General features: G+C 33.6%; 10 protein-coding genes across 16 annotated transcripts; 3 read left to right on the plus strand and 7 right to left on the minus strand.

Moving 5' to 3' along the window:
* The first annotated feature begins 721 nt into the window (after positions 1-721).
* On the plus strand, positions 722-5,408 carry LOC102613510 (uncharacterized). 4 transcript variants are annotated; one of them, XM_006467402.4, is made up of 11 exons: positions 722-1,015; positions 1,453-1,617; positions 1,699-1,754; positions 2,095-2,160; positions 2,282-2,389; positions 2,665-2,731; positions 3,068-3,152; positions 3,310-3,470; positions 3,700-3,801; positions 4,383-4,605; positions 5,076-5,408. In XM_006467402.4, exons 1-11 carry the CDS (start codon positions 977-979, stop codon positions 5,207-5,209), a joined length of 1,206 nt encoding a protein of 401 aa, XP_006467465.1. In that variant the 5' UTR covers positions 722-976; the 3' UTR covers positions 5,210-5,408. The 4 variants fall into 4 exon arrangements, with proteins under 4 accessions (XP_006467465.1, XP_052290994.1, XP_015382194.1 ...); XM_052435034.1 differs by having other exon boundaries at positions 1,480-1,617; XM_015526708.3 differs by having other exon boundaries at positions 723-1,015; positions 1,693-1,754.
* Positions 5,409-5,985: 577 nt separating this feature from the next.
* On the minus strand, positions 5,986-8,142 carry LOC102613219 (uncharacterized). The gene is made up of 5 exons (XM_006467400.4): positions 7,843-8,142; positions 7,006-7,125; positions 6,649-6,888; positions 6,494-6,553; positions 5,986-6,369 (listed from the first exon to the last, which is right to left on the minus strand). The coding sequence occupies exons 1-5, from the start codon at positions 7,951-7,953 to the stop codon at positions 6,265-6,267; spliced, it is 636 nt and encodes a 211-aa protein (XP_006467463.1). The 5' UTR covers positions 7,954-8,142; the 3' UTR covers positions 5,986-6,264.
* Positions 8,143-8,384: 242 nt separating this feature from the next.
* Positions 8,385-10,079, minus strand: LOC102612917 (uncharacterized). The gene is made up of 4 exons (XM_006467399.4): positions 9,827-10,079; positions 9,514-9,701; positions 9,244-9,406; positions 8,385-8,810 (listed from the first exon to the last, which is right to left on the minus strand). Exons 1-4 carry the CDS (start codon positions 9,902-9,904, stop codon positions 8,586-8,588), a joined length of 654 nt encoding a protein of 217 aa, XP_006467462.1. The 5' UTR covers positions 9,905-10,079; the 3' UTR covers positions 8,385-8,585.
* A 4,084-nt stretch (positions 10,080-14,163) lies between these two features.
* LOC102612609 (glucan endo-1,3-beta-glucosidase 11) lies at positions 14,164-16,733 on the minus strand. Its single transcript, XM_006467398.4, has 3 exons — positions 16,443-16,733; positions 15,284-16,332; positions 14,164-14,806 (listed from the first exon to the last, which is right to left on the minus strand). The coding sequence occupies exons 1-3, from the start codon at positions 16,507-16,509 to the stop codon at positions 14,732-14,734; spliced, it is 1,191 nt and encodes a 396-aa protein (XP_006467461.1). The 5' UTR covers positions 16,510-16,733; the 3' UTR covers positions 14,164-14,731.
* A 9,290-nt stretch (positions 16,734-26,023) lies between these two features.
* LOC107175503 (hypothetical protein) lies at positions 26,024-26,377 on the minus strand. Its single transcript, XM_015526938.2, has one exon. The coding sequence runs from the start codon at positions 26,375-26,377 to the stop codon at positions 26,024-26,026; it is 354 nt and encodes a 117-aa protein (XP_015382424.1).
* A 2,854-nt stretch (positions 26,378-29,231) lies between these two features.
* On the plus strand, positions 29,232-36,454 carry LOC102612108 (cullin-4). Of its 3 annotated transcripts, XM_025094859.2 has the most exons (18): positions 29,232-29,397; positions 29,510-29,767; positions 30,498-30,613; positions 30,720-31,066; positions 31,316-31,496; positions 31,828-31,950; positions 32,038-32,325; positions 32,720-32,845; positions 32,954-33,055; positions 33,153-33,206; positions 34,575-34,681; positions 34,790-34,850; positions 34,945-35,076; positions 35,195-35,332; positions 35,457-35,537; positions 35,641-35,721; positions 35,840-35,920; positions 36,054-36,454. In XM_025094859.2, exons 2-18 carry the CDS (start codon positions 29,548-29,550, stop codon positions 36,165-36,167), a joined length of 2,352 nt encoding a protein of 783 aa, XP_024950627.1. In that variant the 5' UTR covers positions 29,232-29,397; positions 29,510-29,547; the 3' UTR covers positions 36,168-36,454. The 3 variants fall into 3 exon arrangements, with proteins under 3 accessions (XP_024950627.1, XP_006467459.1, XP_024950628.1); XM_006467396.4 differs by having other exon boundaries at positions 29,247-29,767; XM_025094860.2 differs by lacking the exons at positions 29,232-29,397; positions 29,510-29,767 and having other exon boundaries at positions 30,501-30,613; positions 30,687-31,066.
* A 162-nt stretch (positions 36,455-36,616) lies between these two features.
* Positions 36,617-37,199, minus strand: LOC102611820 (uncharacterized). The gene has a single exon (XM_006467395.4). The coding sequence runs from the start codon at positions 37,060-37,062 to the stop codon at positions 36,832-36,834; it is 231 nt and encodes a 76-aa protein (XP_006467458.1). The 5' UTR covers positions 37,063-37,199; the 3' UTR covers positions 36,617-36,831.
* A 1,627-nt stretch (positions 37,200-38,826) lies between these two features.
* LOC102611529 (F-box/kelch-repeat protein At1g30090) lies at positions 38,827-40,992 on the minus strand. Its single transcript, XM_006467394.4, has one exon. The coding sequence runs from the start codon at positions 40,223-40,225 to the stop codon at positions 39,017-39,019; it is 1,209 nt and encodes a 402-aa protein (XP_006467457.1). The 5' UTR covers positions 40,226-40,992; the 3' UTR covers positions 38,827-39,016.
* A 1,402-nt stretch (positions 40,993-42,394) lies between these two features.
* On the minus strand, positions 42,395-45,709 carry LOC102611034 (uncharacterized). 2 transcript variants are annotated; one of them, XM_006467393.4, is made up of 3 exons: positions 43,112-45,709; positions 42,884-43,000; positions 42,395-42,710 (listed from the first exon to the last, which is right to left on the minus strand). In XM_006467393.4, exons 1-3 carry the CDS (start codon positions 43,494-43,496, stop codon positions 42,472-42,474), a joined length of 741 nt encoding a protein of 246 aa, XP_006467456.1. In that variant the 5' UTR covers positions 43,497-45,709; the 3' UTR covers positions 42,395-42,471. The 2 variants fall into 2 exon arrangements, with proteins under 2 accessions (XP_006467456.1, XP_006467455.1); XM_006467392.4 differs by having other exon boundaries at positions 42,833-43,000.
* A 10,762-nt stretch (positions 45,710-56,471) lies between these two features.
* On the plus strand, positions 56,472-58,301 carry LOC102578070 (9-cis-epoxycarotenoid dioxygenase 2). Its single transcript, NM_001288939.1, is given in 1 exon segment — positions 56,472-58,301. A coding segment is annotated over 1 exon segment (1,830 nt).
* The last annotated feature ends 11,811 nt before the right edge of the window (positions 58,302-70,112 follow it).

Raw genomic sequence — 70,112 nt, forward strand, 5'->3', positions numbered from 1 at the left:
TATCTTGGTTACATTTGATTCTCTTGTTCCATAAAGAGCCTTTTTTTTATTATAGAATATTCACAATGTAGTGGTTCTAGTTTAGTGGTAAAAGTGTAAAATAAGGAAATGGCTCCATGTGCTCAAGTTCATAATTTGGATTTTGATATAAGAGCACTCACAAAGTGTCTGAAAGAAGGGTTATCTTGACATAAGCCTGCTTAGTAGAGATCTAAAAACAAGTTAACAAATACTATCAATATCTATTGGAGGGGCTGCAATAAAAGTGATATAGAAGGTTTAATTGTCAAAATTGAATTTTTAGATCCGTAGATTTATTAACATCAAGTTCTTTAACTATTTAAGTTTTAGGTTTTCATATTTCTATTTTTATTATCATTATTATGTACCTTTATCTTTAGATGTTTAAGAAGAGGATGACTTAATCCGGAATATGAACCATAAAAAAAATTAGCTATTAAAATTTAGAAATGAGAATAATAAAAAGATGTTGGGTGGTTAGTGTCATAAAATTTTGTGCATTCAAAAGTTGTTATTAAAAAAAAAAAACTTATGTTTGATTAAAAATAGATATGAATTAGAGGGTTTCATAAGAAAAGCAGATTTTTTATGACACTATTTTTGGGGTTTGCACCAAATAGTCGCACCCAACCCAAGTCGTTAGAACCAGCCCACCAAAGCACCCTTTTATAGAAAAGAAGAAACCATCTCCTCATTTAAAAAAGTACTAAAAAATGTTAGGACAGCACGTACACTGTAGAGGATCATAACTTCACGGTTTATAATTTCCAAATTTATTATTGGTCCCCCACATGCTTTCTTCTACTCGTTTGGTTCTCCTCCGTTTCAGTTTAGTCTGGCAATCCAACTCGCTGGCTGTTGTAGCGTAGAAACAGAGAGAGAAAGATTTTTCTTTTTTCTAATTTTTATTCTTTCTGCGATCTCTCTTTTACTTCGACTCTCCAATTTATCTGCAATGGCCGACGAACCTATGCCTACCCGCTGGACTTTTCAGGTACTTTGTTTAATAAATTCGCTTTGTTATATGTAAATGTAATTTAGTTTACGTTCTTTAGTAATTGTGTTTGCTTTCGGCGAAAGTGTAGGAAAAGGAACGAAAGTTCAAACTAGCAATCTTAGATGAATCTCCGACATCGTTTTATGACCCTAGAAAACGAGGAACTCAAGTAGAGTGAACTGAATTTTACTGCATGGGTTCTTTAGATACTCACATTGACTCTGAATTTTACTTCATTTTAATAATTTTAAATCTGAAAAGTTAATTAAGACTGTTTTTCTACTTAAGTCTGCTGGTTGAGAAAATATTAATTAATAAATGATTTCCTGTATTCAAGTGACGTTGTTTTTGTCAATTGTGATCTAACTGATAAAAGTGTGGAATAGTAAAGTTTGCAATATGCATTTCTTTTAAGCTATTATGTTTATCTATAGGATTTTAAAATGTTTTATGATGCCAAGTTTGGGAGAAAGAAAATAAAGGAGCCGGAAAAAGGTGAGATCACTGAAAGGCCGGTATCTGATGGGAGTTCTTTGAATAGCAATGGGCATGTTCAAAACACATCTGACATGGCCGTTTATGAGCAGTACAGAACCCAGGTATTGCATTTGCTTTATCGTTTTGGACAGCAAGGTGTTTTTGTTGATTTGAGTGCTGATTTTTGCTTTTTGTAGTTCCAGGGAAGTGGCTCTACGTGCTTAAATGGAGTTTTGGCTAATGTAATCAACGAGAGACTGTAAGAGCTATTGATTCATTTTATACTCCTATGCATTATTAAGATAAAGAAAAAAAAAAAGGGTCTGATGCCTTTTTTACTTTATTGTAAATGTGATGAATTATTTTTGAGATGGATTTCATACTCTTGTCTACTTGTTGTGTTGTTATGCCATTGCCTATCGCATCCAATGCAAAAGTAAACCATAAAAGCAAATGCATGGTCCAATAGTAATTAGTTCTATGAGAAGATATGATGCCATCGTATTTTTTGTGTTAGCAAATTTTTATTGTTTTTTTATTACTGCTGGCATACTGCCTATTCCTTTGACAAACTGCTGATTTTGATTTTTCTGTTTCAGACAGAAGCCTCTGCTTCCTAATTTTGATTCTGCAGAAACTCGTGCTTTAGCTGAGAGCTTATGTAGGTATGGTTGACTGTTACAGTTAATGCTTTCATATATGTCTGAATAGTGAAGATTCTGCATTTTAACTTATTCTTTCATGGCTTTGTAGTAATCATATTGTTTAATATTTTACCCTGTACAGGGATATAATTCGTGGAAGTCCGGATGTTAAGTGGGAAAGCATCAAGGGGCTAGAGAATGCCAAACGTTTACTTAAAGAAGCAGTTGTCATGCCAATAAAATATCCCAAGTAGGTCTTGCCCCGCCTCATGGCCCTAGCTATCTCTATGCAAATTTATAGCAAACCTTTTACTCGTTTTACTTCACTCAAGATGTGGCATAGAACGTTAAGGCACATGACAGAACACCAACCTCAGGGCTCTATAATGAATCGGTACTTGTTGGAACATTTAGAAATTGTGTTCCATGGAGCTTTCTAGCTTTTAATTTGATATGTTAATTGAGTCCACAATCTCATAAGAAATTGCTGTTATGTGCTTATACTTATCTTGTTCCTTCTTCTAGGTACTTTACTGGACTTCTATCACCATGGAAGGGTATTCTTCTTTTTGGCCCACCAGGAACAGGAAAGGTTTGTGCACACACTATCTATTGTTATTTTAGTCATTTTACTTTTTTCTGTTTCATTTTTTTTTCCAAATCATCTTTAAACTCCTCTTCGTTTTTTTGGTCTTTCCTTTTCGTTAGTTATCTTGGATGGAGCTTCTTTGCACTGTGTTGCTTTACTTATCCACATGAAACTGATTTCTGACCTGAATAATCCTTTTGCACTTTCCTATTCTTGTTTTTAAACCTGATTTTATTCAAGGATGTTTGTAAGGTGATTGAAAGTACTGGCTTTCTTTCTGGCTCTGTCTTTTTCTTTCCGCTTGATATTATTTAAATTAATCACCATTTTGATGTCCAGACAATGCTTGCTAAGGCTGTTGCTACAGAGTGCAAGACCACATTTTTCAATATTTCAGCGTCTTCTGTTGTCAGCAAATGGCGTGGTAAGTCACGGTTAAGCAGTTTTTTGTTAAGTTCCTAGTTTATTTTATCTGGATGTTTGAGTATGTTTAGTTACATAGAGTATGTACCTACTTCTTTCAAACAGTTTGGTACCTCGGTCATAATGAAAGCCATATCTGCTTATGGAGCACATTGCAGGTGATTCGGAAAAGTTGATTAAGGTATTGTTTGAGCTCGCAAGGCACCATGCACCCTCGACTATATTTCTGGATGAAATTGATGCAATAATCAGTCAACGTGGTGAAGCACGCAGTGAGCATGAAGCAAGCAGACGTTTGAAAACTGAACTCCTAATACAGGTATTTTTTTCCTTTCTTCAGGTATTTTTTTCCTTTCTTGTGTGTAATAGATCTTTGTGCACAATTTTGCATTGTCAACTGCAACAATTTAAAAGCAATGGATCAGATAACCTGGTGTTGTTGTACTGACGTGGAATTGTCTGCACTTCAAAGTTCTGTTTAAAAATAAAAATACAGTAGATTTCAACTTCTATTTTCTCAAAAATTATTGACTTCGATAAGATTGCAGATGGATGGTTTGACACAGTCAGATGAACTTGTATTTGTTTTAGCTGCAACAAATCTCCCTTGGGAACTAGATGCAGCCATGCTTCGGCGTCTTGAGAAGCGGGTATCCTTTTCATTGATCGCTTTAACGTGAATTTTTGCTCAGACAAAATAAGATGAATTGGTACTGGATTTAAAAAATGAAGGTAAAGGATCGGGTCTTAATTTTCTGGGTTTCTGAATGTCAAGAGAAAGGACTATGGCATTTAACATGCACCAAGACTGCTAGTCCTAACTGAATTTGTTCTGTAAATATCCTTGCTGATCAAATGTGAATTTTTGGCTAGTGTGATAAAGCTTTAGTTTGCTAATGTGTAGTTTTTTCTGGTGCTATATTTGGTAAAGGCTTGCAGTGCTGTCCATATGATTGTTGATTTTTTGGATGAGTACAATTTTTCCTGTGGGCGAGCTGTGAATTGATTAGGTTGATCTCAAATAATCATTATATATTTGGCTGAATCCTTATACTTAGCTACCATGTGAATATTGGGTGGTAGTATCCCTAACCTTTTCGTTCTCAGTTCTTACATCATTCTTCTACTTAATTCAGTACTTCATCTTGATTTCAGTTTTTTGATAAATCAGCACATTTTGCGTAGATATTATATGTTATAAAATTGTTCTCCTTTGACCATGATCAATAAGATCCTTGTACCTCTTCCGGATACCGAAGCAAGGAGAGCCATGTTTGAATCGCTTCTGCCTTCACAAACTGGTGAAGAGAGCCTTCCTTATGATTTATTGGTGGAAAGGACTGAAGGCTATTCAGGTTCAGATATTCGGTTAGTCAGCAAAGAGGCAGCTATGCAGCCACTGAGACGATTAATGGTTCTCCTTGAAGGCAGACAGGAAGTGGCACCTGATGATGGTATGACTTTTCAAACTGTATTCCTTGTACTTACATCATCAATCGGCCTAGTATCATAGTTGGAACGTTGGAACTTTGAGTTAAACAATTCTCACAAGATTTTTTGCCCCTTTCTCCTCCAAAAGGGAACATAAAGAAAATAGGCACTTTCTGATTAAACAAATTAAGTGAGACTTCTCCAATACTTGACCATCATATCCCCACCCCCTCCCCCCTTCTAATTTTCACTTTCTTATCTTTCCATATAATATATTTTTTAAAGGAACCTTTTCATATGATTTTCAGTTCGGGACAAAAACTACTTTTTTGTAAAATCACTTTGCAAAGTGTTGATCACATCACCTTTCTTTTTTTGCTTTTTCCTGTCATTGTTTCTCTCTCACTTGACATCCGCTCTTGCATCATCATCCTTAGCTTTTAAAGTCAACTCTGCAAATTATAGAACTGAAGGATTACTCTCTTGTTTGCAGAGTTACCACAGATTGGGCCAATAAGACCAGAAGATGTAGAGATAGCTTTGAAGAACACTAGGCCATCGGCTCATCTCCATGCCCACCGATATGAGAAGTTTAATGCTGATTATGGTAGCGAAATACTCCAATAAAGGTACTCAATCAGGAATGATCTTCTAATGGTTAAATAAAACCTTTCATAAGTTGGGAAAAGGACATCATTCTTCTATCTTTAGTAGGCTGGAAGTAATGCGTTCAATGATTCTTTTCTTGTTTGTCTTTAATACTGTGTCACAATATCATTATTTTTAGTGGTTATTTCATATCACAACATGGGCATCTTTATCTTGAGGCTGTTGCGATCGATGCATTATTACTTTAACTGCTTCCACACCGCCGGTGCCATGCCATTTTTTCCAGGGATTATCACAGAGGGTAAAGGCTGAATAAGCTCTAGGATCACCGTTTTACACCCTCTTGTATTGTTGTTTATGGTAAACTGGTAAATTACAAATTTTGAAATATTGGTGCGATATTGATTTGAACTGCATGAAATGATTTTTTTTTAAATTTTTTAATTAAAAAGCATATCACGATTGTATTATTTTTCCATTGACAGAATAAGCCCTAAAAATAGTATGTGCAGCAACTGCTATTGCTTAATCCCCAAAAAAAAAAAATGTTCCTGCTTTGGTTTAAGACTTAATTTCACTTAAAGAAAGAAAATAAATTTATGAGTATTAAAATGTTACATTTTCTAATTGAGACTTAATAAAATGTTACATTTTATCTTTATTTTATTTAATGAATAAGAATTAAAATCATTACGATTCGATAACTTCAATTGACCTACCCATTTAATAAATATAGCAAAAAAAAACTACTTTAAAATCAAGATATTCAGAAAATTAAAATTGAGGACGGGTAATTGCGGAAGCTCATGCATAAGTCGTATTCATAAAAACAGAAAATACGTAATTTCAACTAAATTGTGTTAATTAAAATAACTGAAATCCAATAACAACCCCAGCACAAGCTGCTTCCATCTTGAACAGGAAATGACATCCCCAAATGGCAGATACTTGTGACCGCAAGTTCGCAACACAAAATGCATGAAAATGACAGTAATGGTAACTTCAGACAAAGGGAAGACCATACACAGAACATCACCATCTTTGGGGAGTATCCGACTACATCTTTAGTTTATTTAGGGATATCCCTTCAGAGGATCAGCTGTTTTACCAGATCTAGCATCTGTCCAAGCTTTTGCAATTGTTCGCTTCATTTCGTCGTCACCTTCCTCGTACATATTCTGCAAATTTGCAACAAAAAGAAAAAAATGTAAGCATTTAGACATAATCACAGCCATAGAAAACACATTCTGTTTGTGCAAGTGCCTTCACGTGAGGGTGCAGCATGAACAGAAGGCAGCTCACCTTCATCAAATCCATAATTCCAGCCATAGGATCTCGTTCTTTATCCAGATTTGGCTTCAGCTGGAAAACAGTTGGAGAAACAGATACAAGTTAGACTGTGTTATCTTAAGAAAGTATGGCACCAAATATCAAATATTCCCATTGTATGTGATTACCTTATCCTCTTTGTACTGTAAGTCTAACCAATTTCCCTTTGAAGCTTTAAAGAGCATGATGACAACCCTTGTGGGTTTAACCAGCACCTTGCTTTTCTCAGGAACAATCTCCTGGTTCAACCTTGGGCTAGTAAACCGGTAATTCTTCCCTTGGACATCATGGAATTTGACATCAAAGGACCACTGCTTGAACTCTGCTTCCATTTTATCCTGGACTACTCCCTCTAAAGAAATATATATCTGCAAATGGAGATTATGTAGTTTCAGGACGTGCAAATCATCACAAAAGTAATGTACTCCATGCTAATCAAGTAGCTTTCTCTGAGATTACAACCTGGAATCAAATTACAATCATACCTTGACTTTTTCATTATCCTGATCCCAGCTGAATGATCCAAGCGTAATATAGTTGAGTGCTGGAGTAGAAGAGACCTTAGCTGGTGTTGGAACTGGAGCTGGACCTTCCTCTTTTGACAACTGCAGAATTGAAGTCAAAGAATATTTTATTAAAGGCAATACAGAAGCAACCAAAGGTATATTTACAAAATCAATCAGCCTAGGTTTTGATAGCATGACACGTTTACACACAAAATATAAAAGTCAACAAGTCAACAGTCTACCATACTACTGAGAAAGTTATTCTCAATCATGAAACCAACTGCTTCAACACGATTCAAAATTTTCATTTATCAGCACCGCCAGTCTTTTAAAATCCGGATCACAAGTGTCATCAGACTGGGGTAGCACCAGAGCTTCATTTTGCCACAGCCTCAGCCTCAGCCTTTTCCTTTAATCAGTAAATCATTAAACGAACAATGGTGGTATGGTATCCAAAAGCTACAAGTAAGGATTTCCATCATATTAATTCATAAATCCTAAAACATGATGCGTACCAGACACAAAATGATAACAAACAATGTTAAATGATTCATTTAATATTCTGCTACAATTAATCATAAATCATTTTAATAGAATTTCCTTTTTTCTTTCTATTCAATGAAACATGCCAAACAGGGCGACAAGTGAAAACATCACACACACACACGTCTCGTTAGGAAATTCATACTCCAAAAGCAGAAATGAAAAACAGTATCCATTTACATTTTTTTTTGGGGGGGGGGGGGGGAAAGAGAGAGCAAGAAAGAAAGAAAGAAAGAAAAGAAAAGCAAAAAAAATCAAAAATGGAAAACCAACCTTCTCCAAGGTATGAATCTCAGAGTTAATAAGAGAGACGATACGAGGTCGTTTTGCGATGCTCCGTAGTTGTCTTAGCTCTTCCAAATCCAGCACCAAATCCTCCGCCATTTCTGCCTTCTGAGTGACGAGAGCGTAGTAGATGAAGACCGAAGGACAACAATTACAAGCGGCTTTAATTCTTAAATAAGTACACTCGTTGCTTTTTGTACGTGGAATATGCTGGAAGCCTATAGAGCTCGGCTCGTCTGATAGGGAAATTTGGAGGGGCAAAGCTAAGGCAAAATGATGACCATCTGTGCTTCAAACAACTTTTAATTATTATTTTCTTTTAGGGTTTTCGTTTTGAGAGAACGTTCTAGACTTCCAGAAAATTGAACACGTGGAAAATTTTAGTATTCCATGAACAGGGATAAGATAAAAAGCCTCTAAATAAAAAAATAAAAACGTTTTATTTACATTTATTATTAATTTCTTTTAAAAAAAATAATAATAAAATCTTTCCTAACTTTTCAGGTAAAACACTTCTTTATCACTTATCATTAGAAGAACGAAGCATTTCCATTGAGATTTGAAAATCCGTCAAATTCCAAAGTTCAAAATTTCCATCATAAAAAGTAAAAAAACACAAAGCAAAACTAATCGCAGTAGAAGCAATACAATCCCACAACAGTACATGGGTCTCCGTACCGTACAATTAGGTTTTAATTATGACACATGGGTTGAGATTGCTGATCGATTCCTTAGCTTTGGCCTTTGAGTGAACTGGGACAGTCTTGATTTTGTGCATTTAATAAATTCTGGAGCTGCATTTGCAACTGTGCTCTTAGCTGGTACTTAGAAGCCAAGTTTCTGTGCACGTTGTCTTTGGTAGCCAGAAGTTGAGACTTTCTCATCTCAGCTGCAACTATTTCAGGATTGCTCAAATGTCCATTGTTGCCTTGAAGTTTCTTGAAGGTAGAATTAAGCTAAACAAAAAAAGATTAAATTGATATATATCAAATGCATCATTATTCCATCCCATTCCCAGCTAATCAAATAATTAATTCAGCAGCTAGTCATCTGATAGAATTAGAATAATCCCCTCAAAGTTCAGTTGCATGATTTTACAAGTCCAGGACTAGGAGGAGATACAGAGATTGGGTTGGAGCTCTAATTTATTAATTATTATAACAATTGAGAATCAAACTGCAGCTCAAGTAGTATTAGTCCCTTTTCATATACATAGTATGATGATATATTGATGAAAGTGAAAGAAATAATGCATTCACATACATATATTATTATTATTATTATTATTATTATATATATATATGTGTGTGTGTGTGTGTAGAGAAGTAAGTAAATGAATATATACATTACAGAGATGTATACATAGTGATTACAGCATAATCTTTTTACCTTAGAGAATTGGTCTCTCAACTCTTCAATTCGCAACTGACATTCCTCGACAAAATTCTCCACATTTTCACGAAACTCCTTCATTTCATTACCTTTTAACACGTAATACCTCTCCTTCTCTTTCTCCGTTTCCTCCACCTCCTCTATCTCACTCTTCAATTTCCTAAAATTTCCATCCCAAATTCAATTACACTAAATATTTTATTTCAACAATCCCCCTCAACCTTTGAAATATATATATATATATATATAATTCGCAAAAAACTGTACCTCAGTTTTTGCGAATGTGCTTGATACTTGGAATCGAGGATCTCGATCTCGGATTTGAGAGTGGCAATTTTGAAATTCTGAGACGCAATTTTTTGATCGAGTAACAAACACCTTCGTTCCGTCAACCTTACACTCTCGAGCTTCGATTCTAAAATTTGAGACTTTTTCCCTTGCACTTCTTTCTCTGCCTGTGCGAACACACAATAATACTGTACCGTGTTAGTTTCTTTTCTATTTTTCTTAAAATATATTTTCTCAGTAACCGAACAGAAATGTAATGAAGCCCAGGGTTAGGGCTTGTGGTGAAGATGACCTGGAGGATTGAGAGGCGTTGGTTTCTCGTTTGTTCCATTTGCTCTAGCCTTTCTCGAAAGGCAGAAGAGAGCGCCATTGCCGTGCTGCCTCGAATCGGTGAGCTGCGCTCTTCCGTGCCGTGTGAATTCGGTTTGAATCTTGCGGTTTATATACAACTGAGATTGAACCCGGCCCAATACTAACTCTCTCCATCAGGGGGCCCATGGGCTTCATGCATTTGTAACTTTATTCAGACCCCACTTTTGCTCTTATCAAGCCCGGCTACATACTTGCCTACATACTTGTACTAGGGTGGAGGTACTTACACCCACTAAACTATTCAATAAAGAGTGATGATACAGTCACAAACTCTTGTACAAACTGACGTGGCATTAATTCATTGGTTGAATGAAAATATAAAATAATAAAAACAAATCATGTGGGCCAAGTGATATTTAATTCAATCAATCATATCATACCACATCAGTTTGTACAAAATAAGTTTGTACAAGAGTTTGTGGCTATATCATTACTCTTTAATAAAACCATCTTTGGAAATAAATTTTAACTACTAAAATATCCTAAATCAAATTATAATTATGGACACTAAAGTATAGAAAAAAAAAAAGAAATTTTACTAATTAAATTTATAAATTTATAAAATTGCATAATTGCTTTCTTCTATAGATAAAAAATCTCAATGAGTAAAAACATTAATTTCATACAAATTAGTAATGGTGAATTCTATAGGTAAGTATAACAATTGTTTGTTTAAGAAACAGAAAGGTTGCTAGAAAATATATATATAGACAACATGCCTCCTTTGCAGTCCATGTCAATGCCAAGTCTGTCTCACTAAATTTTAAATATGTTTCGAAAGCCATAACTTGAGTTACATATGTCCGTTTTAGGCGTATAATATATCATTTCGAAACTTACGACGAAACAAATCAAATCCAAAATCATATACTTTATAAAATCCTTGGGTTTATGTGCGACATGCAGTGAGACAGATGCATGTCGCACATAAATGCAGTGCGTTTATGTGAGACATGCACATGTCCCGCTTGCTTGTCTGACTAGGGATGGCAATGGGCACCGCCCGCAGCGGGTTTGCATTACCAAACCCAAACCCGCACAAAATTTAAATTACCAAACCCACCCGCAACCCGCAGCGGGTTTTAATTTTTTTTTAAAAACCCACCCGCAGCGGGTTTTAACAATTACCAAACCCGCAATGGTACCCGGCGGATTTTTTGCGGGATTCCGTATTTAAAATCACAAATGTTTAATATATAAATTTATAATAATAACCTCAAATTCCATATAACATACTCAATTTTGTATTTAAACAATGTAAATGAAAAATTAAAATTTCAATATCAATCCAACACAAATTCTCAAATTTAAGTATAAATTACACAAATCCATTTAAAAAACACAAACTAGTATCTAAAAATAATAATTACATTTCATATTATCATTTAAAACAAGCTCCGAGAGAAGATATTCATTTCATTCACCACCATAAGCACCCATCCAACACAATGCCTATAATAATAATTAAGATTAATATTTTTAAATACTAATTCGAAGGGAAATGCCTTTAGTTTTCTTTAGTTTATGACTTTAGAATGGGAGATGGGCCACATACACACATACACAACTTTGAACCTTTGGCTATTTGGTAATTTGAATAATGACATTCTTTTTTTTATACATTTTTAGATTAAAATTAAATTAAAAATATTTGAAAAAAATATTGTGGGTTTGGTGGATATCCATGCGGGTATCCACTGGATATAAGGCTAATATCAAACCCACCCGCATCCATGTGCGGGTTTTAATTTATAATACTAAACCCGTCCGCAACGGATAAAATTACCCGCAGCGGGCGGGTTTTGGCGGGTGGGTTTGGGCGAGTTTGCTGGTTTGCGGGTATAATTGTCATCCCTCACTTGTTCTGAACTTCATTTTTTGCCCGATTTTTATGTGTTTTCAATGATTTTTCTTCATTTCTCAACTCAAACTAAGTACTTTAATAAATCACATTATTTTATGAATGAAAAATAACAACATTTGCAACAAAACCCACTTTAATTTCGAACTTAGTTGATAAAATCAATAGATTAAAGGTTTACATTGTGTAAGAGTATAAACTAATTTTAAGAAGCTCTCCCATTGATGATTATATCTTCAAATATGCAATTGATTTATCGAGAGTGATGAAGTTTGTTGAGAGTAATGAAGGTTTGTTAAGTTGTTGAGGAAGATCCGTATTTAGTTGTACTTGAATTGAAAAAGTGGCATGCCTTTGTAAATTTGATGAAAGTGGTGAGGGTAATCTAGTCTAAAAATATGGTGTTTGGTTAGTTATGATAGAAAAAACTTTAGGAAGTTAAAGTTGAAAAACGTAAAAGTTTTATAGCCATTTTTATAAATTTCCCAAAGAACAATGATGGCGTGTGAGAAAGCTTTACAATTTTTTTTTTTAAATGTTTCTATGCTCAAAGCTTCTAGGATTCACAACATTATCGGCTAGTGAATTGTCATGGTTGTTAGCCTATAAATGCGGGCCCCTTTTTTTTTTTTTTTTTTTTGATGTTTCCTTATCGTTTAAGATCTTCTTGGTTCGCTTAATTGCAACTGATCAGCACGCCAGATCCCAAAATAGCTTTTAAAATATCAGTACTCTGAATCCTTCTCATGACGATGCTTTCAACTTTTAATTACCTGTTGCAAAATTAACTTACAAGAGAAGGGATTATCAAAAATCAAGACTGGATCGCATAATTTGAGATTGTAACTGTAGCTGGGTGCCATAATTAAGCCACACATTTCAAAGTGTAGTCATAATCTTCTGAAATCGAGCCTCCGTACCAAGGATTCTCAAACTATATATATATATATATAATTATATATTGTCACGATGACTAATCGCTGTCACTTTTTATTTTTTAAAGAATTCTGTTGTAGCAACCTATGATTAGTCCAATGATATATTTTCAAGATTGAGGATAATGCACGGAAAGATCGCAAAAGATTATTAATCCTTTCACATCAGTGACCTGTGAACCAAGAAAAAAATAAAAGAAGCGTTTGTGATATATTTGTTAATTTAAATTTCTTTCTTTCCTTCTGGGAATTTGCTTGCTCCTGCCTGAGTTGTAATCCTAATTCTTATGTCAACACCCAAGGCCAAAAGTTTGACGGATACAAACATATATGTATAAATAATAATATCTGTTTTGTTTCACATGTAAGTGTATTAATCTCAAAGAGATTTGGAATTGGAAAAATATATTCCCCATAATTGTAGTGCTGCCGATCTTGAACGTTGAATGTCATAGTGATGATACGACACTTTGATTATTCAATCTAGTCACACTTATTATTAGTCATAAAAGAAAAATGTGGATTCGTCAAAAAAAGTTGATTCGATTAGTTCCATGAGAGATGAATGTATTGCTGCCAAAACATATCTAAAGAAAAAGGGTTTCTAATTTCTTCGATTAGCAGCATACACATGCTGAATTACGTGTCGATGGGACCTCTCTATGATGAATCCCACTAAAACATGTCATCAATTAACCCAAAAAGGAAAAAGAGAGAGAGAGAGGGACGGGGACAAAACGCCGAGTACAAGAACCTCCATTAATTTCAGACAAAAGTTTCTATGTTGAATGTTCTCAGTCTTAGCTTGTTCTTTCACTAAAATCATATCGTATATGCATTATTTTCTTTTGATTAATCTTGAACACGCTAACGCTATTCGGAAATGAGCAGATTAATTAAAGACTTTGTTTTGAGTAGAAGTTCAAAGATCTCAATTTACACAATGATCCCCTAATTCTTAGTGGGGTATCAAAAACTTTTTTTTTTTTAATTTATTGGGTAAATTTGTGACCACAAATTAAAAAAAAAAAAAAAACTGATGGTGCGATCCTTGAAATATCGAAATGTTGGGCTGCATGTGCTCCACGTTGGCTGATCCGAAATCGGTAGATCATTTATTAATTATCACCATCAGGTTTTTGTAAGGCTGAGCGTAAACTGTCTCTCCCCATTTCTGGAAAATAGAGAGAGAAAGAAAAGAGAAAACAAATCAAAAGCTCCTTTGCCATAAAGGAGAAGAACTGGCAATCAATGACCAAATGCAAATGCTGACGGTTTATTTTGCCAGGGAATAAAGCTACCTAGGCCGCCCAAATTTCGTGCTTAGGATAGAAAAAGAACCAAACAAAGCCTTACCTTTTGCACTTTAATTACATTATCATCATTATCTCCTATTAGTTATATATTTATTTATTTTTATTTTTATTATTATTATGAAGAGAGAAAAAGGAAAGGTGAGAAATAAACGTTCTATATTATAACAACAGTTATGGATTCCACGTCCAAAAGTAGAGGACTTTCTTTGCAACCAATAAGAAATTAAGAATATGGTAGCCTTGCACTACTCTATACTCTTCAAGAAATATAACTGTTTACATTGCATACTTATATATCCTAAAACGATAGAGTAATAATTGAAAAAACAATGCTTTAACAAATTACAATATCGATCTAGCATAATAATTACGGATGGAAGTGCTTCTCCAAGAAAAAATTAAGCTAATTTTTTTCCATTCCAATGCCGGGATTTGAGAAGAGTGGAGATGAATTTGTGACAAATTGGTCATGATGGTTAGGGCAATATGCTTGGAGAAGGCTCATGAGTACGAAACAATCACCACCAACTTGGAGATCCAGAGTGCTTTGGTAGTTGTTAATTTCTTGTACAAATTGGCAAAATGGGTATACCTTTGGTCTTTTTAATTGGTGTTTATTTGTCAAGTGCGTTCCAAAATACCCAAAAGTAAAACCCCAAATTGCCTTGCCAAAAAAGTATTATTTACATGCACTCCATTTGCTTATATGCTCTTCACATAAAAGCTCGAAAGGTCAGCAAAAACACTAACATCCAGTTCACCAAGCTTTGATTTTCCTTGTTTGCTGCCTGTTTCACGATAAACGTAATCCCATTTAAAGAGAAAAATAATTAGACTAATTATCATTAACGAAGACATTTATAAAACCATGAGCTCAAATTTCACTAAACATAGAGTAATGGTACACATTCCAAATTTTTATTCAAATTTAATTCCAAATAATGTGTTATTAATTGAGTGTTTGGAAATTCTTTACAAGATCCAAGAAAATTAATTATATCATATCACTAATCATTTGATGAATGCCACATCATTTGATGAATGCCACATCATTTGAGATAATTTTTTAGGTTGAAAAATTTAGAATATGTAACACTGCTCTACGTATACAATAGTTAATTATTGACTTATGACATACATTCACATCAATTAAATATCTGCTGTCTCCAATAACTTTATACACTTTTGGTTTAAGAGCTAAAGAAATTGATGATGTAACGGGAGAGAAAAGCGAAAAAAGACACAGAATTGACCTAAGGTTTTACCTTAGTGGCAGATGAAGCTAGAGAAATTGAAGCTGATGATGGTGTTGATGATGATGAAGGGGTTGAAAGGGCAGAGAGCCCCACATTGTAAGCCATAGTGCCATCAGGTTGAAAGAGACCGTAATTTCTTTCAGAAGTTGGCCCAGGCTTCATATCCTCATTGAATAATGCAAACAAGTAAACTTCTAGCCTCATATTTGGCCTCAATGGTGTCCCTTCATTTGCCATTTGCCTTCTCAACAAATTCTTATTGTATGTTGCCGCATTCACAACGGTGGCGCCGACCTCGTTGGGGTCGCCTTTCGATGGCCACCCGGTCTCCGAAACCCTAACTTCAATACCATTATACCCCAACCTAGCCATGGCGAAAATAGCAGCATCCACTTGTGCGTATAGCATGTTGTCGTAGTGAAGTTTTGTGTATGGATCAACCATGCCTGAGTTAGGATTAAAAAGTGCATAATCTAAGGAAATCCTATTTGGAGCATCTTTGTATGCAAAATATGTATATGCATTAATCCAAAATGGTGCCTTGGTACTTGACAAGAACTGTAAATACTGTGACATGATTCCGGCAACTTCGGTTTTGAAACTACCGGCTGAAGGAGGATATGATTCTTCTAAAACCGCTAAGGAATTAGGTGTAGAAACTTGAATGTACTTATCAAGGCCTAATTGAACTAAAGCACCATGAATGCTGACAGTGGCTGGGACAAGGTTCTGTATCAGTGACGTGTCATCGTCGGTGAAGACCTCGTTTCCGACTGCGATGCCGGTGATCTTTGTGGCCGGAAAGTATGGCTTGATGTGGGTGCTTACCCATTGAAGTGCTTGTTGAGGATCCACTAAAACAGCCAGCATTTGGTTTTCAACAGTGACTATAAGCTCAATGTTGGAGTTTGCGAATGCTGTTAAGACTTGAGGATTTGTGTCATAAATTCTTGATTTTGTGATCTTAAGAGAGCTTAAGAGATCAACAACCTTGTCGGGCGGCGGCAAATTGTTAGCTACTTGTCCATAGTTAACTCCAAGACAGGTGACTCCAAAATCTGCAAATTAATTATTAAACGACGTACAGAGAAATCAAGAATAATTCAATGGATTAATATGAAAATTAAGACAAGTTTAAGCTATAGAAATAAAAGCGAAAGGAAATTACCTGAGAAAGTGAGAGAAAGTAAAAGAAAAAATGGGATCAAGGCAATATTCCTGCAAAAAGTTGCCATTGATTGATTGAGAGAAGGGCCCTGCAAATTTGAAGATGAGAAAGGGAGAGAGGTTAGTTATAGAGAAGTATTGGGAGATCCCAAAATAAGAGGAGGACTATGAATTCTTTTCTTTGCTTGTTTGAAATTTTGTTTTGTTTTGTTTTGTTTTGTGGGGGTGTGTTGGATAGCTAGCTTGCCTTGTAAGTTGTAACCAATGTTGCCTTTTGCTCTTACCTCTTAACCTGTCTTTAAATGACTTGGTTTTCTCAACTTCTTCAACTCGTCAACTGGCTTTTTTATCAAGACTACAACTTGTCTCTTTTCCATTCCTATTTGACAGAATTGCCCTCAGCCACTTTCTTCAGACAAAAGCAATGGAATATCCCACTAATCAATTAGTTAGTAATTAGGAGGAAGCAATTGGGGGATCCCTACATTTGGGGTGCGGTAAAAATGTTAGTGCATGATAATGATAAGAGATTCCACTTTTATCTTAGCTATTTTATATCAATATATTCTCTACTACGTTTTTAGGGCAGCGGCTGGACTGTTTTGTATTTGTGTAAATTTTCCTAAATATACTTAATTAGAAGATGATACCAAGCTTAATTAAGCCTCTAGTTTCATTCAATATACTAATAATTCGGCGCATAATTGATTAGTGAATTAAAAAAAAAAATCCACTGGAAAACGACTTACTTAAAAACGGAATGAAAGAGTCATTTAATTTGGTCAGAAGTAGAATGAACAAAATCGTAAAAATGATTTAATTAATGAGGAGATGTACAAATTAACAAGGTGTGTGACATGGGTACGTAATTGAGGTAAAAATTCAAAGACAAAAAATCTTACGTAATTTGGCCAAAATTGAATTAAAGAAAGGAAACCCCAATGAAAAGTAAATGTTTGGTAAGCGGATAAGGAATGGAATACGTGGGAATTGTTTGGAGACGTAGGTGTCCTTATCTTCCGGCAAGGAGGCTGCTTATGTTTCTTTGCTTGGTGACGATGCCAATTGCTCTTTTCATTCGCTAACACATCGGACAGTCAACAATAGTTTGTACTAACACATATGAAAGAGATCAGAACTAGGCCGGCCATCAAAAAAAGTCGAAAGAGATTTGAAAGTTCGTGTTTTGAATGTTCCATCATTTTCGGCACATGATATTTATTTTGATGGCCGTATTGCAGCTTAACTTTATTATCTTGCCTTCCATAACATTCTATGCTGTTCGCTGGTTGGATGAGGCTATAATCTTGCTTCTGAGTTGCTATCTAGGACGTTGAATGGTACAATCGCATCCTAAAACTGCACCCCATTGATTCAACTGGTGAAAAGTTTAACAAGGGAAAGGCAAGCAAATTGAAATTACTGAAACTGGAGAAATAGGCACTCGTTCTGCCTTAAGGCATTAATACTAGTCTACAAGATTAATGAGAGGCCTCTCATTTAGTTTAACTATGGATCGAAAATCCTGACCATATTACTAAATATCTCAATCATGCATGTTGATTTTTCAATAATAAAGTTTTTGTCTGCTAGTATGCTAAGTAAGTTAACATATATTAAGCTACCTTTTTTTTTCTTTTTGTTGGGGGGGGGGGGGGGGGGTTATTACAGCATATAATATGTAATTATATGTTTCTCAATATGACATTAGAAACCCATTCAAATACACATTAATGTAAATTGTTAAATTACTGGCCAATTAACTTTTAAAGGTTGCAATCCAAATGCATTGTCGTACAAAAAATTAATCTTAACAAGATAGACTTGGATCTCAAAGGCAGACAAGTTGCAGTGATGTTAGGCTTTGTAAACTGTTAACAGGCGTCACCATAGCCAAGCATGTGATCGGGTGCTGGAAAAAGAGATAAAAAGAAAGCCTAGCTGATCACATTGCAAAAAGGACCTTTAATTGTTTAAAGCATCCATTCATGTCATCAAAATCAATTTAACATTTCCTACCTCATTTTCTCTGCTTTCTTAATGAAGAATGAAAAAGTAAACGAAGAGAGGGAGGATATCTTCATATATTCCACAACCCATGAACCAAAGAAATGGAAGAGCACCATATATGTCCCTTGTTAGCCGGTCAATGCTATATAGCTTTTATTTATCCTTTTTTATATCCAAACAGATTTGTTTGTGCAAGTGAGAGATATGATAAAGAAGTAAAGACATTAGCTTTCGTTAAAGAAGACGTTGGTGCTAAAAGGAAGAAGCATGATGGAAGAAAAAGGAATGGGAAAGTAAGTGAAGTGCATGCAAATGCATTGCACGAAAGTTCTTCTGTTCTTGATTAGCAGTGTATGCACATGTACGTGTTTTGCTCACTGACATGCTTCTTTCCAGGAATTTCTATTCCTTAGAATTAGATTGGATTCCAAAAATGTAAGAATCATTTCCCAATTTCCAAGATTTTTAACCATGTCGGGAATCCAGAATCCCCCCCCCCCCCCCCCGGCCCCCAATTTTCATGGCTTTGTATAAAAAGGGCGCAAGAGCTAATTATTAGCTGATGATTATTTTGCATATTTGCAACAAAGGTAATTATCAATTGATAAGGCAATTGAAAGAAACGAAAAGCAGAAATGGTTATTGGTGTATGGTTATGTAAAGGCAAATATTTCTTGACAAGTAAAGAGCTCTATTATGGTGGTCCTTTGGAATTGGGGTAATAGTGGACCTAGCTACATCCATTTGTCTATTTTATGCAGTAGTCATGGTGTTGAAATAAGATTATGTGGAAGTATACAAATACAAAATACTATAAATTAGATGTATCTTGTAAATTACAAAAATGGGTGAACTGTATGTTTAGTGTCTTTGATAACATTGTCAAATGTAGATTTTTGCTGATCTAAATTTATATGTGAGTAAATAAATACGTATAGTATAGTAAGTAATTGGTAGTCAATAAAATAAAATTTAATAGACAAATATATAAATTATTAGAACTACATATGTTAGGGCGTGAGCCCTGAGACATGCCTCATTTAAACCCATTTTATTATATTTCATTGTTTGTGCCCTTTAAACTTCTATTTCCATGTTATGATTTCCAATAAATGATATTTGAGCTATCAGATTATTTCACCGGCTCTACTTTTTAATTTAGCTTATTACTTTTCATAATTATTTTTATTAAAAAAATTATTATTTTATTTTATTATCTCTTCTCCACTCTCAATGGCATAACCATCACCGGCACCCTCCATCACCTATCTTCATCAAGTACAAGTTCACAATTGCCACCATCACCACCTATCCTCTTCACTATCAACCATCACATCGGCCAACACATAAATGATGAGTTTCAATACGGACTTGTTGTTAAATTTTATGAATGAGTGGTAAGCTTTCTTATTATTGATGATATTAGTTTTTACTTTGCGTGATAATCTAAGATTCTATTTAATTTCAATTTGAAATTTGATTATAAATTAATATTCGATTCAAATTATATATCAATTAAAAAAATGAGAGAGATGTCATAGATGATCTATGGAGAGCATGACAGAGAATAAAAAAATATTTATTTTTTTAATTAGTTTAATTTAGGAATAGAAAAATATTAATTTAAAGTAGGGGTTAGTGAGATATAATGAAAGGGTAGATATCACCACTCATGATTTCCTCAAATCTATGTTTCTGATAAATTTTAAAAGATAGTGTGAGCATAGTCTAAATTGATTTTTAGCTATTTATTTCTCTAATAATTCGAAGTTGGGTGCCTAGTTAAATGAATTTTGCTTGAAAGTCACTTAATTAAACCTTTAGGACTAGAGCATGTTGAAATGAGTTTCGGTAGAGAGAAATTGAAAAGAGCATCAGACTGTCTCAGTATAATTACATGAAAATATTATTTTGACTAGAAAAAGAAAACTAATTAATGGATCTGGTAGGTAAGTGCCCCTTCGATTTTAAAATTAGCAAATCAGCCTCATTAGAGGTTATTTTATTTAAATATACCTCATTTGCCCATAAATATCAAATCTATATCCTATTACATAAATATGCCTCATGAAGGTAGAAAAAATAAAAAATATCCTTAAAAAAATATTTATCTACATTTTCTTCCTCTATTAATTTCCTCCTCTCGGCTCTCACCATTTATTTCTCACGATTTGTTTTTCTCACCATTTTTTTTCTCTCTCATTATTTTATCTCTTACCTCCAATACAGAGTTTTTTGATAAATATAAACTCTTCAAAATGTGCATTATCAAGTGGTGGATGATGTATATTTGAAATGTAAACATTTTATATGCTTAGAGTTTGATTTGATTTCATTACGAGTTTATTCGTTGTTGATTTATGAGTTTAACTGTACATTATTTATTGTTGTGCTTATACATCCACAAGCAAATTTATTGGGTATTTTAGAGCAAATGAGGTATATCACACGCAATTCTCCCCCTCATTAGTGTCTGTTTGTAGCTGTTCAAATTAAAGTCCCATCTCAAAAAGGCTCTCTTTAGTACTTTGCAAATGGATAGTGATACTGATGGGCCAATTAACGGTTACGCTGAACTTGTCTCTCCGAATCAAAGCATTAGAGATTTGACGAAGCACTAGCACTTGTGGCTCGCCCATCATGGCCCAACAGCGGCAGAGTTCAATTTTTCAACTTTATCCACTGATTTATTTATCAGAGCCAGCTGGTTGTGGTTGAAACCTTTAAAGACATTTTGAGTTGTACGAAAAAGGAAAAACTTGTTTTCAAAAACATGACGGAAATTTCTACTTTTTGGTTAATTCATAGAAAAGCACTTTATTTTCAAGGCCAAGTTTTGTACTTTGCAGAATATGTTGCAATCCAACATTTTTCTTTTCGGATGCTTCAAAATTTTGAAGTTATTTCTTTAAACAAAAAAAAAATTTCTAAGGAGTTCTTTCTTTAAAAAAAAAAAAAAGGAGTTATTATTTCTCAGTCATATATCTTGTAAAATGAAAATTTAAAGCACTTATACTTGACTTGAGATTATGCTAGCATCTAAACGTTTAAGTGGCTTGGCACATAAAGAATAATTATTAAGAATCTCGATATTTAGGTTCTAATTGATGTGATGTTTATATATTAAATGATAATAATAATTAACTAATTTTAAAATTTATTAGATAATAATTCTAGTAGATGAATGGCATGTGTAGTTAAAGATAAACATTGAGGTCTCTAATATTACTATTATTTTTATGTAAATACACAATGAATTAGTTTATATATATATCAAAACAAGTTTGATGCCAATTAAGAACTTATTCACTTGTTAAATGAAAAAAATTACTCAATACGCTTTTTAAAATTCCAAAACAGTCCTTAATTATTTGCTTACTTCAACTCAGAAAATTAAATATATTTCATGCCAATTAAGAACTTATTCTCTCTCTCTCTCTCTATATATATATATTAGTCACAAAATTATTAGTATGATTTCTTAAAGGTTCGATTGTTTCAAGAAGTATTGGAATTGGAAGCCCAAGTATCAAAATTGCTAATATGGATGAATCGAAACCAAACTGCTCATTCTGTTTTCTTTTTTAAAAAAAAAAAAAAACTGGTACTGTTTTGAAATTGATATAATGTCACCGTCAAGAAGCAGAACAATGAAATTAGAAAGATAAAAATTATGGTTTATGTTAATATAATTTATACCGAATGGGTGTAGTAAAAGGGTGTCAAGAGCAATATATTTTATTGACTCACACAAGATTGTCCCAAATAGTAAATTAAATTTTGGGCATTTTTGTGGTATAAAATTTATAAAAGGGTGGGACTATTGAAGCCACCAAATTACTTTCTACACCTATTTTAAAAAATAAATTTATTAATTATATGTCTAATAATATTAAAAATCTCAATATTTAAGCCGTATCTAATCACATGTGTCACTCATCTATTGGATGATAAATAAATAAATATTTTTTAACTTAATTTTAATGAATTAAGAGCATTAACTGCTACTTAATACAATATTATGTTCCCATTCTTTTCTCCCTCTCCTCTCATGTGCCTTTCTCTAATTCTTTATGTTTTTTAACGGAAAATACTACTATAATAAAAATTTAGATCACAAAATTTTGATAAAATGTATAAAAAGAAATAAAATATCTTGATAAAATGTAAGTTGACTGCATCTAGCCTTATATTTTAATATGTTTATACCTTAATGAAAATTTTGTAAGCCATTTTTTGTACAAGGAGCATTAATGGGTTTTCCCACTCTATTGCTTTGTATGATTATGATCTTCTGGAGGAGCCATATTCTTTTTGCTTCAATTGGAAAAAGTCATGCGATGTGCTATGTGGATAAATCAAAACGGTTCACAACCTCAAACAGATGAGGATTTTTTTTTTTTTTAATACATTAGAGCCTAGTATAAATTAGAACATAACATAATGAAAAATAAAGGTCCTATACATATCATTGCATAACTAATAACCAATCCCTTCAAGAGGGGTTTCAAAAACATGAAGATGAAGAGGAGGGGTTTCAAATAGGGATTGAGATCCTCTTCTGATTTGAACACTCTTGATTTTTTACAGATCTTGTGTCACGTGTGTTTTTATATTAGTGAATGATTAAAATTTAACTATTTTTTTTCTTTTTCATTTATTAATCATCAATCATATTAATAACACTTGTTCAGATAAAGATCATATTAGGAGATGATCTTGATCCTTCAAATTGAGGGGATTATATATCGCATTAGGAAAAGTCCAAACCTCTTGTGGAGACCCAAAAGGCTTGTAAATAGTGCCCAATAAGCATCTATTATTCATAGGCTCTTTAGTAGGGGTGAGCAAATCGGGTTTCGGTTTGGGTTTCAACCCGTTCGGGTTGGAGAATTGAACCCAATCGGGTTGAAAACGCCAACCCGAACCAAACCGAACCGAATTTAATTCGGTTCGGTTCGGTTCGGTTTGGGTTGGCAATTCGGATCGGATTAGGTTGATAATTCGGGTTAAAATTTCGGTTCGGGTTAATTCGGGTTAGTTCGGGTTAGAATAATTCGGGTTAGAATGGGTTGAAATAATTTAATCTAAAAATTCTAACAACAACCACTTAAAATCTAAAAATTTCAATTCCAAACATCTTTAACAACAAATATCAACTACAAATCATCCTTAATAACATTTCAACAATTTAAAAATCTCAATTCCAAACATTCCAAACATCCTTAAGGAACAATTTAATTCAAAAATTATAACAATCACTTAAAATCCAAAAATCTCAATTCCAAACATCCTTAATAACAAATATCAACTACAAATTATCTTTAATAACATTTCAATAATTTAAAACTCTCAATTCCAAATATCACAATTTAATTAATAATAACTACAATAACAGCAACAACATTTGGAAATATATATAACTTTGTCGAACAACAGTTAAGTTAAACACAAACAATAATAATAACACTAATAATAACTACGAATCAGCAATTCAGCATATTGCCATTTTCTAAATTAAAAAAAAAGCAAAGATTAATCAATTAATTAACAATCTCCAATTTAATTAATAATAAGAGCAACAAACCCACTCCAATTTAATTAATAATAGTCTCCACTCTCCAATTGTTCAATTATCAGTAAACCCACTCCAATTTAACTAATAACAATCTCTATTTGTTCAATTATCAATCAACAACAACAAACCCACTCCAAATAATTGAATAATTACCAATCAATTAATTAAAAATATACAATTTAATTAATAGCAACAGGCTGTTAAAAACTTAAAATTCGATTCGGGTTGTTGCCATCAGCTGCGAGCAAGTCAGCAAGTTACAGCATCGGCAAAGCGAGACAAACCTTGATCTCGGAGCAACTACAGCATCGGCAGATCGAGACTGTGCTGGGCTGAGTGGGATGCAAGGTGAACGCATAGCGCAGTTGCGGGCGAGCGTGCTGGCTGACGGCGAGTGGGCTGTGGTGAACGGCTGGTGTCTGTTGGAGCTGGACGGGGCTGCCGGCTGCTGCTGTCGTCGTGGGCCACGAAACTCAGAAAGTGAGAAGAGGGAGCAATGAGGGGGAGGGAGTGAGATGGTGAGACCGAGAGTTTCTGTTGGAGCTGAACGGGGTTGCCGGCTGCTGCTGTCGTCGTCGGCCATGAAACTCAGAAAGTGGGAACTGAGAAGAGGGAGCAAGGAAGGGGAGGGAGTGAGACGGTGAGATTTTTGTTTAGGGATTTTTTGGTTTAATGTATATATATTTTTTAATTCAAAAGCTGAATCTTTAAAAAAAAAAAAAAAAAAAAAATCCGAACCGAAATTTAACCCGAACAGGTTGAAGCTTTGAATCCGTTCGGGTTTCACCGGTTAACCCAAATCAAACCGAACGCCCACCCCTACTTTTTAGTAAGTAGTCTTTCGCTAACTTATCACTCATTCAAAGATTCTCCCTAGATTTTCCCTTGCTTTCTCCGGATCCAAACTGACTTAAGCCTCAAAATGTGGCTGTTCCACCGTCAGCTCTTCTCAAATGTCAATCTCAACTCTCAAGGCAACTATCTCAATCCAAGGGCAAGTCCGTAATTCTCTAGCATTTGACGGTAAGAATATACACTCAAATCTTAGAAATGAATAATTCATATTAAATTAAGAGTAGTTATACAAGTATTAAATATTTTTGTACAAATTGATGTAGTGAATTGAAAACATCCCACGTCATTGCTTTTTATTATTTATATCTTCAAGTAGCAAATCATGCTATGCCATATCAATTTATATAAAATTGAACAAAATTAAAATTTACATCAATTTATGTATATGTATTTATGGGCCTAGAATTATTCTTAAATTGAATAAAATTATATTTGTTGGGAGAGTTTTTCCGTTTTAATGATCTTACCCGACTCGAATATGGATTAATCGGGGGTCCAATGTGATTTTTGGATATCAGATAATTCAATACACTGAAAAAAAAATTAAAAGATTTTTTTTTTTTTGGTTATAATTCAATCTTCATTGGAAAAAAAAACCATTGTAAGCACAGCAGCCATCAGTTGCAGTGCTAATATAGTAATCAAAAGATGGGATTACAGGTTAATGAGAATTAATATTCTAATAACTCTATTTGGGATCTGACAAATTAAAACCTCCTCGTGCTTATCTCTCTTTGCGCGCATGCATACAAACATTCACAAATTTTTTCCACCAAGTATTTTTTCCACATTGTCGTGGAGTCTTGGGTAGCCACATACTCCACACAAGCTCACAGTACTACGCCATCATCTCATCTAAATAATTAAAAGCCTAAATCAAATAGACTTCCCAGCAAAAATATGTGAGCGCCGTTTTGAATATACAATATATAGATCCAGTTTTTAGAAACCATTAACATTCCATCACAAGAACATCAACACCAATTAACCCAGCTGACAGAAGAGAGGAGAAATAAATAATAATATAAATTACACTTAACGACCCTTAAGGTCAACTGAGAAGAAACATGATTCATAATAGTTAATATATATGCCACTGCTAGCTAGCTAGCAGCTACAATTCAATAATGCAAATTATATTATGCCCACAGCCACTGCAACTCCTCCGGCGGAGGGAACTCCAAGTCGAAGATCAGCCTATTAACCTCCAAGTCCTTAAACGACACGCCTTTTGATAACATGGAAACCGGTGACACATTATAATTATTATTATCATCGTTGACGACTTCGCCTTCAAGCTTATTAACCTCAACTGATATAACTTCTCTCCTTGAATCTGCTGCTGATGATGAGTTGCTTTCTTTAATCCATGCAACGCTAGAATCCTTGCCCGTAAGCTTCTGAACGACGGATTTGAAGCTGACGGGGTCAGTCTCTACGTACTGAGTATCCATTAGTACTACCTTAACGGCTTCTTGCTTTTTGCTTGACATCGTTGTAACTAGTATAAATTAAAGAAGGAGAGGAAAAGGAAAAAAAAGCGCTTTTTGGAGAATCTTTTCCTGCGTTAAATTGTATGATTATTTTATTAGAATTGTGAGTTTTACTTATATACAGGAAGCTAAGAGGGAGAGTCGCAAGAAATGGGGACACAAGGTGAAGGTGGGGTATTGATGAGGCGTTTTGGCAGTCAATAATGACTCACACTGGATCGAGTCAAGGGCACGCAACTTGGAATCTTCATGGTCAATCTTATTGTTCCAATTTCCATCGCCACATATGACAGCTTTATTAGCTTACCTTACCTAAGTTTTACATTTGATCTTCGAGCTATCTAGCTAACGGGAATTAAACTTATAAATAAGTTTTAACACATCTTGTCCTGTTAATTCAGTTTTGTTCATGCTATCACTTTTAGCTTTCATTTGTTTACATTGGATGGTTGTAACGATCGAGAACAAACTTGACGATTATGTGAAGTAAATTTGAAGAGAGGTTTGTAGAATCTCGTCACTAGGAATTCGGTGTTCTTCGATTTATTATTATTATCATTATTATTTTCTTATTTTTAACTCTTCTCAGTCACTTTGATTCTTATCATACGTTATAACGTCTAATCAATTCCTAATTAATTAATCACATTCTCATTATTTATATAGTATTTAAAAGAATTAAAAAAAAAAACTGTGACGAGATTTACTTTTTTTATATAATTTATATCACCACTTTGATTTTTATTCTCTCTCTTTATATATATAAAATACCCATTAGAGTCTTCAAAATTTACATAAACAGTAAAATCAGTTTTTGGTATGACTCAATATTATAGTTTGTTAAATAATTAGGCAGTCATGAGAAATTACGTTTAAGTCAACTATAAATAATGAAACTTAGTAGGTGCCAAATAATAAATAATTAAAATATGACTAAGAAAGTCCGTAAGGATGGATCTGAAATTGACGAAGACCGAAGATACATTAGATGGAAAAGTTTAGAAGCAGTGGCGAGATTTTCATCGCCTCTCTCTTGTCATATTTTTGGACGAGAATACCGCCACTTGTTCTAAACTTTTCCTTCAAAATTATTTTCCATCCTCGTCAGTGTCAAATCAAATCCATCCTTATTTTATCGCCAAGTAAAGGAAAGGGACCTGCTGATGCTACGCCCTACGAGTGTGCAATGACTGTGGAAGAGCAAAAGGATCTCCGTTGGGCTTCGGGTGGAGTGTCAGTTGCTATCCGGATAACAAGTGTTGGGCTTCCTCGGCCTAAACTTTTAACTTCACGGGCATCTCTGCTTGATGTTGCTCGCCGCTCCTCTTGCACTGGGTCTCAACCAAACTGAAGCCCAAGCCTGATGCATTTTTCCCCCCTTGAGTTGATTTGAGCTTCTTCTAATTCTCAGTTTTTAATGCTACCAATTAAAATCTTTTTGTTTAAAATATTTTTTTAAAGGGTAGAAGTGTAGGTAAATTTTTGTATTCATTTTTAATACTATTTTTTAAGAATTTTTATTCGAGAGGTCAATTAGATTTATTCTATATTGAAGTATCGTATTATCGTAGAAAAAGATGCTGCAATTATAAAACAAAGGTTAACAATGCAAGGTAATTTTTTTAACAAAAAAATTGATAAAAATAATTAAGATGTTATAATTTTATTATTATTAAAAAAATAAAAAAATTAACTTAACCAAATTGGGTGTGGCTAAATAATCGTCTTAATTGGAATTGAGGTTTGGACATGTATAACTTAAAAGATATGTAACTTGGAAGTTAAGTTAATTTGGATTTATATTTTTATGATAAAAAGTCTATTATATTTTTATTAATTTTGTCAAATTACTATTTAAAATTGTATTTAGTATATATTATAAATTTTTATTTCGTATTTATAATTTTTTCCATAACCGCTGTAACTTTAAAACTACCGTATCTCAATACCAAATAGGGGTTATATTATATGTAATTTATATCCAATTTAAGAGTTGCATCTAATAACTCAAAACATGCATCTAATCAAATATAATACTTGATTGGATGTGTAATTCTTTTTTTTTTTATTATATTATATGTAATTTATATCCAATTTAAGAGTTGCATCTAATAACTCAAAACATGCATCTAATCAAATATAATACTTGATTAGATGTGTAATTCTTTTTTTTTTTTATTACATGAGATTATTGCTCAGATTACAACTCATATACATGAGACTATTACTGATATTTACAAATCAGACTATTACTGGAACTAACTAACATCAATGCTAATGGAACTCTGCCCAGATTTTAACCCTCACAAATATTCGAGGAATGTCTACTCCTCACTCATGGGTAAGGGAGAAGACTACCTTCACTCAAATTAATTGAGGAAGGAAATACTCCCACAATACTTTTGTAGGGGTTCGAACTGCTGCCCTCCAAGTTGGAGGGCAGCAGCCCTGGCCACTCGGGCTACTGCCCGAGTGGTTGATTAGATGTGTAATTCTTGAATCAAATATAAATTATATATAATGTAATTTAGTATAACCTAACTTTTAAATCATAACTGTAAGTATTTATCAAAACACTTTAAAATTAAGACTTAAAAATTATATCTATTCAATTAACGTATCAAAGCAACCCTAAATAAAGTTGATCGAAGACCGTATTTAGGGTTGCTTTGATAGTTTAATTGAATAGATATAAAATCTGAAAAATGGGCAATTGAATTTATTCGTCACGAGAAAAAAAAAAAAGAAAAAAGAAAAAAAAAAAAGAAAAAAGAAAAAAAAGAAAGTTCTGTATGCATCTTCTTACTACATGGTACATAAACAACTCTTATTAATTCTAGGGAGTAGGAAACGAAAAAAGAAAATTAAATTAAATTAAACAAATTGTTTTTTTAAAAAAAGAAAACTAAAAAACAGCCTCTTTCTATCCCTGTGTCCGTCTCGCGTACAGGAGGAGCCGGGGAGGAGGATATCTAAAAATCTAAATAGATATCAAATCTTCTTCATTTTTTCACTTCTGCGTGCGTGTGCTTTTTTTTTTCCCCCTTTTTTTTTTTTTTCAATTTGCAGTGAGTGAATTAAAAATGCACTAATAAACGAGCTATTTCATGTCTCTCCCCAACAAACGCACAGCCAGCAACAACAACAGCAACAATTATTCACCTTCGGCAATGAAGAAGGCCAAGTCCCAAGCCGTGGCCTGCTCTGTGGACACCGCCAACAAGAACGGTCTCCACCACGACAACGACGCCGTTTTCGATCCCTCTTCTATTTCTCTCGATGACGATCTTAAGCCCGACGAACCCCGACAACAAGCCGCCGCCAATTTATCCCGCAAAAAAGCCCAGCCCCCTCAGCCCGCCAAAAAACTTGTCATCAAGCTCCTCAAAGGTACGCCCTTGCTTACTGCTTGTTTCTTTTATTCGATCATTCGTCTTTTGTTTGTTTAGGTTTTGGTTGAGGATTTCGAGGGTTTTGCTTCTGAGTATTGGAGAGGCTTTAAATTTGGATTTTTGTTTGTTTTGAGCTGATCTTTTCGCGTGGTTACTTGAATTTATTTGGTGGACCTTTGAATTGGATTGGTTACGGGATCTGGGTTCTCGTTTTTCATTTGTTAATTGAGGAACTTTATCCATTGGTTGAAATTGATTTGGGTATTTCTCACTTTTGCTATGTTTATTTGTAACCATTAGGAAATTGCAATTTCGGATTGATTGGCCGAGTCTGTTTGGTTCCATTTTATTTTATTCCCTGAGGCACTTATTAAACCAGGAGCTGACTAGGGTTTTATTTTTATCACTTGAGTAAGTAAAAATGAGACCAATCTAGGGTTTTCCCTGGTGATAGTTTGAATCAATCTGATCAGTTGTTAGAAGTGATTTGGTAGCTAGGGTTTTGGTGTGCTGTTCTAATTTATTGTTATTCATTGCGATGATTTGGTACAATTCAATTTTCTATTTAATTTGGTTGCATATGCAAATGTTTAATGCAACTGGAAAAACCTTGTTGAGGCAGATATTGCTAGTCTAGCAATTTGAAACTTGAAGAATTCTCAACTTATGGTCTAATTTTAGAAGATATGCTGACGTGATAAATAATTCTGAATTTTGTGTCTGTGAAGCTAAACCCACACTGCCTACAAATTTTGAGGAGGATACATGGGCAAAGCTGAAGTTAGCTATAAAAGCAATATTCTTGAAACAACCAACTTCCTGTGATTTGGAAAAGCTATATCAGGTAGATATAAATAATTTTTCATTCTTTGTTTAATAATGTGGCTCTTATTAATGTGAAATTTGTCGTGCATGAGGGTTTCACAAAAGAAAAATTATGTCATCCTTAGGCTGTCAATGATCTTTGCCTGCACAAGATGGGGGGAAACCTTTATCAGCGAATTGAAAAGGAGTGTGAAGAACATATATCTGCTGCAATTCGATCGTTGGTCGGTCAAAGCCCTGACTTGGTGGTTTTCTTATCACTGGTTGAGAGATGCTGGCAGGATCTTTGTGATCAGATGTTGATGATTCGTGGTATAGCTTTGTATCTAGATAGAACATATGTGAAACAAACACCAAATGTGCGTTCATTGTGGGACATGGGATTGCAGCTTTTCCGGAAATATCTTTCTTCATATTCAGAAGTTGAGCACAAAACCGTCACTGGTCTTTTAAGGATGATTGAGAGGGAAAGGTAATGCTTAGAAAGTTAAATATAACCAATACTGTGTATCATTAAATCTTCTAGATTATCAATAATAATGAAGTTATTTTTCTCTTTTTATATCTATGGGTTGAATTTTTTTATGTTCCTTTAGTTGATCCTGGCACAAATTTTATGATTGAATTGTGGTTGTTGGTGGGGGTTAATTTGATATGCTCTGGAATTCACAGTGTTTTCTTTTTTTCCTTTGGGGTGGGGTGTGGTTGCACTGTCTTTTAGATTAGGTGAAGCTGTTGATAGGACACTCCTTAATCATCTATTGAAGATGTTCACCGCTCTGGGAATTTACTCAGAAAGCTTTGAGAAACCATTTCTTGAGTGCACGTCGGAGTTTTATGCCGCCGAAGGCATGAAATACATGCAGCAATCAGATGTTCCAGATTACTTGAAGCACGTGGAGGTACTGTTTATATTCCTCTATGCCCACCATTAGCTGCCATATATTTGTCTCTTTTTATTGCATGATACATAACTACAAATTGCTTGTTTTACGTTGCTCTCTGTTACCTAAAATGTTGAACTAGATAGTTGGGATTCCTGGATTTGAAAAATATCTGGGAACAAAATTTGTGTAGCCAACAAAATTGGGGGGAAAAAATTGGAATCCAACTGCACTACAATCCAGGAATCCCAGATCGGATAATTTTCCCTGGATAGTTTTGTTTTACTTATGATCTCATGATGTATGTTGAAATATTTAGGATTTGCTGATGGCTCCTTCTCTTTCACAGATAAGGTTGCATGAAGAACATGAAAGATGTTTACTATACCTTGATGTAAGCACAAGAAAGCCACTTATAGCAACTGCCGAAAGGCAACTTCTTGAACGACATATATCTGCAATTCTCGACAAGGTGTGGAGTTAATTCTTTTAGCTTATTCTCTCTATGCATATACTAGAATTTGGATTGCTTTTGTAGTTATGGTTTCTTTCTGTTCAGGGGTTCACAATGCTGATGGATGGCCATCGTACTGAGGACCTACAGAGGATGTACTCACTATTTTCAAGGGTCAATGCTCTCGAATCATTAAGGCAGGCCCTTGCTATGTACATTCGTAGAACTGGGCATGGCATTGTCATGGATGAAGAGAAAGATAAAGATATGGTTTCGTCTCTTTTGGAGTTCAAGGCTTCTCTTGATACAATATGGGAACAAAGCTTCTCAAAGAATGAAGCATTTTGCAACACAATAAAGGACGCATTTGAGTATCTAATTAATCTTCGTCAGGTCAGCATATCCCACTTTCTTTTTCCTTCCACCATTTCAACGTTACGATTGGACATCAAAAAATAAACTATTCCATTTGTATTTATTTGTTAGTTAAATGCCGGATTTGAATTGTAGGATAACAAAATTTCATCATGAAGAAAGTATGAGAGTAGCATTTAAAGAGGATAGGTCATAATAGTGATTGTTATGGTTGCTTTTGTTATTACATATATGACTAAATGTAACCAAAACTGGCTCCAGATTTCAGATCATATGACAAGATGTTAAAAGCTTGCACCAGATATCAGTCAGGACCTTATTTTGTATCAGTCCGCCATTACCACTAATTTTTTTGAAGATTATATCTAGAAATTTGTGGCTAATAGTTACATGTTCCCCCCCCTGTTTACAGAACCGACCTGCTGAGCTGATTGCAAAGTTTCTGGATGAGAAGCTTCGGGCTGGAAATAAGGGTACTTCAGAAGAGGAATTGGAGGGTACACTTGATAAAGTTCTAGTTTTATTCAGGTTTATTCAGGTAACTATACATCCTTGACAGAAATTTCAGTTTTTTTTAAAATATTTATTCACTAGTCTTCTATGATTTATTATTATTATTGTTGTTGTTGTTGTTTTGCAAATTTAGGGTAAAGATGTGTTTGAAGCATTCTATAAAAAGGATCTTGCAAAAAGGTTACTGTTGGGGAAGAGTGCTTCCATTGATGCAGAGAAATCTATGATTTCCAAGGTTAGTGGCAAGAAGTCTTATTTTCTTATTTTGACTTCACGTTGCTGCCAAATGTTTATGATGTTGTCATACTAACAAATGTCTAGTTCTAATGCAGCTAAAGACTGAATGTGGCAGCCAATTTACAAACAAACTTGAAGGGATGTTCAAGGTGTGCATGTTTTTCCATATAAATTCTGTTTAGGGAAATGCATTGATTTCTGAGGAAATTAAAACTTTAGAACTAAAATTGAGTGATCACCTAGTTGATTGCTTATCTATTATCAATAGGGATATTATCATTTTACCACCTAATATTTTCTGACATATCACTTTCCCACTAAAGTTTTTTGGCAATTCCTTTTTCCCACTTAATGTTTCAGTTTTTATCATTTTACCACCAAACCGTTAGTTAATGTGATTTTAAACAAAAATTATAGTAAAAGTCTATTTTACTCCTAAACTGTGTAAGTGTAATTTAACCCTTTAAATTAAAAAAATATAGAATTAATTATATACAAAGAAATAATACTTTTATGTCTAAAATAATTAATTGATAAAATTGTAAATATTACACCTGGTGAAATTTATAAAATACTAAATATACAGAAATTCCTGAAATACCCTTGCAACATCAGCAATTTATTTATTAATGGAGTTAAACTGTTTGATGATAAATTGAAAAAAAACTGAAACATAAAGTGGGAAAAAGCAATTGTCAGAAAACTTTTGTTGTAAAGTAATACGTCAGAAAACATTAGGTGGTAAAATGATAATATTCCTTATCAATAAAAAAAAAACTGTAATGAAATGAGTAAAACATTAGCTTTTCCTGGCAAATTATGATGCAAATTTGATATGCCCCTTGAACTTCTTTAACCAGTTTTTATTTTGAAGCGTCTTTCAGTTTCTGCATGTTTGGTTTTCTTGGAAGTGCTAGATATGCTTATATTCATGTGAAGGTCAAATTTTAGTAGCATTGCTGTGCACTTGGAGTAATGGCCTCAATTTGCTGAGGGAAGCTTTATTAAAATAAATTTTAAAAAAATCCACGAGAAGGGGAGACAAAACAGCTGAACGCATCAAAATAAAAATCGGAAAACAAAAAAATAAGCATATAATGTGATACGAGAAGGTAATGAAGACCAATGTCTAAAAAAATTTGTTAATTAGACACACACACATACTACATGAACTTGAATCCAAGACCTAGGTCTTGGTAAGGCCATTCTTACCTCATAATTGTTGTCACGTGAAGTGTTAATTATCAAACCTTGTGGTCTCCAATCTATGAATTTTAAAAATTACACAATCAAGTGTTTACTTGTTTTTCTTAGACAGGCTGTTGAAATATAGCTCAATAGTTGGAGAGCATCATTAGAAACCAATAGTAACCTCTTTATTCTTGCCAGTTTAACACTTGATCTGTTGCTGTAGCATTTGTTTTGTGAATTCAGTTAACCTTTTCTGTTGACTTTTTCATTCATCTCAGCAGCAGTTTCTACATTTTTTTTTTTTTTAACCCCCCACACATTCTCAGGATATTGAATTATCAAAGGAGATAAATGAGTCCTTCAAACAGTCATCCCAGGCCAGGACAAAACTCCCATCAGGGATTGAGATGAGTGTCCATGTCTTGACAACCGGGTAGGTTGAGATCCTAAATTACCATATATTTCAGAATTTTGTTATAATATTCCAATCAATATTACTGAGGATTTAAAATGTTTTTTCCATTTGGTGGCTGGCATATAGGTACTGGCCCACATATCCCCCCATGGATGTTAGGCTTCCTCATGAACTGAATGTCTATCAGGTTTGGCATAAGCTGAAGATGGCTGTTTTCTATTACGAGTTCTGAGAGTATAGTGTATATGTTTGTGTGACCCTTCTCTTTACTTTTGCTGCAGGACATTTTTAAGGAGTTCTATTTAAGCAAGTACAGTGGAAGGCGCTTAATGTGGCAAAATTCATTAGGTCACTGTGTGTTGAAAGCTGAGTTTCCTAAAGGTAAAAAGGAGCTGGCAGTTTCCCTATTTCAGGTTGGTATCTTATGTTGTGCATTACCTTCATTGTTGTGCTGTCTGTTCCTTTTTTTTTTAATAGATGTTACCTTAAAGTTCTAATAATACTGTGCTCACATTTTTATCGGCCCTCCAGACAGTCGTTTTGATGTTATTTAACGATGCTCAAAAGCTTAGTTTTCAAGATATTAAGGATGCCACTGGCATAGAAGATAAGGAACTGAGGAGGACTCTACAGTCTCTTGCTTGCGGTAAAGTACGCGTCCTGCAAAAGGTAGGTGCTTATTGCTGGAGTAGCAGCTTGGTTTCTTGGTTTGATAAAGTTTTGTATACTTTTGGGTCTTCATTTTTTTCCCTTTGTGATAACTTTTTTTTTTTTAAAAAAAAAAATTCTACAGTTGCCAAAGGGAAGGGATGTGGAGGATGATGATTCATTTGTGTTCAATGAAGGATTTACTGCTCCCCTTTATCGTATTAAGGTATGGGCTTCTGTTATGCAGCAATATTGTGACACTTTCTACACTAGACTGTTTGATTTGCCACCTAGATGTAACTTAACCGTTGTGTTTCTTTGGTATGCAGGTAAATGCTATACAGATGAAGGAAACAGTGGAAGAAAACACTAGCACCACTGAAAGAGTATTTCAGGACCGTCAATATCAGGTTTGCCTCCGCAGATTATGTTATTCATTTTGACAAAACATAAGTATCCCATATGGTTAATGTTGCTGTGAGTTCCAAGCAGACATGAATTATTTCTTTGTGGTTGAATGTGTTTCAGGTGGATGCTGCCATTGTTCGGATAATGAAGACTAGAAAAGTGTTGAGTCACACACTTCTAATAACCGAACTCTTCCAACAGGTACTACCACCCGTGCTCCAATTTGAGCTTTTTATTTACCTTAAGCATAATAAGATCTCTCATATCCAGTCACAGTCATATTGGACCATGCCACAAATAACAAATATAACGTGGTAATTGTTTCATTGGACAGCTGAAATTTCCTATAAAGCCGGCCGATCTGAAGAAAAGGATTGAGAGCCTTATCGATAGGGAGTACCTGGAGCGTGACAAGAACAATCCGCAGATATATAATTACCTGGCCTAGTCCCCCATTTTGTCACACACACAAATGTGATGTTTTTCTTTGCATGGCGGCGTAATCAAATGTTATCTCTCCCCTGTACAGAAAGTTGTAGTTCCTTTTTTTTTCCTTCTTCTTTGTTTTTTCGTTTTTTAACCCAACATTTGTAATTGTAAAGTATAATCGGCCTTTCTTTTGAGACCTTTCATCTCATTCTGGACTTGTGAGCTTCTTGAAATAAATTACTTATTTTTTTCTTTCTTTTAATCATATGAGAAGCTGCACCTTGCTGGTTGCTGCAGTTTACATGAGGTTTATTTATTAATTATTTTTTTTTTTTTAAGGTAGTAATGTTGGTATGTAAAGTATGCTAGTATTAGTAATATATTTGATAATATGGCAAAATATAGCAACAGCAGAAAATATATGATGGAATATGGATAGAATTCAAAGATTCTCCGCGAAATTCCATGTCATTCGATGATGATAAATTCTTATTTCCCTCCATACGAAATCTGATGGTATATAAATAATACAACTCAATTACATAGCACAGCAAACTGAGAAGCCATCATCACAGGCAGATACAAAATATAAAAGTTCCCAAAGAAAGCAGGAAAAAAAAAAAAAAAAAGGTGAAATGGGCAAATTTGGCAGTTGAAGTGAAATCAAAGGGGATGATTGATAATCAGACGGCGGGATCAGAGGGAGATGGAGATGGAGCAGCAGCGGGATGATGAGGGTAAAGAGGTGCGCGAATATTGGTATCGGCATCGCCATCGGGATCGTAATCGGGATTGAGGGATCGGTCAATAGCTTCACGGCCTTTTTCGAGACAAGGCTTACACGCCATCTCAATTGCAATCCAACCCAGCACCACTCCCGCTATCGCTATTATCGCTACTGTTATTGCAGCCATCTCTCCTCTTCTCCTCGCTGCCGGTGATTCTATTATTTTATTTATTTATAAATATTTCTGTTACTGACTACCGACGAGGAGAAGCTGGAGAGGAGAGAGGATGTGGATATGTTCTGTCCTCATCACAAACTCACTCACCGGGTTTTATTTTGAACTTGGGCCTCGCCTTTTTGGCACTAGCGAGCTAAATTGAATCCTAAGAGTAGTGTGCTATTGGCACCCGTCCATTATCTCACAACACCCCCCCACCCTTTTTTTTGTTTTTTTTTTTCACTCATTCAAGCATTTATGGATTAAAATTTAAACATAAAAACTTAGAAGCAAGTAATCCAACACTAAAAAGATAGATGCCATTGCTTTACTTATAAGCTCCTTCGCCGAATTGCAATTTTGCCTTAAAAAAAGAAAATCAGTGATGAACAGACCGACGGCGAGCATGAACGTGGATAGGGTCGGGTACGACACATCCGGCACTAGACTTGTAATTGCCATCTCAGATGTTGGTTAGCGAAATAAGTCCCCAATTTCGACTTTCTCTACTTTGCTTCTGACTTGAATTTTTGTTCAGTTAATACTTTTAAACTAAAATATAAGTATGTGAACTTAAATCGACGATTCGTTTTATAAAGTTTCATGACATTTTCGAGAAAGCATTTTCAGAATTCTTTAAAAAAAAATATTTTCAGATTCATTTCAAAAACCATTTCTCAAGACAATGTTCAAACACATTTCCATATTTATTTAAAAAATATTTTATTTTGTCACATTTTTCTTAATTCCACTTTCTAAAGCTATAAAATCCCAGAACATTAATATTAAATTACTAGTTCTTCATTATTCACTAGTGTACGACGCTCTCACATCACTATTCACAGCGGGTGTCATTATTGTTTAAACTCAAATCTACTACTCAACGAAACAACAATCATAGTCAAAGTGCAATCGAAGCTTTTTTAGACCATACTGACGCCTGCATACGCTTTTGGACCTTACCCTTCAAACCAAACAACGAAATCAATTAAACTCATACCACTAAGTCCGAATTTCTAATCAATTAAATTCATACCAACACTCCAACCTCACTTTAATCGAGAAAGAACCTATCCTTGTGACACATGGCCTAGTGAAATTCCTACCCCAAACACTCTTATTATTCAACGGTTAAATTGAAATGTTTATGCCTAAAAGCAAGCTGCTTGTAAAAAGAATCACTTGCATGTTGAAGGAGATCATACCATAGATCAATTGTATTTGATAACGAGTAATGACAATCAAATCTTTTAAGCATGTCATGATTAGATTAGAACCTAACATAAAATAGATTCCATCTCAACAAGCACACCAACCAACCCCGCCCACCCACTGCAAACAACAGCTACCAAGTCTTGTCCCCTAAAGGCTAAAACAATTTGCTTAACTATACCAACTGATCTAACTTTCACCGATCAGTCTCTTTCTAATTCTGCAGCTGCAACTAGTTTTGTTGTTATCCCAGCAATTTCTGTAACTTCAAATTCAATGCATGCATGCGTTTCCTCTATCTCTGTCAATGAATGTTTATCAAAAACACTCAACAGAGACCAACAATTTTTTTTTCTTCTTTTAAACTCCATCATTCCCAGCAGATACAACTCCTAAAAAAATTTCCAACTACTTCACAGGATTAGCAAAATATTATCATCAGTGTTGTGTAGTGCTTGCTTGCCATTGACGACCGTAATACACTAAAAATTCTAAGATATTAGACTATTTAAATAAGAGATATGATTGTTAAAACACTTCCATTGCCAATTCCTATAAGTAGGAGGGAAAATGAAAAAAAAAAGAGGAAAAGAAGAAAAGCTGAGCAGCTGTGTAGACAATACATTCATTCTAATAACACAGAGCTAATAAATTTATTTGATTACAACTTATTCAACAACACAGAAAACATGAGATCAGATTATTTGGAGAACTAAGCAAACAGAACCTGAGAGCTTGAGGGTGTCAAGTCAGAAAAATTATCTGGAGCATCAACAACTTGCCATTGTACACTGAAGCTCCACTTTTTCTCAGAGGTGCTCAGCCTTGTGATATGACCCACAGCAACATGCAGATTCCGACCCACAACATAGACTCTGCAATCACATGCATTTACGGCAAAGGGTTTGCATATCTGCTCTGGTAGCGGAGGCCCCTCTATTGTCTCCCACGAATCAGTGCTTGGGTCATAAACTTTGAGCTTCATTCTTTCAAGCTCTGAAACCACAAACAAATGCTCATAAACCACAACACTTGAACCAGTCCACCCTTCTCTCAGTCCAACAGCCATGCTTTCCCAATTATCAGTACTCGGATCATAGACCTGACCTCTCGGAGAGACAAAAAATGGCCACAACCAGCCTTCCGTCACAAGAAGTTTGCCATCTAGAACTGCAGCATCATAAGATGCCATGTTTGTTCCCATGCTTGCAATGGTGCGCCAATTTCCCTTTACAGGATCCAAAACCTCAGCTGAGTCAAGCTCGAAAAGGTCTGCACTGCTTCCTCCGGCCACATATATCATCCCCCCAATCACCCCACTAGCAAAAAATGATCTAGCTGTAATCATCTTGTTCATGACTGTCCAACGGTTTTTTTGCATTTCATACTTTAAGACCAAGTCAAGAGGACAATCAACATCAGAGACCATACCTCCACACACAAACAAAGTACCCTCACGAGGGATTGAAACACACCTAAATCCATGTGGACAAACCTTATCCTTGCACGGCATTGCGGGGATAGTGTGCCAACAATAGTGGGTAAGGTCTAGAACCTGCCACTGAATTTTTCCAGTACACTTGTGAAAGGCAAAAACAAAGAGCCAAGGGTCCTTGAAACCCAGTTCCTTTCTTCGGGTAAAAAAACGCTCTTTATTACCAAGAAGCAGGTGCCATCTCTTGCAAACAGCTCTGCAGGCTGCATGGCTCTCAACTGGAAGCCGGAGGAGACAATTGAGTGCAACATCATCAGGAAGGCCCGGAATGAATGGTTCTGCTCTGAGAGATGCTTCTAATTGAGGTGAAGGATTTAACAAGGAAGATTGTATCACAGCTAACCTAAACTTTGGGGATAACGTCATCTGGGAATCCCCTAGCTTATGTACAGGCGCTTGTTGTGATGATAATCGAACCCTTTGCATTTTAATTGTCTTAAGACTCAATATTTTAAGAACCTATAATATCACGAAGGACTTGTTCCACACTCAGATTTCCTATTTATATTATGCCTCCAAATGCAAATATTCAATGAAAAAAAACAACAATAATCATGCTCTAATTCCAAACGGCAACAGAAAGAGCTAATCCAGAATCTCAATTACCTACGTTTTTTTTTTCCTCCACTCTTACTGCAAAAACAACAATTCCCTTTCCACCAATCCTCATATGAGATGAACATGAAACAAAAAGTACAAACTTAAACAACAATTCCCTTTCCACCAATCCTCATATGAGATGAACATGAAACAAAAAGTACAAACTTACCAATACTAAAATATCCAAATTCAAATTCGTATGTACCAAAAACAATCAAAATATCAACTTGCAAGAAGAACCCAGATTATAACTTTTCACACACAAAAGAAAATAAAAAGAAGAAGATATCTAAGCTATTACGAGGTAAAAGAAAGAAACCCACAAGAACGCAGCTCATTAAATTTAAAAAAATTGATTAAACTATTGCCTAAAAGAATGGGAATTCGAAACCCAGTAAAGTTCTCGAATAACACAACTTGGAAACTAAACAAAAAACAGCAAAAATTAATGACAAAAATTGAAATAAAAGAAACTTACAGGCAGGTAACTGTGAAATAAATTTGGTGATATTCGGTTTTGATTTGTTGCAAATAGAGGTGACCCAAAGACTCTTTCTTCTTGTTTAAGGATGTTCATTCATTTAATGAATTCAGTGGCAATGGTTTCTTGATTCTGTAGACAATAACTCACACGTCGCACGCGTCCACAGACCTTATAGGTGACGTGGCAAGTGGAAAAGGGTTGTTTCAGTTGTCGTTTTATGGAGAGTGAAGTACAATCGCTGTTAGTGAATGTGTGGATGATCGTGTGTATCTTTTTTGCCACGTGTACGATTGTGAACGCTCAAACCAAAAGTGCCAAACGGCGTTGCGTAAGCTGATTTTGCATAATTAAGATTAAGTGGATAATTAGGGAAAAAGATAAAATTATTGAAAATAAATTAGAGATGGCAATCAATTTATGACTCGTGAGTCATGACAGAGTATCCATGAAAGCAGCCATCCCAAGCCAGACCAGCTGTTTATTTACACGGAAAATTACAAATTCTTCCGTCAACTATGGATTAGAAATACTTACATCCAACCTCAAATATATTATGACATTTGCACCCTTAAATTCCAAAATATCGCACTTAACCCCCTTATACTAATAAAAATTAATATATTTTATTAAGTTATAATAAAATGTTCATATTACCTCTTTACGAAACGTAAACATTTATGAACATGAAATATTATGTATATATTATGTCAATATTATTCTTAATGAGTTGAGTTAGTTATCTAATTTATGTTTTTTTTTCATATTTTCTTGGTATAAAAACTGAAAAATGTAAACATATGGGCAATAAGGTATATGAAGATTTGTCAAAATTGATTTTATGTGTTATCAATAAGAGAATACAATGCCTTACGTAAGAAAGAAAATTAATATATAATCCATGATATGGTGAAAATGAAATAAAATGATGGTTATCTTGTTATGAAATAAAACTTAATAAGAAAATTCAATATACAAATAGCTTATGTTTATGCCAAATTTCTAAATAAAAAATATAAATCAATTAAATAACTAAACTATCAATGACAATATTGTTATATCACACACAAAGAATATTTTATTTTTATGGATGTTTGTGGTTTGTAAAATGACTTAAATTGTTTAGGGGCAATACGGACTTTCAATTATAATTTAACAAGATATATCAATTGTTGTTAGTATAAGGGGTTAAGAATAACATCTCCAAATTTGAAGGGACAGTGTCATAGTCCATTTGAGTTTGAGTGTAAGTGTTTCGCACATATATTTGAGAGAGAATCTGTAATTTTTCCTTTATAAAAATGAAACTTCTCAGGCGTGAGGATATTTGAATTCATTAATTTTCTTTCTACACTTCTTTTTAATTCAGAATAATTTTATTATCAAAATATTTTTTAGTAACACGTCTAGAGCCTTATAATTCTTCATCTCAAGTTTTCAACACATTATCCTCTCACCTCGCATGCCATGATGATACTACTGGTTACTTGTTCTTTTAAGAGAAATAGAGAGCATTCACTTATATACCACTAATTATATTGTCAATTTATTTGCAAAAAAATGGTACAAATCTACAGATGTAGAGATAGATCTAAATCTGCTGGGACCTCCTGTTCAGCAAGGCAGGACCTGGCTTCTCCATAGTCTTAACAAGAGATGATTCCTTGATTTGAGGCTTCTGTATTTCCACAGGCCATCTGGGGACAATCTTTGCCCTTTTTGATCTTTTCATCACATCAATGTTTGCAAGGGAATCAATTGGGTAAATCCTCTCGCCCTGTCCAAAATTCAAGAAACCTACCATCTTGGACACACAACCTTCAGCCAGGCCTGAACACCGATAAAGATTGATGAAACAGGAACCAAAAAGTGTCAGTTTCAAACCAGGAGATTGATTTAAACCAAGCAACCACTGTGAATAGTTATAGCAGAGCTAGTAAATGAATGCTTACTAAGGTTGGGTTGAGAGTTCTGCAAGACACCTCTATAGAAGAACGACTTACCATCTTGGCAAGTTTGGATCTCATCATTACGCAATTTCTGGACTCCATTCAAGCCTAAAGACAATGAAACATCCAAAGGGAAACCAGCGGACGGAGTGCTACCAGATCCAGCAAAAGCTGTTGACAAATAACAATTTGAAAGGTTGAGTTCATTACTGTGAATGTCGTAGGAAGATTTTGAGACATTTTGAGCATTGCTGATTTTACAACTATATTCAGAGAACTTACTTGCATTCATCGAGAAAGTTAAATTTGGGCTGGACCTCTTATGGAAAGCTAGATTGTTCCCAACAACTTCACAAGAATTGCCAGGTTGGTTGCTGGACAGGGGATCAACGATGGTGCTAGCAGAGCCAATGGAAGCACAAGAATTACTAGGGCAATTCCTCCTCCAAGCTGCCTTCAACTGGACATTATGAGACCTAAGATGACCTCTAAGAGAGCGATGGTTAGCAAATGATTTTCTGCAATAGATGCAAGAAAAAGCACTGGTGCCCTTTTCTAGGTTTTCTCCGTCAGCAGCTGAAGGGAGGTTCGCCATTGAAGTTGTAAACAAGACCCAAAATAGGGTCAACAAGAAGAGAAGGGAAAGAGGAAATGCAAGGGAAACCATGCGGTGACGAAGAATGCCAACTTTTTTCCCCGTTTTACATTTTAGGAGAGAGAAATAGGTCTTATCGGTTAGAGTAATTAATGTAAAATGACAATCCTAATTAAAATCATTTAAGAAGAGGAAAGACATATACTAAATATGGAAAGACATTGTTAGCATTGAATTATATGCAATGGCAGCTAAACCTGGCCTTATCCTTAAAGCACCAGCACCTCTAAAAACAAATGTCAGAGCTATGTAAAAGAAGATGATTAGCTATCACAACGCCACGAAATAACATGTCACTTAATCTTTGGCATCCATCATTGGGTAATTTTGGAAATTCAAAGAATACATCACAAGGAAGTAGGTCGTGAAATCTCTATTATGACGATCATAACAATTAGACATAGGAAAATTCCAAACAAAGTTGAGACCTCAATTGTTTGCACTCCTAGGAGGATACAGTAGTAACCCCAAAAAATGTTTAGCAATGAGCATGCATGGTTGAAAGAACAACAAAGGCATGTTGCTTATTTTCTCATCTGCTTCTTCAACAAGGTTTGAAATCTGACAATCATTGATCCTCACATTGCCTAAATATCGGTCATGTGTTTTTTCCACAGGCAGCCAAAAGCAAAACAAAGGCAAAAATGTCAATGCCAATTGCGTAACTATAATTTCATATCGAAAAAGACTTGAAATTTGGGACAGCACTTCACAATCAAATAATAATGCTACAGAGATCTAAATTTCAATAAATAATGCACCCCAACCAAAATACGGCCAAATCATGAGAGAGTGCATAATAATTACCCTGACATCACTTTCTAATAGACAAAACAATCTAGCACACTTAATCTAATTCAACTAAACTAAAGCGTAGTCTCAAACTATTGTGAGATGTTTACACGTATCATTTTCCACAGGCGCACCCTATCCAAAGCCATAATCGCCATAAATTGATCGGGTGGCGTTATTAGGAGAGTTGAAGGGTTAATATATTAACCAGCCAGTCACCAATATAATACACAGTTTTACACGATCGTAGGCTGACAAAATTAAAATACTATGCCTAACAATATGATATGACAGAGTTCAACCGAGAAAATTTAGGCAGTTGTATAAACTAAAGGAGCTGACCATGCAATGGTCTTAGTTTTCAATGGGTCCAAAGAAAGATGTATAAACAAATTAAGTGAACAGGATAATTTATATACTGACTCAGAAATATATGAATCAAAATTAGTACAATCTAGTTAAGTAACCTATGATTTAAAGAAAAAAGAACATTATTTACGAAAACTTTTTTGTCCGTAACTAGTGTAATTTTTGCATGCATTTCTTTCTTTCTTTCTTTTCCTAATCTATTAAAAATCTACGATTTCAAAATGGACGTGAAAAATATGGTTAGACCACAACAACTTCAATGCTAAAAGGGGAACATAACCAAAGAGCAAAACCATAGCTGATAAAAATGAGAAATAGTTCTATCTTTACCTTTATCAATTAAGATGTAACTCATTTAGAGTCTCAATCAAAACGGCTGATATTAGGGCTGTGCCCAACAAATCAGGGAAACAAAAAATGCCAATATTCACTTAAAAGTTTCCCAATTTCAATATTCTCGTTTCCATTCCATTCATAGTTCAGGCATAAACCAACAATGATGATTGGTCACATTTTCCTTAACAATTAATTACAAGTTTCAAGCAAAGTCAACTCAAAATAAGATGAAGCTGCTTGATTTCATCTATAATGAAGACATGGTAAGCAAAGTACAGAAAGATGAAGCAACGAATATCACTAAAAAGATAATCGACTAATTTCACCGCCACTAACAAAATCATAATAGTTTCACTAATTGCTTGTCGATTGCACGCATTAAGAAATTATAAGTTACAGAAAAAATGGACATCAATTCAAATATACGACACAAACGAAACTAGACGGCACTGTACGTAATCCATAATAGAAAACACAATTATACTTCTGTTACTACATGATCTATCTCAAAGCAACATAATAATAAATTTGCAGTTATAAAATGTCAGAATTATATGGACATAGAGAGAGAGAGAGAGTGAGAGAGAGAATTGCCTCTATACGTGTCCTCGTCGTGCTCCGACTGAGAGTCACCGGCGGCAGCTCTTAAGTCATGTGATTCCCTGGTTCTTTTTGCTCGGTTGTCTTATTTATTTTCATTTTTCAGCTACATCTTTCATTTAAAAATTATGGCATGCACCTGTCAAATTGTTGGCAAATATAACAAGATATTTAAAATTTGGTAAGGCTATTATTTTCATACTAGCTTGCTTTTATTTCAACTTTGGTACCAACTGAAGTGTCTTGATTGATCATCTTTAACAGCATGCATTACTTACAGGATCCAGCTACTTGAAACATCGCTTGTCCTTTTTGGTGTTAAATTTCATTCGACCCCTTACTTTTCTTTTCATTTTCAATTTATTCATAACTATAGCTGTAATTTTATTGTCTTCTTTCATTCTTTCCCTCCACCCTATAACTGGCCCAATTTTCCCTACTTTCAAATCATTAATCAAGATATTGAAATAAACAAGAGTATTTAGACACCATTCATTGCTAAAAATGAAGAATCATAACCTTAATTTTAAATCCAATTTGGTGAAATCTCATACCAGCTAAATTAAACACGTATAATTTAAAACATATATATGAGAATTGATGATGGTAGAAGCAAATTTGTCGAAGAAAGTCAATGGCAATATTTGCATAGTTTCTGTAATAAACTTAAAGTAAATATGATTATCTTTGTATATTTTGGATATAGTTATGATCATGATTTTTTTTGTCCTTTTACTTAAAATTCGTCTCTCAAAACTGAATTTATAATTAACCACAATATTGTTAATGGTTTAGTTAGAGTAACAAACTGCCATCTTTGATCAATTAAGCTTGAAAGTTCCATAAATAATGATGGTAAATCAATTTTAGTTGTAAATGTACAAGAATAAGATCAAGATGAGAATTTGGGCGAGGATTAAGGAACAATGAGAAATGAGGATGAGATGAGATGATCTGGGAAGAAGAGTGAGAGATTTTAGAATATGGGCCAGATTGTTTTTATGTTGCGTTCGGGGGAATTTTTTTTTATAATTTAGCTCATTATAGCGTTTCAATAAACAATAGGGAGTAAAATGTAAAAGATTAAACAAGTAAATCCTTACTTTTGAAACTGCTTTTTCATTAAATGACACGAGGAAGATTTGAAGTAATAAAAAGACAAAATTTAGGGTACCTTACAACTGTTGGAAGGTTGCTGGACTCTTTTTATATTTAAATATATAGTCTAAACTCGCCGACTACTCCATTTAGCTTCCTTTTCCTTTAATCTAAAACATATATTATTTAAGTATATCTCTAATTGCTAACTTTGTTCTTTTAAACGAATGATTTATTTTGTAAAAATATCATCGTACTGCATTTTTCTTTTAAAAAATATACACATGGTGCACAAATAAAAGAAAAATTGAAATCAAACTCCAATTCTAATCTCGCTCATTAATAATCTAATTTCGATAAGAAAGAATTCGAAAAGAAAATTTCAGAAAGAGAGAAAGGGAAGGAAGGAAAAGACAAGTGGTCTATGGATGGTTATATCATTGGGCTTTAAGCTAACTCTGAAGTGGTATAGGCCCGGTGTTGACATTATACTACAAGTAATTCTAAGTTCGATTTAACTCTGAAGTTGTATAGGCCCAGTGTTGACATTATACTACAAAGTAATTCTAGATTCGATTTTCATGTTTTCTAAAGACACCCATCCCCCTCGCAGGCAAAGCGAATAAACATTGTTGTCATTAGTAGTAACTGTCTCTGGAGTTGGAGAGTTGGTGAAATTTTAGTCTAGAACTCTGGCCATCGACCATTTTTCAGTGTTTGACATAACAAGCAAAGCAAATTGTATTTATTTGACTTGGAGAACTTTTGGTTTATGGGGAATCATTTCAGTTTCAGCAAATTCATTGCGTCAAGGCATCAAAAAATTCCAATTCCATCGGTTGAAACTATAAGTGCCATCGCACCAAACGCTGCGGAAATAATTGTCTATATATTAATTGATGTTGAATCACAGCAGAGAGTTGATACCATGATTCATCCATTTCAATAATATGTCAAACACTACAACGTACCCCCACCGACACAGACTTCTTATTTTTCAAAATCGCCCACGTTCAATGTCATTTCTTGGAAATCTTTGCCCTTATTTTTATAAAAATACCATGACAAAAGAGATAATGAATCATTTTTATTACCCAAGTAAAAATACACGTATAGAAAGTAGGAGGAGCACACGCACATTTATTGCCAATTATCGAAGAGTTCTTGAAAGGAAGAAAAGATAAGAGGAGACTACAGCAAGGGTTGACCCAAAAAAGAGGGAAAAAAAAAAAAAAAAAGGCAACGAAGAAAAGGTCAATTGATTGATATAGTGAAGCACCAAAAACATCATTATTCGCACAATGAAGTCAATAGCACTTCAACTTTATCGGCTTGGAATACTTTTTATTCTTAAAAGTAACTCCTGAAAGTGAATTGATGATCAATACACATCTATCATCAGTGCCAGTTCGTTCAAATTCATTGATCCTGATATAGAAAGACACTAGCTACGGGAAATATGAGACTTATTAATAAAGTTATTCCATATATCAGTAGAGTTGTCAGGATTAATTGAAGATGCATATATAATTGACAATGAAAATTACTCGCGCGTAGATGCAAGTTGGTGATTGAACAATGACGTGATGATGATAAATAGAAGCATGCATCAACTAATGATAAGCTTTCGAAAGTGGAGTCGATAGTGTTATCCGATATATCTCAATTGAGGTGGTGACATAGGCGTATGTGCTACTAGATTAAATGATCCTTTAATAATTTGGTGTTAATGCCTAGCTAGTAAATGTTAATTATTAATGGCTAACATAAGCCGCTGCCATGCACATTTAGGCAGTTGAAATTGACAACACTATACAATAGTACTAGCTAGTTGACGTACGAACATTCAAGTTGCTTGTTCCAGAAAAGCTTGCTAGCTTGGATTAGCATAGCCGCTTAGTCGACGTCCAGAAGTGATAGACTACACAAATGGCTGCCATGGACCACAAGTTTCTCCTGAGACAATTAATAATTACTTTAAATGAGGTTAATTAATTTGTTGCGAGTTACATGTAGATGCAATTCGAAAACAGAAAACTACTCCAAACCAAAAAGAATACAGAAAATGAATATCAATTAGTTAGTCTATGTATATATATGCCAGTCATTTTCTTTCATTGGAGTTTGCTTTGCAATCATAGAGAAAAAAAAAATTGTTTAAAATTTCAAGAAAATATATAATATATGCCTAACCTTGAAAATTCTACCACTATTGCCTACCTTGAGTTTGAGTACACATGACCAGTAGTATCATAAACAAATTATCATATATCTAGTCTAAGATTATGTACCATTTCTAAAAGACCAGTGGTCCTGGTTCATGCACCGGCACACAATTGAATTTTCATTATGTAATTACAGCCATGAATTTTATGTAGAAGTTTATTGAGCAGCCAACCGAAAAATCACTGCCGCTAGACGCTAGTGTAGTGCCAAGAGAATACGAGAGAGAGATCTGAATTAGGTGGAAACGTAACATGCATTTTATCATCAAAGTTCCAATAACGTGCAAAACTCTCAATTTAAAATGCGTGATTCGCTCAAATTCACATAATATTAATATCCACACAAAGCTTCCACCCAATTAATGCCCGTTAGTTTTAAGTTTTTTTATTAAATCAAATATATATGACGACCATTTGCAATTTGCAAATAAGCCACGTAAGAATTTGGTCAATTGAACGATGCCCAACTTTTAATTAATAATACTAATGATCAAATAAATATCCAACCGACCGCGCCACACATACTCTTCCCATATTCTATGCAAAGGATGTGCCAACAAATACACACAATCCCATCGAATCACTCTCTCTTTCTTAAGCAGCCTACCTTCGTCTTGTCAACTTTTCGACTACGGTCCAACATTGGCTTCGTTTCGTTTTCGCTTGTTAAAAGAGGAATTTCATACCTAATTCTTGGATTAATACATGATTTTCTAGAAGAATTTAACCCTTCTTTTACTAATGCATGCACTATGGAAAAGTGGGAAACCGAAAAGCTAACACGAGAGTAAGAGAGTCAAAGACGAAGAAGAAGAAGAAGAAGAAGAAGAAGAAGTAAGACCTCATTTATTTTCCAAGGTAATAACAATATTATTACCACATCATTCACTGTCATCTTAATCAATGGAGGTGCTAGATTTAGGTGGGTATTGGCAGTTAGTAGTTTATTTCCGGTTAGTGAGGTCAGTTAGGGAATCTACTCATTATTATATTATTGTATTTAAAAAAAATTATATTAGTGTATACATGTTAATTAATTAATTGTATGGCTAGCTATCCCATATTATCGAATATATTGATTAGAGAAAGAGGAGAGGACCGCTTGATTCGCGTCCCAATTCCCATACATAATTCATAAGTTAGTGAATGGGTGTTGAAAGCTTTTAACTTTATATTGTGAGTATTGAAAAAAATATATGGGTTGGGCAACGGCAATTTAATTACCTCGTACCTAATTAAAAACTTTATTGATTTACTTAATCTTACCTGCCTAGCAATTTGTTTAAGAAATGAAAAAAGATTTTGATCTTTTCAATATTCAAAGAGGTTAATTGAGACGCCTTGACGTGCAACAGGAAGTATTAGGTTTAACATTTGCAAATCTGTGGTCATATGTACTTAAAAGATTCAACGACGACGATTAAATTAGTAATTTGAATCACTAATTCCACTTAAGATAAAATGTAAAGCATATCTATAAGGATATTCATACGGATGGGCGCACATGTGCACCCATGTGCACACTGAGAATTAGATTAACAATTGATTGGGCGGAAAAAATTTTCAGGCGGACTTAATCTTGCACGTGCCACACATAGGTGGCACTGGTTGATTTTTATTTTTATTTTTTACTAGGTGATGATTGCTTTTAATTTTTCAATATTGCTTTGAAATATTGAAATACGATGCATTCTCAAAAGATTGTTCAGTTGGCTTAATTCTTGCAGTGAAATTAAAAAAAAAATTATGGGTTTGAGTCAGAGGGGAATGCGTCTAATTTAGGTTGGGGGCAGAGGCAAGTACGTTTAATTAAATTGGAGAGAGATGGGTGCAATGTAAATTAAAATATATATGTAACTTAAAACACTACTTATTTAATTATTAATCATGTGATCTTGTTAAACATAAATTATATAGTTTTGAAGTGAAGGTCTAGATTCGATGATAAGAAAAAGTCTTAGGAAGATTCCGGTCTTAAGAATGTGACTGATTTAACAATAATAAAATATGACAGGTAGAGGTCCAGCCTAACCTTCTACTATCTTAGTGGTTTCAATAAAATAATAATAATAATAATAGAAGTAATAGAGGAATGTGATTGATTGACCAATCGGTGAACTATTTCACTAATTAACTAATATTGCGGAAAATTTAATTATATATATTTCATATGCTACTTTGAATGGTAAATTTTCTTAATCATAATAATTGAGTAATGATGATTGATTTGATAAAACTGGGACTCAAAAATACTGGCCAAACTACGCAAAAAAGATCAACTAAAAGTAATGACACTGAATATCTTGAGTTATTTTCTTTCTGATGTTGCGCCATGTGCCATCTGTTAACTACGACAATTATTGATTGCCAACTAATCCATGCTGAAATAATAGAATAATTAAGCCAAAACTACACTAATTAATCAGTTTATGACGGGCTAACAGTATGTTGCATGCGATACAAAATCCCAAGTGCTAACCAAGTGAGTTCCTCGTGTCGTGGATTGCAACCATTTGTTATCCTTATATTTGGTTTGATTATGGATAATCCTCTCAAGTATAAAATATATTACATATCAAAAGCTTCTCCCATGTAGTGGTTTCCAAAATCAATCATTAATAAAGGATTAAGCTCTCACAATTCTTAACTAGTACCAAAGATAAGATTATAAAAGAGTTTTGTCCTTAAAGCCAGTAAAAAAAAAGAAAGAAAAACAAAGAAATAAATTAAGAACCAAAACCTTAATCTAGATCTTAATGGTCCGTTTACTTCATGGAATGGAAATGGGGTGGAATGGGAATGAGGAATGAGAATTACATTTCAATATTTACTTGGCAAAAATAAATGGGAATGTGAATGTGTTGGAATGCCATTGATGTGTTTACTTGGCAAAATAAATGGGAATGAGAAATAGGAATGAGAATCAATTTACCAAAATACCCATAGTATTAATAATTAATAAAAATAATTAATTTATCATTATTAACAATATTATCATTATTGTTGTTATTATTACTAATAAAAATAATATTAACAATAATTAATAATAACTAAAATAATAAAGTTAATAAAATTTAATAATAATATATTATCATTATTAACATTTATTATTATTATTAAATTTTATTTATTTTATTATTTTATTTATTATTAATTATTGTTATTATTATTTTTATTAATATTATCATTATTAACATTTATTAATATTATTTTTTAATTAATATTATTTTATATCTAGATAATGAAAATTACATTATTATTATTATTATTATTATTCAATTTTATTAACTTTATTATTTTAGTTATTATTAATTATTGTTGTTATTTTTTATTAATAATAACAACAACAACAACAACAACAATAATGATAATATTGTTAATAATGATAAATTAATTATTTTTATTAATTATTATTTTTATTGTTAATAATGATAATATTAATAAAAAAATAATAATAATAACTAAAATAATAAAGTTAATATATTATTATTATTATTATTATTATTATTATTATTAATGGCATTTAAAATAATAAAATCAATTGTGATTTGAATGAAGGTAATTTAGGAAATATGAAAAAATTATAGGGATATAAAAGTAAACATATATTCCATTTTCATTCCCAACTCTCCCATGGGAATGAGATTCTCATTCCTTATTCTCAAATTATGTGGGACTTACACATTTTATTCTCATTCACAAATTATATTTTGCCAAATAAACATGAGTTTCATTCACATTCCTCATTTCATGAAGTAAACACACTATAAGTGTACATTGAAATATTACTCAAAACAAGAGCCATTATTGCATCCAAGTGTTACTTTGCTAAGAGGTAATACCGTTGTCCCCATTCTGCAAAGCCACTTGGTGGATTGTCAATGTCACACCAATCAAGTAAGTTGTGTGAAAATTGCCATATGACTAAAGAACTGTCACTTCTTTAACAAGTGGGATTGCAGCATTTTTCAAACCAGACAATTTGCTAAATAATTTGCTTCTGCAAGTAGAAATAAGAGTGCATGATCATCTAAAAGAAAGTATTTGCCAAGCCCAGAAACTAATTGGATGCTTTTTTCGTAGACAATCACAACTATCTGCAAGTTGCGTTCTGGATTGGTTAATGGTTATTGAATGAACGTCGAAGACTCAACATCAGCCTGTCATGGTGCTTAACTAATGGCAAAGCGACCCCATTCCCTAATCCTGCGGAATTTTTTGTAAGTTGCAATGATAATCATCTATTCTATTTGTAAAGCCAAGCGACAACTTATAGCAAGTTGCATAAATGGACACCAAAAAGCATCATGCAAAAACACATACATAATGCTATTATTATAAAGTACGTGCTACCTAGTTAAAATCAAATTGTGATAAGAAATGCTTTTAACTATAATAGTTCCAATCTAGATTGATCAGCTTCGATTATAATTCCAACAGCTTTCTCCTTGCATCTGCTCAATCAGATATTCTAGGTGAAAGGAGATTGGATTGATGAAAAGTGGGGATTGAATTTGGACATTGCAATTGCACTTGTAATTTATACTGTGAAAAATAAAGAAAAAACAAATGAAAATCCCATCTCAATTCTAAAGGTGTATATATATATATATATAGTTATGATATGATTCGATCAAGCAATAGCTTTTTAGCATGATAATTATTAAGTTCAGTGAGGTGATCGAGCCGCTCACCTACTGTCATGTAAATTAAATTAATTAAAGAAAAAATGCCAACCATGCAATCTTCCTATTTATTTAAAAAAGAAGAAGATATCGCTCAGTATATGTCTGCAATTAATTGAATGTAGCCATTGCATATAATTAGCTTATGATGAATATTACACTCTTTTATATATTGTATGTACATCTATGGCCTCAATCTTAATTAATTAGACTAGCCTAACCATTCAACAATCAGGTGATTATCATCATCAGATATAAAATACTCTTTTGAATAATGTAAAATCACGTTAATTATTAGGTTTTACCTAACTCAAATGTCCTTCTAGCTAGCTTTTTGTTTTTTTGCTTTCCCTAGACTTTTATCAAGATAAACGACATCGCGGATGCACTATTCTTATCTCTAATACGAATTAAAATAATATTTAAAAAGGGATTTAGAAGCTAATCTAATACAAATTAAATGACTAAAAAAACAAAAAAAGCATATGGGAAGTTTTATTATTATTTCTATTGACGATCATAAAGAAAATTTTATGTATTTGCATTTGCGGCTTGAGAGTCATCCGTGACATTAGGGAGGGATTAAATTCTATTTTGTTAATCAAAATATAAGCAGATAAAAGTAGATCGAAAAGGACATGTTTCATGAGTAGACCATTGGACGTTTGATCAGTTTTTTAGATCTCAAGATAATGAGTGAGTTGTTTTGATTTAATTTAAGGGAGATAAAATCTTCACATCAAAAACTGATAATATGAGGAGATGTACATTGTTGTACATAATTAAGATATCTAACTTTCACTTTCCTGCGCAATACGGTAAGCAGATACTTTTTAAAAACAGGTGTTTTAGTCTTTTCCAATAATTAAGCCCTACGCAACAAAACTCTAATAATTTTGTGAATTAAGGGAATCAAATGGGTTCATAAGATATGTAAGTTACTGTAACACAAAAAGTTATCACATTCATATCAATATTGATTATATCAGGGTGCGTATCGATATCTATGTGCGTGTTACCACAACACATTTTTTTTTTTTTTTCTCTTTTGGGGACCATTGTCGGTTTCTTAATTATCAACAAGAACAAACAAGAGGAGAAAAGTTAACTAGGCAATCCAAATCAGAAGTTACATAATCTATACATTTTTTATTTACGTTAATTATAATACAAGAATGAAGGGTGATATATCATTTTCATCCTTCTTTGTCTGGTGGCCCTCTACGGTGATTCCGTTGGACCGCAGCAAGAAACTCGTAGAGGACAGTTGCTAAAATACAAAAAAAAAAAAAAGATAACACCATCAGCCATCTTTTCCCACCACGGGCATTAATATTAATGGCATCATCTTTCACATTGAAGGTTACGCTTGCAATTGGATTCATTTTGTTTCACGTAGATAGGTAATTTGGGGACCTCTCAATTAAATGCTGTGCCGTTTCAGTGCTGATAAGTATCAAAACGTTATTTTCTTTGATGTTAGATATAAAAATTTTCGGGCCGGTATTTAAGATAATACTGATCATTGAGAAGTGCCCTACGTATTGATCTAGCTTGGTAATTTGCTGCATATTTCAATTAATATTTTCAGCGATCACGTCCTTAAAACATATTTCATTCTTGAAGTTTCATCAGTAAGACAGTAACTAAGTCTTCAATCATTAGTAAGTTCAATATAAAATTATTTCATTCAGGGCGGTTATAAATGAATGCTACACTAACTAAGATGTGAGCCTATAAATTACAAAACATTAATTTATCAAATAATCAAGGTCGGTGCCGCATGCGACATTCATCATAAACTGTTTTAGTGAGTGATTAGCCAAAGGAAGAAGAAGAATTTTTCTTTTTCTAAAGTCGAAAAAATGTAAATAAATAGATGTCAGTTAGGATTGCGGAAGTCGCAGACAAAGATGGGGCCAGGGGTAATGGATGTTGAATTGTTGATAGAAAGAGAAAATAGGGCTTTTCAACAGGCCATTGCTGTGTCGTATCATGTGTATGTGTATGAAATTTGAAAATGAATGTTTTTTTTTTCCTTTTTTTTAAATTTATCTTACGTTGAGAAACACAGAAAGAGAAGAAGGCGTGTGGGGCTACTTAGTGATGTGACCTAGATTTCGTGGTCGAAAGGAAGTGGAAAACGGTCACGTGGGTACTGGGTGGGAGGGGTCTCCGTTTTAGTCTTAGAAGTAGAGGGCAAAACGCGGAAATAGAAGATATAACAACAATAATAATTAATAAGGGCTTTCTAAGTTACATTTTATTAAACTATTATTTAATTAAAATACTTAAAAAATAAGTAATATGAGAGATGGATCATGTAATTTGTTTATTATTTTAATTGAACTGTAAATTATAATAAATGTAACTTAACAAGTTCCTAATAATAATAACAACAAGAAGTAATAACAATTATAGAACCTTTTTTTTTTTTTTTTGCAAGAATTATTGAACAAGTTGAGCATCAATTGGAGTGTTTGATTTTTTTCACTGTTCCTTTCTGTGGGCATGACTGTGTCTCTGACTCTAACTCTCACTCTTATTGGCCCTTAATTTTAGGATCCCTCCAATTATTTTACTTTCTTTTTATTGTCTAAAAAGAAAAAAAGGGCTTTTTCTGATGTCAATCCTCAAGTGCCCTTTCCACAAATGCACCACGTGGTCTTCTCTGAGATGTCTGAGGTGGACCTCTACTAGAAACAAACGTTTTAATAGACTAAACTCTCTCTTCCCCTTTCCCCCAACTCTATTTATACCCTTTATTTTGTTATCTCCCCCAAACTCACTCACTCTCCCTGCTCTCTTCCTCTGCTCTTTCTCTATAGTCTAAACAATACACCAAACACAAAACTTTCTCCCCAGTCTTGTGCCATATAGCCATGGCTGCTTCTACTACATCACCCAACTCTTGTAGTTGGGGTAAATCTCAAATTCTTAACCCATTCTCTTCATCTTTGGTTGACAAGGGCTTCCCAACGAAGTCCATAGCCTTGAAGAAGAAGCCCAACAAATCCTTGAAAGTAGAATCTGCCTTACACTCTCCTTCAGTCCTTCATTTCCCTAAACAGCCTTACCCGAATCCTGTAATTACCAGACCGGACTCTACAGCAAAACCTGACAACAAGAGCAACAAAAGCCAAGGACAAACACAGCAATCACAATGGAATCCCCTCCAAAGAGCCGCTGCCATGGCCTTGGACATGGCGGAGAACGCGTTGGTCTCACGAGAGCGCCAACACCCACTTCCCAAAACAGCCGACCCACGTGTCCAAATTGGCGGTAACTTCGCTCCGGTGCCGGAACGGCCCGTCCGGCATGGTCTGCCGGTCACTGGCTCCATCCCCGAATGTATCAACGGCGTTTACCTCCGCAACGGTGCCAACCCATTATTCGAGCCGGTTGCCGGTCACCATTTCTTTGACGGTGACGGCATGGTCCATGCAGTCACCATCGGTAACGGAAGCGCAAGTTACGCTTGTCGTTTCACAGAGACACAGAGATTAATGCAGGAGAGAGAATTAGGGCGTCCTGTTTTTCCAAAAGCAATAGGCGAATTACACGGACACAATGGTATTGGGCGTCTCTTGCTTTTCTACGCAAGAGGATTGTTCGGACTCGTTGATCATAAACAAGGCACTGGTGTGGCAAACGCTGGCTTAGTTTACTTCAATAACAGGCTTTTAGCAATGTCCGAAGATGATCTTCCATACCAAGTACGCATCACTCCTTCTGGGGATCTTGAAACCGTTGGGCGTTACAATTTTAACCACCAACTTAAGTCAACAATGATAGCTCATCCGAAAGTTGATCCCGTATCAAAGGAGCTTTTTGCTTTGAGTTATGATGTTGTTCAAAAGCCTTATTTAAAATACTTTAGATTTTCTGCTGATGGAGACAAATCACCCGACGTAGAGATTCATCTGCCAGTGCCCACCATGATGCACGATTTCGCTATCACTGAGAATTTTGTGGTGATCCCGGACCAACAAGTCGTTTTCAAGCTCCAAGAAATGATAACGGGTGGCTCTCCGGTGATTTATGACAAGAACAAGAAGTCCCGGTTCGGGATTCTTGCAAAGAATGCTAAAGATTCTAACGACATCATCTGGATTGAATCACCGGACACGTTCTGCTTTCACTTGTGGAACGCTTGGGAGGAGCCGGAAACTGATGAAATTGTTGTCATTGGATCATGCATGACACCTGCTGACTCAATTTTCAACGAGTGTGACGAGAGTCTGAAGAGTGTTTTATCCGAAATTCGGCTCAATTTAAAGACTGGTGAGTCCACGCGCCGCCAGATTCTCTCGGAGTCTGATCAAGTGAACTTGGAGGCTGGGATGGTGAATCGCAACAGCCTTGGTAGAAAAACTCAGTTCGCTTATCTAGCCATTGCGGAGCCATGGCCTAAAGTCTCAGGTTTTGCTAAAGTGGATCTCTCTTCAGGAGAGGTTAAAAAGTATTTTTACGGCGATAATAAATATGGCGGCGAGCCATTTTTCTTTCCAAGAGATGCTAATAATTCTGAAAATGAAGACGATGGTTATATTCTTGCATTTGTTCATGACGAGAAGACTTGGAAATCAGAGCTGCAAATTGTGAATGCCATGAATTTACAGCTTGAAGCTTCGATTAAGTTACCTTCGAGAGTACCATACGGTTTTCATGGAACTTTTGTTGACTCCAAGGACTTGGTGAATCAAGCATAAGCACGATGGGGAAGGGTTTTTCTTGTTAGTAAGTTAATTTTGTGAGAAGAGACGAATTTACAAGGGAGAATTTTACCAGAGGGATGTATGCTTTAGATGAGGACAGGTCCCCGGATTCTCCTGGACATTCGTTTAAAAAAAAAAATTACGTACCTTTTGTTTCTGTTAGGTTTATGTTTATTACAGGACTTTTAGCTATACTAGTTTTTAAGGAACCAAGCTTGTAGCTTTTGTCTTGTAGGTAGCATTCGAGCTCAGCTGGTTTCTGGTTTGTTTAATTTGTATTTTTACTGTGTCATGTTCTGTGAAAGGAGGAGACACTCTGTCTCGGTCTCACTGTCTTGAATTGATCAAGAAGATATCTTCCTCTCTTTTACTTGTACTTTCATTCCCTCTTTCCATATTACGCCTTAGAAATACTAGGCGTCCTGATATTTAAGTTTTAATTAATATGAACATTTATTCGCCTTAGAAATGTTAGGCATCCTATTTTCTAATTAATATGACATTTATTCATTAGATGATAGTTGAATAATTTTAAAAATTATAAAATCCATCATTCAATAAATAAGTGACATATAACATTGAGACCCAAAAATTGAGATTTCTAATGTTATTATAAAGATAAATATTATCATGCTTATTTTTTGTTTAATCTTTCACATTATTTTTTAATTATACTACATTTTACTAATTTTTTATAATTTTTAAAGTAACTTTAATTTGTGATATCGTAACCTGGATAATTTAATCATATTACATGTATTTCTTTATAATTAGAAGTCTACCAAACCCTCTAAATTGTGATATCTAACTATTCAGTGGTTACCTCCAATGTTTTTTTTTTTTTTTAAACCTTGCAAGAGGAAGTTATGTGTAAGCAGCTAAAATAGTACGTTGAAAATAGGGAGATTATCAATTATCCTCTATTGAAATAAGTATATATCATTTATTCCCTTATTGTTTTCATAATATCCAATATCCTGCTGGCACCATAATTTTATAGGATTACTCTTATTTTCAAGTACGCTTTTATTCATATTGATTATAAATTAAAATAAGAGATTTAATACTAAAAATAAGAAATATAGGTTTTTGTGTGAATAAAAAAATACTAATAATACATTTTTCTTGTACTTTTTGTAATTTTTTAAATATGTTTTCTTATAATAACTATTATTTTATATTCCCAAAATAGAATATCAAGTAAAGGACCCGTTTATCCTTTCCTTTCCTTAAATTTTTTGTCTGGGGGATTTTTAAATATTATGCAAATAATAAAGAGACAAGTAGTATATATTGATTTCAGTAGGGGAGTAACTAGCAATCTCTTGTTAAAAATATTTGGTAATTAGCAGCAAAAAACTAATAAACTAAATCATGAATTAGAATTATAAGTGGGAAATAAATTACTTATACTATTCCAATAACAAATAATACGGTTCTTATAAAGATTTAAATCTTTTTAGAAAGAAAAATAAAAAATAAATAGTTTTTCTTTGAATTATATGATCTATAAAGTTTGCTTCATGAAAGTGAAAAGAATATTTTAACAATCATCTCCACCTATTTAATAATTTGAGTCTTCCTAAGTCACATTTATCATAACTAACAGCAACACGCACTGGCTCTGACCTTTTTCTCATTTTTGCATATTTTTTTATAGGCTGTTAGGTTACGTCTACTTCTAAAATTCTAATAACATTCTTTGGATCACATGGACAAGTAAAGTTAATCATTACATTGAGGAAGAAATTAAGTACATATAACGCATGAAAATATGCTGTATGAGTCGTTGAAAAACAAGATTAAAATATTGTACATTAATTTAATCCATAACAAGGAGAAGCATAATCATGGTAATTATCTGACTAATAGCAATACGACCGAGAGACATTTATTAACAGGAAGCGTAATTATCATGAGAAGATTCGAAATAGAAAAAGAGAGAAAAGTAAGAAAGAGAAGCAGAGGCAAAAGTCAAAACTCGAACACCCACCAACGGTTATAAAGTAAAGTGGATGAAACGCAGTCAGACAACTGCGTGCGGTCTTGCCGGTGAATGATGATCAACGAAAGCAGAAGAAGCGATTGCATCACTGGATCGTGATGCCGGTGAAAGCTGAGGATGAGGAACGTAATTGGACTTCTTTTGTTTCCGAGAAAAATGCCGGTGAAATAAGTTATAGTACGAATTATAGTCACATACGTAAAATAATAAATCATAAAAAATACATTATAATTTTAATCGTGTAGTTATGAAAGAGTACTCTACCATAGAGTGGTTCTAACGTAGCGAGACCCTCAAAGAAATTAGAAATATTTATTTTTTAGAAGCATTTGAAATTTGATCTTCATATATTCCTCTTGATTTTCTTCTTCTTCTTTTTTTTTTTTAATTTGAAAGTAGTTATTTTATGATTGGAGAAAGAATAGGCTTATTAAATGATGACATTAAATTTATACGTCTTCATGTATATATAGTTATAATTAAATTTATATTTTCTATGATGTGAACATTCACCAGAGACTAACTACATAACATTAGAAGCTTATGCTTATCGATACATAGTATGTATATAATACTATAGTGATTTTATTAGATAAAGACCAATAGTTATTGATGTTAGTTTTAAGAAAAAATAAATTGTATTTGTTACGTGAAAATGGAGTATATTTTATTAATTTTTTAATATTAAATTTAGAGGATCCTCGAGTGAAATTCAATTGATGATCATATTTTAAAATCTATTGCCCCATCGTGTGATAGAGCACCATTAAACTGATAGCTTTGCGCAAGTGTTTCTCTAATTTTAAATGTATATATATCTTGTAACCTTTTTATATGTTTAAAGATTAAATGAACAACATATAACCTCTTAGTAACAATTACTGACGTTAACATAAAAATTAACTTGTGAAGAGAAAATTGGGTTATTATACTCTAAATATTTATAAATAAATAAAAACATAAAAACTACTTTTAGAAGTTGTTTTCGTTTGTACACAACTAAGAGACAACTGCAGTCTCCTTCGAGGTACAAATGTAATCTCATTCACGTGCAAGAAGAAACCAACCACATTAAATGCGAATCACATGACAATAAGGGCATGCGTGATGTTGAATGCTTGGTACATTGTAGTAATAGTGTAGTGGTACGGTAGCAGTAAACTCAACTCCACGAACTGCACAGTTCTTTCTTGATAATCATATTACTTACATCAAACATAAAAATAATATTAACAACTCAAATATAATTTAGTTGTCGAATTATTTAATCTTATTCATATATTGATCTAAATCACATAATTATATCACTTGACGGCACTCTTCTTTCAAAATTCGGAGGGGAAAAAAAAGAAATAATAATGTAATATTCTGGTTTTGCCGCAGAATCAATCTTGGCCATAACTTTTCAAAAGATGTTTTGTGGGCGATGACGGTTACATGTTCACTAAGAGGGCAATTAATGCAAAGTGGGCCCCACTCACTTCATCGTAGGTTTTTCGGGAAAAAAAAAAAAAAAGGGAAAGAGAAAAAGGTCTAGTCTCTTTCTTCATTCACGAAACGATCGTACAAAACAAAGACTTAACTAAAGCCATAAACTTTGTTTCCTCTTTCTCCTTTCTTTTTGTAGCAATCAAGCTATTTAGCAAGGATTGTGCTCATTTTTTTAAAAAAAATTCTCTTCTAATTTCTGTTTAATTTAAAATTTAATTAAAAATTATCTTAATTATGAATAAAATATTAAAAAAAAAACTGATTTGGTTATTAACGTTAAAATTGAAAAACTCACTTTTAACTACACATTTAACAACAAGAGACTAGGAGAGAAAAACAATAAAAATAAAGAGGAGATCCTCACCCCCTTTTAGCAATTGAGTGTTAATTTCTACCGACATGTGCACCTTTCACCATAAATTTCCATGCAATAATTGCTAAAAATACATAGAATTTCTTTACTCAAAACTATTATATTTACCTTGAAATATATTAATATTACTGAAATGTCAATAATTAAGGACTAGCCTAGATATATTATGATACAACTTAAATTTTAATATTTTAATACATATTATAATATGTCTTCTAGAAATATATTTATCCCACCAAATTTATAGGGAAACATATTTCTAGATTCTAATTGGGGGACTCCAACCCACAATTTCAATTTTTAGGGCTTGAGTTACCACTTAATCATTAACACACATAGAATTTTTTGTAGAATAGGTCTCAGTGACTCACAGATTGGAATTATTCCTCTTAAAATGACATTTTGATATGTAGGCATTGGCTAGAGTGATGACTTTGAAAAGGTTTGCTGCAATAAGTAACATACAACGTATAAACTCTTTTAGTTGAAACGCTATTGGTAAGGATTGTTTGACCTTGATATTTTATTCACTATTATTCTATTAATTAAATTTAGTCTTGAGGGGAAACATAGGATTCACAAATTAAATGGAATAATATATTTTAGGGAGATTGTTAGTTTCCCTAATCTAAATCAATATTGAGAGTTTTCCCTATTTAAATGAATATATATTACTTATCTCCCTACTCTATTTTTATAACGGTCAAATAACTATGGCACCATACTTTTACAATATTAATCTTATTCTCTACATTTTTATTTATATATAGTATTAATTAAATGAATTATATAAACATAAATTAAAATAAAACAATATTTTAAATACTAAAAATATGAAAATTTTCTTATCTTTTTTTTAAACATCTTTTCTTGTAATAATCTATATATTTTTTACATTTCCAAAATAAAATATCAAATAAATGATCTATTAATTATTATTTTCTTTTAAATTTTTTTATATTAAGTGTTATTAGTTATTATAAAAAATAATTTGGGATAAATGATATATATTATTTTAATAGGAAAAAGTGGCAATCTCGTTAATAATTATTATAGTAGTAAAAGATAATGATAGTTAATATGAAATGCCTCAGTGGTGGCAGTGCTTTGAATAATTATAAAAATATTATATAATGTTTCGAAACAGCAGTGAAGGTCGTCAAGGTCAGTCGCTGTCGTTTTATCATAATGGCAATAACAATTAATTAGAATTATCACGATCATTATTTTAATAACACGAGGAGCATGTTGGACAATTAATAGTTTAACTAGAAATGTTTAAAAGAATCTGTCGCCTGTTCAAGAAATCAATTTCTAATCATAACGGTTTAAGCTTTAAGGGGCGCAGTCGATTGATTATCACTCTCAGAAAAAAAATGTCCTTATTAGATGGCAATGCTTTTCATTCGTGTATCAAACTTCTTATGGTGACATGCGCGAAGAACAAGGTGAAATTGGGCAGTGAACAAAACTGACTATTGTTGAAAAACGCAAGGTGCTAGCTTCGATCATGTAGATGGTTCATTGGTTGGTCCATTTCTTCTGCTTCATTAATGAATCTACACATACGTATATGGTCCCTCAGGTCCTCAGTGGTCCATCAACATAAAAGTTTTGAGTCAATGAATTTTCTGTAGCACCTTTAGTTTGAAAAAGATAGGCGACCAATCGGGGCAATTGCATCATTTATACATTTTGTGAAAAAGCTCGAGCACTGAAAAGCAGACTGATTTCTCATATGAGTTTCCACTTTCTAAGTAGCATATAGCCGACCGCTAGGTCCATTACCCACGTAATATTTCTCTATATGTGAAGAACTGCATTATATCTGTCGTCATTAATCAATTAATTGCTACACACATTGCACGACGTACAAAATGTCTTCTTTTGAGATTTTCAGCACAATTGGTGGACTCATACGCCATCCACGTGGGAGCAACATAAAGAAAAATAAAGAAATTTTGAGTTTTAAATGAAATTTAATTTATATCTTCAAAGTTTTTAGGTTAATTTTAGTTATACATTTACTCAACGTTTAGTTAGACATATAACTGCTCATATCTTGTGAATTTGCATCTCAGCTATCCAAAGTCCTGCTTTAGTAGTGAAGTATTTGTTGTTCGGAAATTTTTTTTTTTTTTTTTTTTGGTGAGCTTTTTATCCATTGCAGGCACAACAAGAAAAGAATGATTCAGCTTTTTTAAACAAAAGCTATCTGTTTATTTGAGTTTTTCACCGCCAAAGAAATAAGATTAAATAGCTTTATTTGCATTTAATTTACTTTCACATGCCAGCTTCTGAAATTTACGTGGACCCATTTTATTGGTAATTGGATTTCTTATAAAAGTTATCAAAAATATTTTTGAGTTGAGCGGCAAGCATATATAGTCAATTAGTCATAGGCTAATTCTGTAGCATTTCCTTGGAAGTCTAGTTTTGTATGCATGAAATTCAGTTCTTTGCTGATAGATCAGAACGTTTCCATATAGAATTGGAAGATTCTAGCTCCTAATTGGTTTTATTTTTGGTGGGTTCTGTTTTTCCCAAGTGAGAAATTGCATGAACCAGCTGTCTACAAGACTATAACTGTGGAAGCTTTGAATATGTATTTTCTATAAATAAATAAAATCTGACTGTTGAATATGTATTTTCTATAAATAAATAAAATCTGACTGTCTATTTAATTAAAAAAAAACTTTAAGAGTTTTAGGTACCACCGATCGTACCAATAAATAGCAAGTACTGTGAGCATTTTACCCCCTTCACGCACAGACACAGAGTAAGCAAAATCCAAGAAAATAAAAGAGACAAGAAAATAGAAGAAAGGCAGTCGACGTAATTTCCTTTTTTTTTTGTTTGTAAAATTAAAATGATGTAAGAAGATGGTCGTGTCAGAGTCCGACAACGGCCTCCATTGGTTGGCAGATGTTGTTTCTTCCTGACAAAAGGCCGAAATCTGAGTAACATGTGCGTGCATCATTAATGCGGCGGACACGTCCCCGCTTCGCATTGAAATAAATTACAAACTAAAATTTAATTTTCTTCATGAAAGTGGAGAGCACGCGATTGACGATCACTTTGTATAAATTTTGGTCCTTCTCATCAAATTTTGGTCCTGAAATCTGTGGACCATGACGAGTGAAATGATGCAAACTTCTGTGAATTTAATAAGAGGATAAATGATTTGAGGCCTTCTGAGCACAAACATTATAAAATTTACAGCGCTTCGTTTAGTTGATAAACAATGATATCGTAAAAGCAATGTGCATTTACAAGATGGCACATTGTTCTTTCTTATGTCATCTTCACACTTACCGAACTCCCCTCATACTTAGTGTTTCCTTATGAAACATCAGCCTCTTCATTAGTTAATAAGTAATGTTAGTATCTTAATTTAGTTGCAATTTGGAACCTTGGAGGGAGAGGTGGTGGGGAGTGGCCACTACCACCTTTTCCACTTCCATTGGATGGATAGGTATCAACTTTCCATTGTGTTCCAAGGATAAGAAAAAATAAAATGGAGGAAATACTTAAGTTCTTAATCCCAAAACCTTGTATTTTTATTTGTAGGGCATTGAAAAAACACCGAGGCAAGCACAATAAAATATACAAAAGAAATACCAAAAGTGTGCCTTGCTTGTAGTCGGTCAAACATTACTTTAATATAATTATCCTCATCCAAATATTCTACCGTTTAATAACATATATATTAACGGTCACTACATATAATTTTGTTAAAAAATTATCTTTGGACAATGATATATACATGGTGGTCTATTTTGATTGTTGATGAGATAACCAACTTAAGCAGTTACTTCGAATCTTTCAACCATTTAGGTTTGGTGGTTGGATAATTTCAAATGAGTGTTTCTCAAATTAGGATGTCAAGGCAATTTAAATAGGCTATCAAGCTTGAAACTTGAGGTTAATTAGAGCTCATCAATATCACTTAATCGAATACTTGGGATATTTTATCTTTCAAAATTTTTGACACTATCATCTATTTATAATTATGAACCACGTTTTCTCTCTATGCACCTGCCCTTATTACATCCGACTTTGACAATCTTTGAATTTTTTTTTTTTGAACTACTATCTATCTTTCTGAGGAGTTATTATTATTTCATGAGAAAGATAACAGAAATGGAAAGCGGCAAAGCAAATTAATTAATTAATAAGTTTAGTGTCAACTGCAACCTCTAAAAAAATACAGTTAATATAATGTCTGTTACGATAATTCGTGGAAGATCATTAGGTTTAGAGGCCCATTAATCGGGAAAAATATTACTGAGAGTATGATAGGCTATGTTCATGTACTTATTATATATGAAACACATAGGGTACTATGTTTTGTGTGACATTTAATTACTATTTCCGGATATTCCCCTACATTTTCGTCATGATATATGAGAATTAAGGTTGCTCCAGGCGCACCATAGACTTTCTCCATTTCTTAATCCAAGTCTAAAAAATTCACCTGTATTTTTCAATCAATTATGATAATGTCCATTTATACTTGTGTTAAAAAGTAAACCATGTATCTCTTTCTTCCTTTCTTAGCATACGTCTCAAAAATTTTGTTCCATGGGTCCTTTGTAAATGGTGTGTAATTGAGATTTATCTACTTTTATGCTTGTTTATCTCTAATCACTAACATATATTATGCTCAGAAGAAGCTTCTATCCTGAAGGAATCATGGTCACAAAGTATATGAAAATAAAGGCAAATAAGCCCGAGCATCTGTATTTCCCGTTTAAGTGTTGAATTCTAGTATTCATTGATAAGACAAGAAATTGTACCAGTTCATGTTTAGTTTATGATATATTAATTAGATCGAATAGTCTTTTTTTACCGAGATTCGAGTAATGTACAGTATTAGATACGACGGAAATCCCGATTTCATCTGATAAATATATGTTCACTACGTAAATAAAGCCCTAGTTTTATAATTGATCTGAAATTTGCTCTTAATTTTCCTCACGATCAACGGGGTACATAATTGATAGAACTCTCCAGTAGTTTATGCATCACAAACAACGACTTAACATAATAACTACACTACTCGATCTCTCCATTTCCCAAGTAAGGTGCATAAGGTGTATGCGGCCAATTTCAAGCCACAAATTTCTTTTTTCTTCATAAACAGCCCCCAGAATGCTACAATCCGATGGCACCGAAAGAATACTCATTCAAAACCACTTACTTTCGAACCTTTTACTATATAATTGTAAAACAACTTAAACATAGTGTCAGCATACAGTCTTTTTCAGTAAAACCTGCGACATCAATATGAATATGATATCACAACCTCAGTCTTAAAGTGACACCATGGTCGGTAACAAAACCATATTTAATTAATACGTAATAACTTGGTCATCACCTTGTATGAAATCCTAGCATCATCATCTCATCGCTAACTAATATTAAGCTGGCACCGCGCAATTAATTTGCATTATATATGCCCCAATATGACCAGTCATCAAAAAAATTTCCCAAGGGCTTGGACATCAGAACATGTGTACATGCAAATGTACAAGTGAACTATGCATGTGTGATGTGTCGAGAAAATTTTAGGTCACGTATCTTCAGTCTAATGGTTCCCATATTTCGGTTGGTTATACACTCTGTTTGCTATAAAAACGAGGAGATTGACGTTTGCATGGAGGCCTTGATTCGTGGCCCTTTCAAGCTCCTTCAAGCTAAGTTTCTACAAACTTAACTACCCGCAATAAAAGGTCCAGAAATATTGGCACCGTGTCCGTGACCAAACTTCCGAAATTGTTGGGCAAACGAGGCAATGGGAATGAGCTATTACCACCACAAATGCATAGGATTAATAAGAAGTTTTTTTTTTTAATTTTAATTCTCTCCCGTCACGTCATGTATTATTATGGCCTTTTAATTTTAATTAAGGTTTCTTTTTAACTCAAATTAATTTCAAATTTGAATAATCCTTTTAACACATATACGTTTTACTTATTCTTGTAACAATTTAGGATTATCTCATGATTGCAACTCTTCTAAGCTTAATTTTAAATATTATTTGTTACTTGTGGCTTTATGACTTAAGATGTAACTACTTTTACATTTTTTATTATCTAATTAATAACCAACATACAAATGCTCAATTCTTTTTTTGGAAATTCGTTGCTAGTGTATATTCTACTAATATTTTACAATCATAAAAATTTATTAGAATGTCAATATTAGCAGGTGCAGTTCAAATATTTGACCCCAAAACAAACTAGATATATTTAAATATCTTGACACAAATTAGGCCATTGATTCACACGAGACATTCAAACCTCTGCCAACATTTAGGGTGAGAATGGAAGTAGTTTATCACAAGGTTATTGGGCGATTTCCATCAATGTTCCATGTAATAAAGGAAACTTTCAAACTTTGTGTGGCCCTTCGAATCTTCTAACTATGTAATGGTAACTTATATCTGAACTGGATTGCTGGCAACAGATCAAAACGAACAGTTTATATATATCGTTTTCATTATTTTGAATTTTGACTTCCACATTAATGATTAAAATATTATTAATAAAAGAGAGAAAAAAAAAGGTGCATAAATAATTAAATACAGAGAGAAAAAGGGAAAAAAAAAAGAAAAATAAAAAAAGAACTCTCGAGACTCCGTACTTCATTTACCAAAAGAATGACGAGATACAAAGAAAAATTTGAGCCATTAACAATAACAGCTGGGACCCGTACTTGATCGACCAAAAATCAGGAGAAACAAACTCATGCAGAGAGGAGGGGATAGCACAGGCGCAGACTTGTTAACAAGAACAATCCGAGTGAATTAAATAATTGATTTACATGTCAGTGGCTCTTCGAGCAATAGTTAGGCCAAAGGAAAATCTATACCCACGTTAGACAGCGACCTCATATAAAGGGACCCCATTTGTGACCATTAATATCATCGTTATCATCTACACCATCTGTAGAATTATATCTTATAATTCTCAAAACCAGAAAAACCTTCGTGTACGTGTAAGAGACATAAGACTCGTACAGGTGGATTCTCTGTTGGCCTTTTTTTTTTTTTTTTCCTTTTAAAATCAGATTGCACGTGGAATTGCTTATTTATGAGTTGTCTATAAGCAACGTTTCATGACTAATTAGGTTATTTTAGAAGTTAGAGAATTGGAGAAAATGTTAATTATCCATTCAGGACGTCCGCATTGGCAATTGATGAATTCTATAAAATTCGGATTGGCTACGATAGAAGAAGGGGACTACGTCTGCATGCAAGTTTATTAGGAATATTGTCCGACATTAGCTAGCAATGAATCTTTGCTTAAGTATATAATGAACATTCACTTTTTATCCTTATGCGATAATTAGGCTTTGTGTTTTAACTCATAATTAAGAACTTGATGGTATTAAAGTATCAAACAGCTCTAACAATAAATCATAAGAGTGAGATTTATCTTCCTTATAGTATTCTTTAAAAAAGATTTGTGCAAGGCTTGCACAATCCACATTTTGAGGTAGGTTTTAAATATGAGTTAAGTAAATGAATTACTATATGATATCAGAACTAAATTTACTCACAAATGAGTTCACATTGTAATGTGATGCACAGTGAGAGATTTTTTTTTTCCCCTTCTATGGCATTTGTAATCAAGTAAACCATGCGAATCAATTATAAAACCTGAATCTACAATAGCCATAGATTCGCATGGTCAAAGTTAGGTCAACTCTCACATTCCGAGTGGTTAATTTCTTTTCAAATTCTAGTGATTGAGGCTGATTTTTTTTTTTTTTTAATCAAAGAAAATTAAAAATAAGTAAATAACATAAAGATTTGACAAACTCATTCTGGAATAATCATAGAAACGCCAAAAAAAACCCATATATAAAAAAATGGCCAACTCCAAACTCTTTAATTAATTTTGATCTCGATTCTCATATAATAATAATA

This window comes from Citrus sinensis, chromosome 2, assembly GCF_022201045.2.
Source record: "Citrus sinensis cultivar Valencia sweet orange chromosome 2, DVS_A1.0, whole genome shotgun sequence".
NCBI lineage: Eukaryota > Viridiplantae > Streptophyta > Magnoliopsida > Sapindales > Rutaceae > Citrus > Citrus sinensis.

What these genes read in the sequence shown, in the direction of transcription:
- LOC102613510 (XM_015526708.3), top strand. Translation starts at nt 977, where the DNA reads ATGGCCGACGAACCTATGCCTACCCGCTGGACTTTTCAG. An exon ending in CTACCCGCTGGACTTTTCAG is followed by an intron (nt 1,016 to 1,452) that starts GTACTTTGTTTA and finishes GTTTATCTATAG; the next exon opens with GATTTTAAAATGTTTTATGA. An exon ending in GCCCACCAGGAACAGGAAAG is followed by an intron (nt 2,732 to 3,067) that starts GTTTGTGCACAC and finishes TTTGATGTCCAG; the next exon opens with ACAATGCTTGCTAAGGCTGT.
- LOC102613219 (XM_006467400.4), bottom strand. Translation starts at nt 7,953, where the DNA reads ATGGCGGAGGATTTGGTGCTGGATTTGGAAGAGCTAAGACAACTACGG. An exon ending in AGATTCATACCTTGGAGAAG is followed by an intron (nt 7,126 to 7,842) that starts GTTGGTTTTCCA and finishes TCAATTCTGCAG; the next exon opens with TTGTCAAAAGAGGAAGGTCC. An exon ending in AGGATAATGAAAAAGTCAAG is followed by an intron (nt 6,889 to 7,005) that starts GTATGATTGTAA and finishes CTCCATTTGCAG; the next exon opens with ATATATATTTCTTTAGAGGG.
- LOC102612917 (XM_006467399.4), bottom strand. Translation starts at nt 9,904, where the DNA reads ATGGCGCTCTCTTCTGCCTTTCGAGAAAGGCTAGAGCAAATGGAACAA. An exon ending in GCACATTCGCAAAAACTGAG is followed by an intron (nt 9,407 to 9,513) that starts GTACAGTTTTTT and finishes TGGAAATTTTAG; the next exon opens with GAAATTGAAGAGTGAGATAG. An exon ending in TGAGAGACCAATTCTCTAAG is followed by an intron (nt 8,811 to 9,243) that starts GTAAAAAGATTA and finishes TTTTTTGTTTAG; the next exon opens with CTTAATTCTACCTTCAAGAA.
- LOC102612609 (XM_006467398.4), bottom strand. Translation starts at nt 16,509, where the DNA reads ATGGCAACTTTTTGCAGGAATATTGCCTTGATCCCATTTTTTCTTTTA. An exon ending in ACTTTCTCTCACTTTCTCAG is followed by an intron (nt 16,333 to 16,442) that starts GTAATTTCCTTT and finishes ATTAATTTGCAG; the next exon opens with ATTTTGGAGTCACCTGTCTT. An exon ending in TAGCTTCATCTGCCACTAAG is followed by an intron (nt 14,807 to 15,283) that starts GTAAAACCTTAG and finishes ATCGTGAAACAG; the next exon opens with GCAGCAAACAAGGAAAATCA.
- LOC107175503 (XM_015526938.2), bottom strand. Translation starts at nt 26,377, where the DNA reads ATGTCAAGCAAAAAGCAAGAAGCCGTTAAGGTAGTACTAATGGATACT.
- LOC102612108 (XM_006467396.4), top strand. Translation starts at nt 29,485, where the DNA reads ATGTCTCTCCCCAACAAACGCACAGCCAGCAACAACAACAGCAACAAT. An exon ending in AACTTGAAGGGATGTTCAAG is followed by an intron (nt 33,207 to 34,574) that starts GTGTGCATGTTT and finishes ACACATTCTCAG; the next exon opens with GATATTGAATTATCAAAGGA. An exon ending in CTCCCCTTTATCGTATTAAG is followed by an intron (nt 35,538 to 35,640) that starts GTATGGGCTTCT and finishes TTTGGTATGCAG; the next exon opens with GTAAATGCTATACAGATGAA.
- LOC102611820 (XM_006467395.4), bottom strand. Translation starts at nt 37,062, where the DNA reads ATGGCTGCAATAACAGTAGCGATAATAGCGATAGCGGGAGTGGTGCTG.
- LOC102611529 (XM_006467394.4), bottom strand. Translation starts at nt 40,225, where the DNA reads ATGCAAAGGGTTCGATTATCATCACAACAAGCGCCTGTACATAAGCTA.
- LOC102611034 (XM_006467392.4), bottom strand. Translation starts at nt 43,496, where the DNA reads ATGGTTTCCCTTGCATTTCCTCTTTCCCTTCTCTTCTTGTTGACCCTA. An exon ending in AACTTTCTCGATGAATGCAA is followed by an intron (nt 43,001 to 43,111) that starts GTAAGTTCTCTG and finishes ATTTGTCAACAG; the next exon opens with CTTTTGCTGGATCTGGTAGC. An exon ending in GAACTCTCAACCCAACCTTA is followed by an intron (nt 42,711 to 42,832) that starts GTAAGCATTCAT and finishes ATCGGTGTTCAG; the next exon opens with GCCTGGCTGAAGGTTGTGTG.